This window comes from Mustela nigripes, chromosome 12, assembly GCF_022355385.1.
Source record: "Mustela nigripes isolate SB6536 chromosome 12, MUSNIG.SB6536, whole genome shotgun sequence".
Classification (NCBI taxonomy): domain Eukaryota; kingdom Metazoa; phylum Chordata; class Mammalia; order Carnivora; family Mustelidae; genus Mustela; species Mustela nigripes.
Window position 1 is genome coordinate 77,242,517 of NC_081568.1, and position 58,266 is coordinate 77,300,782.

The 58,266-nt window shown below is 48.4% G+C and overlaps 2 protein-coding genes across 6 annotated transcripts; one reads left to right on the forward strand and one right to left on the reverse strand.

The window, feature by feature from the left end:
* Positions 1 to 18,245: 18,245 nt before the first annotated feature.
* HBEGF (heparin binding EGF like growth factor) lies at positions 18,246 to 30,627 on the reverse strand. The gene is made up of 6 exons (XM_059417732.1): positions 30,542 to 30,627; positions 30,158 to 30,331; positions 26,649 to 26,826; positions 21,132 to 21,287; positions 20,029 to 20,119; positions 18,246 to 19,687 (listed from the first exon to the last, which is right to left on the reverse strand). The coding sequence occupies exons 1-5, from the start codon at positions 30,585 to 30,587 to the stop codon at positions 20,047 to 20,049; spliced, it is 627 nt and encodes a 208-aa protein (XP_059273715.1). The 5' UTR covers positions 30,588 to 30,627; the 3' UTR covers positions 18,246 to 19,687; positions 20,029 to 20,046.
* Positions 30,628 to 44,936: 14,309 nt separating this feature from the next.
* On the forward strand, positions 44,937 to 58,258 carry SLC4A9 (solute carrier family 4 member 9). 5 transcript variants are annotated; one of them, XM_059417727.1, is made up of 22 exons: positions 44,937 to 45,184; positions 45,533 to 45,693; positions 45,970 to 46,083; positions 46,488 to 46,543; positions 46,696 to 46,853; positions 47,114 to 47,201; positions 47,579 to 47,733; positions 47,911 to 48,027; positions 48,198 to 48,372; positions 48,535 to 48,668; positions 48,848 to 49,110; positions 50,000 to 50,058; positions 50,285 to 50,473; positions 50,580 to 50,693; positions 51,897 to 52,058; positions 52,206 to 52,384; positions 53,081 to 53,153; positions 54,628 to 54,696; positions 54,947 to 55,120; positions 55,962 to 56,114; positions 56,471 to 56,569; positions 57,567 to 58,258. In XM_059417727.1, the coding sequence occupies exons 1-21, from the start codon at positions 44,970 to 44,972 to the stop codon at positions 56,522 to 56,524; spliced, it is 2,862 nt and encodes a 953-aa protein (XP_059273710.1). In that variant the 5' UTR covers positions 44,937 to 44,969; the 3' UTR covers positions 56,525 to 56,569; positions 57,567 to 58,258. The 5 variants fall into 5 exon arrangements, with proteins under 5 accessions (XP_059273710.1, XP_059273712.1, XP_059273714.1 ...); XM_059417728.1 differs by having other exon boundaries at positions 45,052 to 45,184; positions 45,975 to 46,083; XM_059417729.1 differs by lacking the exon at positions 54,947 to 55,120.
* Positions 58,259 to 58,266: the final 8 nt, after the last annotated feature.

A 58,266-nucleotide genomic window follows, 5' to 3' on the forward strand; every position in this document is an offset into this window, starting at 1 on the left:
CATCAAATACATATATATATATATATATACACACACACACACACACACACACACACACACACACGTACAGGAGTTGCTGGCAAAGAAGGGAGAAAGGATATTGCTGATATTGCCGATATCTCCAGAAGTTTAGAAAAAGACACCAAGGTAAGAGGCTGGTGTCTTCAGGAAAATAATAGTTGTTTGTTGTGGTTGAACTATAGTAACTTGTTAACCATAAAGAAAGGCTGGAGAGATTAATGAAGGGCAAATGGCAGAGGGCCTTCCAAGTCAAGCTCAAGAGCTTAGGATCTATACTCTAGTCATTGAGTTCAAAGGAGTGTTATAAGCATGGGAATGACCGGCCACATTTATGCTCCAGAAAATTACCATGGCTACTTCATGTGGAATGATTCCAAGAAGGGACAAGATGAAAAACTAGATCAGAACTGAAGCAGCCATCACTTCTGGTCAAGGGGCCACAACTAAGGTAGCAGAAAAAGAGGAAAGTCCCAAATTTCATCTGCTCTTCAAAATTTCTGTCTTATCTTGAGCAACTTCTCTCTCAACTCTGTCTTATTGCAGTTGCTTTGGTATCAAATTACAAGAGAAACATCTTCTTTGATAACATTTCTGCACAAGGGTGACCAACAATCATGGTTGGCCCAAGACTGTACCAGTTTTAGCACTAAAAGTCGTGTTTTCTGGGAAACCCCTCAATCCTGGGCAAGCCAGGGTAGTTGGTGGTCCAACCTTTAGAGATTTATGGAGAGGCAGTGTGGTATAATGGTTAAAAGCAAATTTGGGAAGTAGATTGTCTGGATTCAATTCCTTTGTTAGTGGTGGTGGTGGTGAGAACCAATTTGTTTGAATTTGGCCTACAGTTATAAAAACTAAATCCAGAACCTTTGAGATTCTATGATTTTCCCTTCACTTTTGCTATTGAAACCTAAATTTTTAGAACCTGAGACGCATGTTTTAATCTCAATTCACTCTTCACATATAATTGATACTATGATGTAATTTTACTGTAAATATCAATAGAGAGGTTGCAATGCCAATGGACATGGAGATTGAGCTAGATATCTCAGGGTAATATGTTACTAGAATATATACATATGTCACATTACATACATATGTACAGTACATACATTAATGCATGATTTGTTTTGCAAATAAGCCTGGATTCAATTCTTTTTAGTTTTCTTAAATATATTTTTAAAAATTTATCTATTTGACATAAAGAGAGATCACAAGTAGGCAGAGAAGCAGACAGAGAGAGAGAGGAGGAAGCAGGCTCCCACAGAGCAGAGAGCCCGATGCGGGACTCGATCCCAGGACCCTGAGATCATGACCTGAGCAGAGGCTTAACCCACTGAGCCACCCAGGCACCCCTGGATTCAATTCTTAGCTCTATCTGGCATCAAGTACAAGACCTTGAGCAAGTTAATTCACTTCTCCGGAGTCCAGTTTTCCTACAGGAAAAATGGGAGGATACAGTGTAGTAACCACATAATAGGGTCAGTATGAAGATTACATAAATTAATATACCCTGAGTATTTAGAATAGTCCCTAGAGAGTTCTATTTGTTTTGAGCATTTTAAAAATGTAGCTTTAGGTTATAAGCTATAGGTTATAAACCTACCACCTTCTGGCATATTTCACTTGTCACCTTTGCTCTTGTGATCCTTTCTCGGATGTCTCCAAACCCTTCCCTTCAACCTCTCAGTCATCCAACCTATGGGTGGTTAGAAAAGTAGTTCTGTGACCCTGGAGATTTTTTGACCTGTGGGTAATCTCTGAGACTATTAAATTGAATGAAAAAGAATTGAAGGCTTTTAAGACTCTCTCTTTTGGGTGGGCTACTTCCTGATATCCTCAAGAATGGGTAAATTTGGCCTGTTACCTTTGAAAATGAATTCTGCACAACAGGTCTGCCTAGGAGTAGGATGGGCCTGGGTGGCAGGTATTTGTAAGCCTTGTATGGTGAGGGCCTCAGGGACAGGGATGGGAAGTAAGCCTTCCCAAGGGACACATTTGCCAAGAAACTCTAGCTTGTCCAGCTGACAAAGTAAGACTTGGAGCTGGGACCTTTCTAGGAGAGGAAGGGGAACCTTAATTGAGCCTACCAAATGAAGTAGTCATTGGAACCTGCAAGGAGAGGAAGTGACTCGTGTTGTCGTAAGCAGGAACCAGTGGTGGCTTTTCCCAGGCATCTTGCCACATCTGATTCAATCTGTTTACGACAAGTCCAAAGAAAGTGAACGTTTTCAATTAACCCGATGATTTAAACCTGTGTAAGAGATGAGGCTGGGCAACAGAGCATAACAAAATCTGGGGTGTTTATGCCATAGCTCACCAGAGAAAGTGAGGGTGTGGGGCCTGCCAGAAGGGAAAGCCAAGATCAAGAGACTCTGCCCAAGAATAGAAAAGGAGCAAAAATCAAGGAAATCAAATTTAGTGGAGAATCCATGCTCCATCACCCTGGATCGCCCCTAGCGGAAAAAGTTCATGGTCCTTTAGAACAGGAAGAGGAACACAATGGGGTTGGGTTGAAATCTGGACAAAACTCTGCATGCATTTTATAAATAGGCACCAAAAAGTACCAGGATAGAGCAATGTTTTTCCACCCTCACAGCTGTACCTGGGATGAGGTGAGTAACAGTTTATCCTGAGCACCCACACTTAGAAGCTCCAAAAGTTTTAAGTAGGTTCCACACTCAGCCTGGAGCCCAATGCAGGACTTGAACTCACAACCCGAAGATCAAGACCTGAGCTGAGATCAAGGGTTAGTCACTTAATTGACTGAGCCACCCAGGAGCCTCTCCAAAATTTGGGTTGTTTTTTTTTTCTTTTTTTAAGATGTTATTTATTTGCTAGAGAGAGAGAGCACAAGCATGGGGAGTAGCAGACAAAGGGACTGAGCAAGGAGCTCGATTGGGACTCCATCCCAGGACTCTGGATCATGACCTGTGCTGAAGGCAGCTGCTTAACCAACTGAGCCAACCAGATGTCCCAAACTTTTTTTTTTTTTAAGATGTATTCTTTATTTCAGAGAAAGAGGAAGAGCACATATGCAAGTGGCAGGGTGCGGGGAGGGGGCAGAGGGAGCCGGGGAGAATCAAGCAGATTCCCCACTGAGCATGGAACCTGACTGGGGCCTCAATCTGATAACCCCGAGGTCACGACATGAGGCGGAATCAACCAATGAGTCACCTAGTTGCCTCTCCTCCTAAAGTTTTTTGTTTTGTTTTGTTTTGTTTTTTTAAAGATTTACTTATTTATTTATTTATTTGACAGAGAGAATGTGTGTGCACAAGTAGGGGGAGCAAGAGGAGAAGCAGGCTCCCCGCTGAGTAGGGAGCTCCTTACAGAGCTCCACCCCAGGACCCTGAGATCATGATCCAAGCCAAAGGCAGACACTTAACTGACTGAGCCACCTCAGTGTACCCTTCCTCTAAAAGTTTTTAAATAAATACTTCTTTTCGTTGTGAGAAGCTAAAAATTTTAATATTTTTCTTTTGTAAATTAGAGGGACATAATTGAGCGTAGCACCTGGTAAGCCAGAAACTTAGTTGAAATAGGAAGCCCCACACCCTCCACCTTGTTGCTAACTATCATCAACATCCACAAGCCGCTCCAGGCTCACCTTCAGATTAGCTTCCTCAGTCTAGTCAACGCCTTTTTCCTTCACAGCTCCAGAAAGAGCCCCAGGATTGGATTTTCCCGACCAGCTTGGGTAATTATCCATCTTTGAAACAATCTCAATAGCCCAAGATATGGACTGCTCTGACTGACCAGGTGCAGGTCATCTATCCATTCCTAGAAGGTTAGGGGTATCACCTTCACCCAAAAAGCAACCTGGACTGAAGGTGAGGGGAAAGTATCTTCTTCACAAAAGAGGAAAGTATAACTGCCAAGGGAAAAAGTAGTGGATGTCCAAAGAGAAAAATTAAAACAGACAAACAAAACACAGATGTCCACTATTTTAATCCTCTCTCCTAATGAATAGGTCAATTCCACTTCAATGGGTACATAAGCTTCATGACTGTGAATCCCTACTCTTCCCCAGGTGGTGATGGTCAGGGACCTCAAGGAAACAGTCCTGCTTTGCAGTGGAGGCCTTGGATCCACTTGACCTGGAGAGTATCCTCCCAGACTGAATCTAAGACTTAATGTTGCTCAGAGATGAGTAACCCTCTCGGGTTCCTCTCCCACTTTGGGAGCTTTATACTATCACTCAGTAAGCTTTGCTGCCCACCCCCCAACCCCCCAAAAAAATGTTGCTCAGAGACAATCATGACCTGTACGGAAGGCAGCTGCTTTAATGAAACGATCTCTCTGTTTCATTAAAGGCAATTTGTAGCCATGGATAGGGATGTGGAAGTTACCACTTCCTTTGTCCTCTCAGCTAAGGTCAAATGCCTCAGCCTGGGTTTGAGAAGATGGGAAAGTGTGGTCGGCTGTGGGTGATTAGGCTCTGTGACCTCACAGGTCTTTGTCTTTCTAACCACGGGGATTAGTAGAATACCTAAGAGGTCACTAGCAAAAGAATTTACCCTGGAATACTAGAATCTGAAGGCAGAAGGCCATATAGAAATAGGAAGCAAACTCTCCACGGGACACCATTAATACATCTATTTGTCACATATCTCCATTGTGTTCTGCCATCTGAAGTGGCTCCTGTGTACAATTTCCCTGAAAAGAATCCTAGGCTCAAAGAGCTGGAAGGGATCTTTGAGTTCTTCCAGTCTACCACCTCACTTTACAGTTGAGGAAAATGAAGCTCACAAAGGAGAATTGACTTGGCAAGGACACAGTAAATTGGTGTCCAAGCTCAGATTAGAGCCCAGGAGACTTAGAGTCCCTTCCAGAGTTCCTTCCACTCTACTCTGTGGCCTTTCTTGGGTGGGTTCCAGCAAGACTATTGAGTTTCAAATAGAAGGCTCCATTTGTCTTGAGAATCTCAAACTTCTTTTTGTAGCCATTTACCCTCAAACAGTCTTAAACATTCAGATCTTGAAGAGGGCCCCAATCCCGGAGCACAAAGAAATGAGATGGAAAAATCTCCAGGGCTCTGCACTGGAGAAGCAGGATGAACCTGGTATCCTTTCGGATGTGGACTAGGCACTGGGAATTTGGGGTACTCCATAAATACACGGAGGTGTCTAGACTATCCTTAAGTGTTGTGCATGTGAGGTGTTTTTTTTTCCTGGATCAGGATGGGGATAATCTCCTCAGCATCTCAAAGGGGCTAATCACCCTCAAAAGGTTAAGAACCACCACACTAAAGTGATTTTTCCTTATGTGGTTTGTCGTCAGAATAACCAAGGAAGCTTTAAAAGCACTAATACCTGGGTCTCTCCTCCTGGAGTGGCGGCCTCAGCAGATCTGTCCTGCAGCGCAAAAAATCTGCATCTTTCAGAAGCTCACAGGCTTAGCAGCTGTAGCTCTAGAAGAAAATACTAATGGAAAGGCTCTCCTGGAATTCAAAAGAAAAAATTGCCTCAGGGTTTATTACTTTGAAGCCAATCTGATGTAAGTAAATACCTCGGGTGTTTATGACAGAGAAAAATGAGAATTCCTGGAAAGAAGGGAGAATTGAAACTCAAGAAACCATAGAGACGATGGAATTCAGAGAAAGGCCAAAGTTCTGTGATAACACATTGTGACCACGGCTTGCACCCAGGGAAATCCGCTCTTAGCTCATATTTTGTCTCCCTGACTGTCTCCCAGGGACTGTCAGATATCCTGATCCCCAGGGCTCAGGGCAGTTGAGCATTAATGCAAATCCACCACTTCTTGGCATTTTTGTAGTTCCTGATCAAAATACTGTGCATATTTTTTCATTTATGTATGAAACAAATATTTAAATGCTTACAGAGTGATGGGTTCTGTTCTAGCAGTGAATAAACCAGACACCCTCTCAGGCCTCAGAATCTTTAATCTGGCATGGGTGTGGGACTTATTTCATAGACTGAGAAAAGCTAGGGTCAAAAAGAAATCTTTTTTTTTTAGCAGCTCCATCACACAAGTTTCTCTTCTATTTCTAGAACATACCATACATTTTCTTCCTTCTAGAACTTCTGTGTGCCTGTTCTCCAGAACATTCTTATCTGCACTTTGCCTAGTCCTCTGCAATGAAACCTGCGGGCATCAGCTTCAATGGCCTTTTCATGAACACACCTTCCACTCCTTCATTTAAAGTGGTTCCCCTTGCTATCCTCTCTCAGAGCAACTTACACTTTTCCTTCATGGCATTTATCACAGTTTCTAGTAGTGAATAGTCATTCACATGATTATTTTTAAACTTCACTTAAATAAATAGGAGCACCTGGGCAGTGCCGTTGGCTAAGCATTGACTCTTGGTTTCAGCTCAGGTCCTGGTGTCAGGGTCATGAGATCGAGCCCCACGTCATGCTCCATGCTCTGCCAAGAGTCTTCTTGAGATTCTCTCTCCCTCTGTCATCCCGCTCATACTCTCTGTCTCTCTCCAAAATAAATAAATAAATCTTTAAAAAGAAAAAGTAATTCATACAATAACTACATATTAAATGGAAACATAGGGACACCTGGGTGACTCAGTCATTAAGCATCTGCCTTCGGCTCAGTCTATGATCCCAGGGTCCTGAGATCGAGCCCTGCATCAGGCTCCTTGCTCACCAGGAAGCCTGCTTCTCCATCTCCCACTCCCCCTGCTTGTGTTCCTGCTCTCGTTGTCTCTCTCTGTCAAATAGATAAATAAAATTAAAAAATAAATAAATAAATGAAAGCATAAATCATATATCAGGAAAAGAAAATTAGCTTCTTAAGTTTCTCAATCGCCAGCTCTCGATTCTTTTTCACATAGGTAAATGCTCTTACCCCACACATTCTCTAGATATTTTCTGGAGTTTTGTGGGTCCATATCATTACTTATTAACTGGCTATCTCTTGTACCAGGCTGAGGGTAGGTACTGTATCTATTTGTTCATTGCCTTTTCCCTAGCACCTGGCACATAATCAGCACCTTAGGTGTTGGTGGAATGAAGGTAAGGATGTTCAAAGACCAGAGAGAAGGATTCCATATTGAAAAATCTCGCTCAAATACATTGTCTATGCCTCTGCTCAGCGCTGAGCACACAGTCAATTCTATGGATGCTGCTGTGTTCCCCTAACTTTCGGTTCATACCTCTGTGAGAGCAAATTCTTACATGGTGCTGAAACTACAGTTCTCTTGTGGGCTTGTCTCTCCTGGTAGCCTGTCAGCTCCTAGAGTCAGAGAGCACATTCAAGCTGTGCCAAGTGACCCAGAAGTTAACGAACACTTTCTAGACTGCTTGTCTAATCTGACTCACTGGACTACTGGCTCCTTTGCAATTCTGTTCTCAAACGTCCGCATTGTGGTCTGTCAGAGGAAAACTAGTGTCTTCTTCAGAATGTCTAGAGAAATGCACTTCTCTTGGGCTTTACTGCAGATTCTCATTTCTTTAAGGACTCAGTTTCCTCATCTGTAAAATGGGGATAATCGTGCCAGGCCTCCAGGATTGTTGGGAACCTTAAATGAGGTCTTATGTGAAAATACCAAGCACATCAAGACAGTTGTTCATTTCCCCACTCACTGCCCGCCAAGAAGAGTCCCTGTGCCTATTTTCCTAAAAAGGAGAAGTCTCTGCAGGCAAGGAGGGTCTGGCAGACAGGGATTTTAATTCCAATCTGTCCAGATATTATTGAGACAATGAGATGAGAATCACTAATAAAGTAAAAAACAAAAAACAAAAAACAAAAAAAACTGCTCCCTTTGAGCATTGACTTGAAGTATAATGGTTGTAGGTCAAAGAAGCTGCTGAGTCATGTATCCTCAGGGAATACAGAAACTCAGGAGGTCCCTCAAAGCCATGTGCAGCCTGGTTCTGAAGGGCCCCTTCTATCTCATCTGGCAGGTGAGACTCCCTCCTTCCCCTACAGGCTCCAACCAAAGTGAGCCTCCTTTTTTCCTCCCTGCACACTGTTGATGCCAGGCCTTTGCATATGGTCTTCCATCTGTCTGTCCCTGCCTTATTCAATATTCCAAACTCTACGTTTCTTCCCCAGGAAGACTTCTCTTTGCCTCCTGAACCCAATTAGGTCACTGTGCCATAGGCCACCCTATAGAACCCTGTTCTTCCCCTTTTGTAGTACTCATTGTAGATATGAATTTCCAGAAGGCCTTCATTCAACTAGGTATTTAAGCAACAGTTATTTCCAGACTTCCTACTATGTGCTAGGCATTATTTGGGCAACTGGGACATAGCGATAGGCAAGATAAACAAGATAAGCCACAGACCCTGTTCATAATGATATTATTCTAGCGAGAGAGACAGACAATAAGCAAACTGACACATTAACATAGGGATTTCTGCCTCACTTACTGTCGCGTTTCCAGAACTGGACATTGTACCCAACACACTCCAGATACTCCATAAAGATTTGTTGAGGTGAAGGAAAAGAGATGAGGGAGAATGGCAGCTAGCCTCTGGAAAGAGTCAGAGTGGCCAGCGTCAGAGCCAACATCACTAACCACCCCGCCCCCGCAAGGATCATTTCACCCTGAAGATCTGCCCAACTTACAGGGAGGACCAAAATAGGTTGGAGCCTACCCTCCTCTGTTGGTCTCCAAGAACATGAGTCTAGGGAGCGGAAGCAGTGGCTTATCTTCATTTCTGTCTACATGTGTAGACATGTAAAAATGGGAACCAGTGAGGGCGAAAAGCCCCAAACCTGCCAAGTGATCTATCCACTCCTGTGCATTCTTGTGCCAGAGACTGGCTAGCTGATTGCTAAACTCATTTCCTCTTTCTCACGGATACCTACCTAGATTACATCTGCCCACTCTTCTTGGGAGTTATGTGTGACCACATGGTGAGCTTTTGCCAGTGGAGTGTGGTTGGAAGTAATAGAATCTCCCAGGTATCATCATTCATGCTCTTCTTCCATCACAATGACCTTGGAAACTGTATATTACAGATGACAGAGACACAAGATGGAAGGACCAGGGTCCCTGAACTTCCACTGGGAAAAACGTCTGCCATGTATTAGGGCCACTCATTCTGGACTTAACCTGAGTGAGAAATAAGCTACTGTGATAGGCCCCCAAGGATAGGAGTTTGCTTGTTAGATAGCTGGCACTCTCATAACTGGGCCAGTGACACCTCTCCAGCCCAAAGTCCATCCCTGGGCTCAAGATTTGGCTCTATGACTGGGAACAGAACATCTCTACTGACAAGGTAGGTCGCTACTTTAGACTTATGTGACCAAACCTGGGTTTGCTATCTTCACTCCCCAACCAGCTCCTCCTTGTTCAGAACGGCCAATCTCAGTGGACGGCACCGCTTTCTGCTCAGGCATTTAAGCCTAAATCTCAGTCGTCTTTAACTCCCCATTCCCTTCCTCTCACCTTCTACTACCTCTTGAATTCATGTACTTCCCCTCTTATCCATTGCTACTACCATCAGACACTACAACCTGGGTACTGTCACAGCCACCAACCAGCTGGTCTCCCTACGCGACTGTAGCTACCTCTCTGGTCCACGCTCGACACTGCAGCCTGAGTCATCTACCCAAAAGTAGATATGATCATGCCACCTCTTACCTGCGCTCTTGTGAAACCCCTGCCCTGGTTCCCTGCCACTCGGAGAAACCAGTCCGAACTCCCTGACACTGTTTTTTTTTTTTTTTTTTAAAGATTTTATTTATTTATTTATTTGACAGAGAGATCACAAGTAGGCAGAGAGGCAGGCAGAGAGAGAGAGAGGAGGAAGCAGGCTCCCCGCCGAGCAGAGAGCCCCATGCGGGACTTGATCCCAGGACCCTGAGATCACGACCCGAGCCAAAGGCAGCAGCTTAACCCACTGAGCCACCCAGGCGCCCCTCCCTGGCACTGTTTTGAAGGTCCCTGTATAATGGTGCCTGGTCTCCCTCTGCAGCCTCTTCATCTCTTCTACAGACCCCAACCCAGCTGTCTACACTCCCGTCACACCAAACTCATTTCAGTTTCTCATTCACATCATCCTCCCTCTCAGTCCTGTTACCTCGGCCTAGAATACTCTTTTTTTTTTTTTTTTTTTAAATAAAGATTTTATTTATTTATTTATTTGACAGAGAGAAAGTGCAAGAGGAGGAGGAGCAGAGGGAGAGGGAGAAGCAGACTTCCCACTGAACAGGGAGCCTGACAAGGGTCTCAGTCCCTGGACTCTGGGATCATAACCTGAGCTGAGGGCAGATGCTTAACCGAAGGAGCCACCCAGGTGCCCCAAGAATACTGTTAATAACCTCCCCTCTTCTTTTAGACCCTAGTTGGTCTTCCTGCCTTCTCTTGAATTTTTCTTCCTCAAGGAAGTGGCCCCCTTGACCACCAGAGCAGGCTTACTCACCTGGCATCTCTTACTGTCCATCATAACTGTCTTGACACCTGATTATTATGATCTGTTTAATTGTCTACCTTCCCCGCTGGAGTGCAAGCCCCTGGAGGGCGGGGCCTGGGTTCTGCTCACTCTTGTGTGTTTAACTTCTAGAACAAAGTAGGAATCACGGTATGTCTGTTAGATGAACGCATGTGAGAGAGCAGTGAACTTGTTCAATTGTTGCCAACTGGAACTTGCAGCACAGACCCTCTCAACAGCCTCTTAGGAATATCAGTGCTCTTTGATGATAGCAAACAGTTAATTCTCACAGTTTCTCTGCAGTCTGAGTCAGAGTGATTAGCCCTCCTTATTAATGAGGAAACAGAGCCCCAGGGGAGCAGGTGATCTGCCCCAGGGAGGCAGCGAGGTGAGGTAGTCACAGGGCTCTGGCTATGACCACACTACTTCTACCTCCCCCTCCTACTTTTCTCCTTTCTGAGCACCAGGCGGAAATGTAATGTCATGACACATTGGGGGATTTCTTTCTTCCAATGCATTTTTCTGATGTGACTCCAGCCTGGAGGGTTGGGGGAGCACAGGCCAAGGGAGGAGGGAGGCGGGAGTGGGGAGGTTGCTGCCGCATTCCTCAGCGGCTTCCTCCGTTTGCATAGCTCTGAGAAAGAAGAAAGAAGTTAGCAAGCTTTGGCAGAAGCACTGGACATTCAGCTCCCATTCTGGCAGCTGCTGAGGCTGAGCCCGAACACACGCTCTGCCAAGGCCAGGGAGGCCAGCTCTCTCTGCTGTCTCCAGCTGCCAAAATGAGGTGGAAGAGGTCAAGGCCTTGGCTGAACATGGGGGATCACAGAAAGAGTCCCCTTCTTTCTGCCCAGCTTGGCAGCCAATTGGCCATGAGCCATTAAGTGTGTGCGTATGGAGTGGGGGGAGCAGCGGAGGTTGGAGAGCTGGTGTGGGCATCACATAGCCCAGGGGCTATCTCAGCCCCTCACCCACCCTGGACATACTGGAGGGGCAGCCCCTCGGCAGATGTCCCCACCCAGCTGTTGGGGCCACTGCCACCACATTCCAGAGCAGACCAAGCTCCACAGAGTGTGGCTTGAGAAAGAACGTGAGGCCCCACTCACCATGGAAACTAGGCTTCCTTGAAAAGGTCACATATTTGATGTGGCTGTCATCAGGGTACCTTAAACACAGCACTGTTCCTGTTTTCCTGACACCCGCCAGCAAAGAAGCTCCAAGACAATGGGGGTGGCAGCTGACCTGTTTGCCCGCTTTAGACAGGTCCCTGTCACAGTTTCCCATTCTCCGCAAAGCCCAAGGCTGTACTGCTTACCCAGCCTGACTCCAATCTGAACCCACGGGGACAATCCTGCAGGCTGAGCCACAAGTCTGGCAAGGACCTGGATGGGCCAAAAATCTGGAAAAAGAGGTGCCCACAAGACCCACGAGCATAAAAACTAGCAGAGGGCTAGAAGTCAGAGGTTGTTAATATCTATCATGGACTGAGTACTTACTCTACACCAGGCACTGTGACAAATGCTTTATAATACTCACAAAAACCCTCAGAAAAGTGAAGCTTTGCAAGGTTAAATAATTTGTTCAAGATAATTATATGATCAGAAAATGGTGTGGTTAGGGGCACCTAGGTGGCTCAGTGGGTTAACCTTCTGCCCTCAGCTCGGTCTTGATCTCAAGTTCCTGGGATCCAGCCTCACATCCGGCTCTCTGCCCACTGGGGAGCCTTCTTCCCCCTTGCTCTCTGCCTGCCTCTCTGCCTACTTGTGATCTCTCTCTCTCTGTCAAATAAATAAATAAATAATTTGAAGAAAAGAAAATGGTGTGGCTAGGATTTGAACTCAGTTTTGTCTGACCCAGAGTCTAAACTTTTGTAGAAATTTGTTATTTAAATTCAATTAATTAGCATATAGTGGATTATCAGTTTCAGATGGAGAATTTGGTGATTCCTCATTTGCTTGTAACACCCAGTGCTCATCATATCACGTGCCCTCCTTAATGCCCATCACCCGGTTACCCCATCTCCCACCCACCACCCCTCCAGCAAACCTCAGTTTGTTTCCTGTGATTACGAGTCTTGGGGCACCTGGGTGGCTCAGTCAGTTAAACGTGTGCCTTTGGCTCAGGTCATGATCCCCAAGTCCTGGGATCAAAACTCTTTTTGGGCTCCCTGCTCAGCAGGGAGTCTGCTTCTCCCCCTGTGTGTGCTCTCTCTCTGTGGCAAATAAATAAACAAAATCTTAAAAAAAAAAAAAAGAGCCTCTTGTGTTTTGTATCCCCAGAGTCCAAACTTGTAACCTCTATTCTACCTTCACTCCCTCATTTCTTCATGCATTCGTTCATTTATTCCACTGTCCATTCACTCACGCATGCCTCAAACATTTAGTGAGAGCCGCAGATGTCCTGGGTACAGGCACACAGAGCTGCATAAGGACACGCTCTGTGGCTCCAGGAGCTCACAGTGGATGAAACAGGTGAGCACACAGTGACAACACATGGGGTGATGAAAGCTGTGGGAGAGGAACTCCGAAGCTGCTTTGGGAAGAGGACTGATTTTCCTTGCATTGTCCAAGGCCCAGTGTGGAAGTGCAGAGGAGTGACTAACACACCAGAACTGAGTGTGGGTGGCAGACTTTCTCCAGAAGTTGCCCAAACTCACACCTAGAAGAGGATGTTTGTACCTACAAGGTTGAACTTGGGGTCAGACTTCTCCGGCCTGGAGTCTCAGGGTCCAGAGTTCCAGCCACTGGACAGAAGTACTTCCTCCCCAGTGAACCTGGTCAGGCCATCCTTCCCAAGAATAGGGCTTCTCAGGGCCAATCCACCTGCTCAGTATCACTGAAGAAATAGAATTCAGGCCTTCCTAGAGAGCCTTGGCTTGAGGTCATGGTTTATATGCCAGCCTTAGCCCAGACACTAGGAGCATAAAAGAGAACCAACTGGTAGCTTCTTCTTTCTGAGATGGTCCCACTGAAGCTGGCCTTCTGAAAGCTAGGGTCAGCAGAAACAAAACTAGTCCCTCATTAAAAGGAAACCAATCCAGTGACTTCTAGGTTAGGCAAGAAAATAAGGGTTGGGGAAAAGGGTGACTTAATTCCTCCCGTCTGTCTGGTTCCTACACCCACATCATATGTCTTTGGGGAAGCCTCCCACACAGGCTATGATCCATTAACTACAGCAATCCAGCCCTGAAAGGAGCCCTTTTCCTTAGATGCCCTGTTGGTTAGTAATGGCCAAAATGCCAGGAGGGAAGAATGGAGGGAGGGAGGGAGGGCGGGAGGTTCTCTGAAGAGCATGAGGGCAGCTGACTTCCTTCACAGCTGTGTGGGTGGCAGTGAGCTAAGAGGTCCCTGATCTCTTCTCCATCAATCAAGGGGTGATCAAGCAAAAAAAAAAAAAAAATGTGCAATTTTAAAAGTTCAAAAAGAAAATCCAAACCACAGCAACCTCCAAATTATATTAATTTGGTGGTGGCCTTACGCTCCGGAAACCAATCACAGACAGGGCAATTCTAACTTCCTCTTCCTGCTCTTGGATGAGGTTAGCCTTTTTTCCTTTCTCCAGGGTTGGTCTCCATGAAGCTCCATGACCTGCTTATTCCCTATTGCTCTGTTGCCTGGAGGCCTGGCCTGGTCTGGGCACCTTACCACAGCAAGGAGGAAAATATGGAGCCTTCTCCTCTCTTCTGTTTTTTGGAGAATGGTGTCCAAGGTAGAAGTTCATGGTCAGTGAGGAGTCTGGGCCCTCCTGGGGGGGGTCAGAGACAAAACTGATTTAGCTGAGTGAAGTCCTGTGCCACACTCTCTACCCCTCTGAGCCTCAGGGCCCTTGATCATGGAACTGAGTATGATCTGGGGCACTATGAAGGTAAGTTTCTAAAATAGGAGTATGCTTTAGAGCTTGAAACATCATATAGGGGTGCCTGGGTGGCTCAGTGGGTTAAGCCACTGCCTTCGGCTCAGGTCATGATCTCAGGGTCCTGGGATCGAGTCCTGCATCGGGCTCTCTGCTTAGCAGGGAGCCTGCTTCCTTCTCTCTCTCTGCCTGCCTCTCAGTGTACTTGTAATTTCTCTTTGTCAAATAAATAAATAAAATCTTTAAAAAAAAAAAAAAAAAGAAACATCATATAAATGTCAGGTGTTCTCATTTGTTTCTGTCTTTAGGTCCTTATTTACAGTTTTGTCTCTTCTTTTTTCCCCCTCCTTGCATCCCCTTCCTCTCATTGCCCTTTCTTTAGTGCCCTCCTTTACCCCATATGGACTTAGTATGTCCACAGAAGAACGTTTACTTCTCTGGTCCCCATGAACTCCTCCCCCATTCCTTCCCATCTGGGTGGCTAGAACCATCGTTTACCCAGTTTCTTTTTCTTTTTCTTTTTTAAAGATTTTATTTATTTATTTGACAGACAGAGATCACAAGTAGGCAGAGAGGCGGGCAGAGAGAGAGAGGAGGAAGCAGGCTCCCTGCTGAGCAGAGAGCCCGATACGGGACTCGATCCCAGGACCCTGAGATCATGACCTGAGCCGAAGGCAGCGGCTTAACCCACTGAGCCACCCAGGCGCCCCCGTTTACCCAGTTTCTCAGGTTAAAATCCAAGAAGTCATCTTTGATTTCCATAATTCCCACATTCCACCCATCAGCGTGTCTAAAGGGTGATTCCCTCCAAACATAGCCTGAATCTGACCATTGCTCACCACCTCTCCTACCACTGTATTCCTGGCCACCAGCATGTCTTCCCTGGATGACTGCCAAGGCCTCCTAATTGGTCTTGCTTCTTCCACTTTTGCCTCCTAAAACCCCTTTCTGTGCATAGCAGAGTCATATTTGCAGAACAGGAATCAAATCCTATCAGTGTCCTACTCAAAACACACCACTGGCTTCCAAATTGTTCACCATGGTCTACAAGGCCCTACATGATCTGGTCCTTGCCTCCCTCTTCAACCTTCAATGACTATGCTGTGTCGCTCAAGGGATCTTTTTCTTTCCTTCATACAAACAACACTTATTTTTGTCTCAGGATCTTCGTATGCCTGATCTCATCTTGTCTCGGTTCAAATGTTACCTCTGCAGAGGGACCTCCCTTGAGCTACCTATATAAATTAATTCTTCCCCCAATAACTCTTCATCATATAACTCTTTGTGTGCGTGTGTGTGTGTTTATATTACTTATTTCTGAAGTTATCCTATTTCTTTCTTTATACATCTATTGTTGGCCCATATGTCGGTCTCGCCACTGTTCTCCAGTGACAAGAATAGTATGTGGCACATTTTAAGTCCTCACTCTGTTTTGTGGATGAATGAATGAAAGCCCTTGCTCCAAAGTACTTCTCTTTCTTTTCTTCCCCCACCCTCGCTCTATCAAAAATGCCCTCTTCTTCAGAGCATGGATTTCATCTGGAAGGTGATTGGGAGGCTTCCACAAATATTTGCTGAATGAATGAAGCTAAAATGAATTACACCAACAAAGAATCCCAGCCTCTCGATGCTCAGCTATTCCCAGAAGTATTAGCATTCTCTAACAGGAAGCTTGAATTTCAGGCATTGTTGACAAAGGGAAGAATTTCAGGCCAGCCAAGTTGAAGTGATATATTTGGACAGAGTTGCTGTTCCCGGGCTTCTTAAACCCACAAATATTTGTTAAGACCCTTTAAAGCTCCTTTGAAACCACAGTTGACATTAAAATGTAAAACACTGATTGAGAAGCATTGTTTGTGTCTAGGGGAAAAAAGTGTGGACTAGGATTCAGGAGGCTGGGTTTCAATGACCAGTGTGCCTCCAATTATTTCCTTGGACAGATTACTAAAGATCATCAGCATTTACTGAGTGTCTAGCATGTGCCCTGAGCTAGGCACTTTCTTCACAGATATCATTTTTGCAACTCGTCGAGGTGGATATATTTAGTATCTCTTATAAGAGCTGGGAGACAGGTTCAAAGAGGTCAGGTATCAGGCATGAGAGCACCCCCTAATAAACAGCGGCGCCTGGACCCAGACCCAGACCCAAGACCGAGTCCGTCTGCTTTCCTATTCCTTCCCCTGTCCCCTGATTAGACATCTCACATCTTCTCCCATGAATTTGTAAACAGGGGGCGGGGGAGGAAACTCTTAGGCTCTAAGATCCCTTTCATATGAGCTCCTCACCTTAGTGTTATTTCTGGATGAATACGGGAAGAAGAGAACACAAATCTGGGCCAGAGAACTCATTTGGAAGGTAACTTAGTGGTTAGAGTGAAGGCTTGGATAGTTGAACTCAACCAAGGTGATGCCTGTGGAGTGTGTGGCCCAGGAGACAGGCTTAGGGATCACTCCATGACTGTCCAATATTTATTTGATTATTAGCCTAATAATGATTATGATGAGCATTATAAAAGAAAGTATGGCAAAGGTGGCGAAAGGGAAAGCCTATTGGAGAAGAGGTAAGGGCTTCTCAGGGCATGGGAGGGCCAGATTACTGCTAGCCAGTCTTGACAAGTGGCTGCAAGTTCAGAGGCTCCCAGAGCCACCATATCAGCCAAGGAGATGCCTGGTGTAGGGGTGGGGGATGGGGAGAGATGCTCCCAGCAGCAGCAGTGGCAGGAGAGAGCCCCTGAAAGGCAGGAAACCCAGAGGCCGCAGGAAACATTAGTTGGAGAAACAAAGCGTGTTTGAAAAGCTGAGCCTGGTGTAAGACAGGAGCAGGAGAGGGAAGCCCTGTGAACAGTTCGAAGTGACATCTGTCCTATTTTCTCTGATTACCAAAGTAATATACTGGTACTTTACAGAGCTTTATATAATGTAGATAGCAAAAGAATTTCTGATCCAAGTTTCGAAAATCTTTTTGTTGCAGTTTAATCATGACCTGAGCTGAAGGCAGTTGCTTAACCAAGTGAGCCACCCAGGCACCCAACAGAGGCCCTTCTTTAAACCCAACCACACTCCCACGGCAGCACTGGATCACATACATGTCCACTTGCTGGCCTCTGACCAGATTCTAGTCATTTCTTATGTTCATTCATCCAAGTGACAAACATCAAATCCCCACAATCTGGGATTGGAGTAATGTACATGCCCTTACCTTCATGAAGCTAGCATTCTAGCAGGAGGAGACAGACAGTCAACAAAGAAGAATATGTTAGTGATGATAAGGGCTATGGTGGGAAAGAAAGCAATGGAAGGAGAGTAAGAAGAATGGGGTGGGCGAGGAATGTGCTATTGTCTAATAGGTTGGTCAGGAAAAGGCTGCAAGGCAGACAAGAGCTGGGTTACGTTTTATGTGATGGCTCTGGCTGTTCTGTTAGAAATGGGCTGCACAGGAGCAAGGTGGAAGACAGCAGATCCAGCCAGAGATGACTGTTAGCGTGACCAGGGTGATGGTAGGAGCAGTGATCAGCTGTAGCTGCATTCAGTATATATTCTAAATGTAGGTGTGATAAGGTCTGTAGACAGATTGGTTGTGGAACATGAGAGGGAAGTCAAAGGGCCTTGTTTCCACCAGGGACAATGCTTCATTGCATAGAGAGCACAGGACCAGGCCCTGAGTCCAGAGTCTATTGACCAAATGGGTGGACGTCTTTCCTGATTACAGCTGGCCAAAATTCCTATGTGAAAGGTTTCTTTTCAGTTGTCTCAGAGGAGGTAATATAAATCCTAAGACAAATAATTGCAGTCAGACTGTCCACCCCAGCTCTGTCACTTACCAGCTGTGTATCTTCAGGAAAGTTATATAACCTCTCTGAGCATCAGCTTTCTCTTCTGGAAAAATGGGACAATGATAGTATCTTCATCACACCGCAAGAGCATACGTAAAAAGTTCTGGCATAGAGCCCAATATCCACTCAAGGCTTAGGAACTACCTCTGTTAAACCAGTTCCCAGAAAAAACAAGCAGACAGAAGTCTATGGAGTAAGGGTTATCTTTATTTGAATTGCAAAATATAAATATGAACCAGGTTTGGAAATACAGGTTGTAACAGTTCAGAAATGGCACCAGAAACTTCCAGAAGGGACCATGACAGCATACCTTTTTAGTTTTCAGTGAGGTGGGTGGGTTTACACAAAAGCCCTCCTCACCTCCAAACTCTGTAGTAATTGGTAGGTCATCAGTCAACAAGAACAGTCGGCTCCAATGTTTCCTGCTCCTCCTCAGCCTTTTTTGTTGCTAAAATCTTCTCTAGACTATCCTCTGCTGCACTGACCCCCACATGGAGTAGCACCAGAAGAATGGCAGGCGTAAGAGAAATGTCTCGACACAGGGGAGAGGGAGTTCCCACTCTGTCGGCCTGGGGCTGTTGGGGTTGAGGAGTCAGGAGAGCTGCAGGCATGGAAGTCCAACCTCTTACGAGATTTGGCAGGGACAGGACACAGGCAAACACCAATATCTGTTGGTATGCTTGGACGTCAGCACCTTGGGCTTTCAAAACACAAACAGTAGACAATATCGCCTAGGCAAGACCGCAGTCCAACTCATAGAGAGGATCTGACAAGGTTAACTCCTTTATCTTGACTCTACTGACCTCCCGCTATGGTACTGCAATTGTGGAAGATCTTTGGAAACGTGGACAGAGAGCAGATTATCCCAGATGGGTCACGGACCCACCTTGGAGTTGTGGCAGAGGGGTGTGACGCTGAGCCAAGTGGTGGGGTACACAAGGTCAAGGGCCAGGAAATCGCCAAAGTAACAGACTAGGCACTTGAAATATTATTGTTAGATTGTTAAAAACTAAATAAATTAACATACATAGAATAAAATAAATATATAATTTAAGAGGCATTTTACAAACAAACGAACAAAAAATAGTTGTTACTTTTCCGTCTGGGTAGAAGTCCCAAAATTCAGAGTTCTCGGGCTTGTTGTATTTCACAGTTAGCTCGTCAAATCCTGCGCCAGAGGCTCCAAATGGCCGATCCCTTGGTGGCTGCATGAGTTCATGGCTTTTCAATCTTCGTTGCTTTCTTCCCATCCACAAAGTTTTCTTTCATCCTCTCCTTCTTCTTTTTTATCAGTCAATGATCCTGGAGCATATGGAATTTAACCAGCATCTGAATCCAGAAGGTAATTGTTTAAACGAACTTATGGGGATATGTGAAGTTTGGAGGAGGGGAATCAGAAGGGCACGAAGGCCTCTCGCTTTTGCTTTCTTCAGACCAAGATCCCATTTTGACATAATCCATTTGGCACTTGAAGGCTCTGGTATTTTGGCAAAGCAATTATGGGAGGCCCAATCTAGACAGCAACCGGGAACGAAGGAGTCTTCCTGACTAGCTGTGACGTACTTTCCCTCTGCAGAGTCTACGATCAGCTGTGCCTTCTCAGAGGTAGCAGTCGTCCCGCAGATTCCTAAAGCACAAAAGGAAGTCACGTAAAGCTGGATCCAGTCTTAAGAGGTCTTAAGAGTCTCTCAGATCCAGTCTTACAAAGTAGGGAGCTCATCTGGGAATGGGCAGAAGAGGGGATAAGGATGGGAGAAGCTGTGGTCTCAGGCATCTCTCTCAGGTATTTCTCTAGCAATTGTCACCCCAAGTGGAGATGACCCACTGGAAACCTTTTTGAAAACCATTCTGCAATGGGACTCTGACTCTATAGTAGCCTGCCCTCCAACCCCTAAGTCAAGAGAAGAATTCAGAATGTCTTGAAGGGAAGATGGTGATGGTGCCGTGGGGAAAACAATGGCCTATTACCTTGAGCACAGGTCTCTCTCAGTGGGAAGTAGTCATGCCCAACTTCACTTTCTCTTCACTTTCCACATCATAACCTCCTCTCCTATGGTACCTGGAGGAGACAAGTTTTGTGAGCAAGCTCTGCCTGATATGACAGGGTACAGGTCCCAGAGAAGATCCTTCTAAAGGACACTGCCATGGTAGTTCCCTCCATTACTTGGAAAAGCCAAGATGGTCTAGCAGGGGGCGCCTGGGTGGCTCAGTGGGTTAAGCCTCTGCCTTTGGCTCAGGTCATGATCTCAGTGTCCTGGGATCGAGTCCCACATTGGGCTCTCTGCTCGGCGGGGAGCCTGCTTCCCCTTCCCCCCTGCCTGCCTCTCTGCCTACTTGTGATCGCTCTCCTCTGTCAAATAAATAAAAATAAAAATAAAATCTTAAAAAATAAAAATAAAAAAAGATGGTCTGACAGACCTCTGGTCAAAGGCCTGAGTGCCCCAAGGAATGCCTGTCTCTAACAGCAGGCTATAATTTGCTGAGAACTTTGACCTCATTTACATGATCCTCATACTATCCTTATGAGGTAGGTAGACAGATTCAGTCACTGTGAGATTATAGACCTCAGAAAGACAGGTAACTTGGTCCAGGTCTTACAACAGATGAATTACACAGCTTGGAAATGGGCAGTGTGTTCGGTAGGTCTCCCCCAGTCTAGAACATAACCTGGACTGGAAGTATGGCCTGAGGTTGAGATGCCTCAGAATTGAAAGGCTATATCACCAGCCATGCTGTGTCTATCAAAGCACACACTAATGTCATCGAAACACAGAGCAAAGGGAAAGAACTGTTGTGAAGAGGTAGAGCCATGGGTGGGTCACTAGGCCTGCTTTGAAAAGCAGGACCTACAACGACCTGGCAATCTTTGCCCTGGGCTCTGGACCCTGGACTCACGGCAGGCCAGAGAAGCTAGGTTCCTAGAGAACCTGTACTCAGGAATGTCAGTCAGAGTCCTAGCCTGGAATTTTGGAGGTTGGAGGGCTCATGCGATGATCACAGACAGAAGACCCAGAGGGAAGAGGAATGGGAGTGATTTGCAGAAACAGCCTGCAGGGGGCCCCAATACTCACCTAAACATGAGAAGCCCCACGATGACAAGCAGACAGACGGATGACAGCACCACGGCCACCACAGCCAGGATGGTTGTGTGGTCATAAGTATATAAGCGATTTTCCACTGGGAGGCTCAGCCCATGGCACCTCTCTCCGTGGTAACCGGGGTGGCAGCTGATTCAAGACAGAACAAAGTGGAGATGAGCTTAGTGGTTTGGCCTCTCTCTACAGGCAATGGGCCTCCTGCCTGAGGCCATTGCCAGCTCTCACAGCCTCACACCCTATCAGTCCCTGACCTTGATCCCCATCCTTCCTCTATCCTTCTAGTAGGAGTCTAGGAAAAGGCGAAAACCCCTCTGAAGGTTCTGTAGCTTTCCTCGCCATCCTTCACTCCCCCTCTCCATTCCCTCTGGTTCTCTGGATCAAGATTCCTGCTTCAGGCAGGGAAAAAGTGAGGGAGGACTTGAAGGTCCAAGTTACATATATTCTGTGTGTTTATTTACTACATGTGTATTGGGAGCCCCTCAGAAGACTTAGGTCTGTGAGCTGGCAGGTTGAGCTGAGGGGACTGAGTATCACTCCCTCTAGTAGGCCCCTTAACTCTGACCCAGAAATAAACCCAGCCTTCTCCACCACAGCTTCCAGCCCTCAGTTCCTCTCAGCCACGGCCCATCCTATTAATAGGTCCTGTTCCTTTGCCAGGAGTCATTTTTCTCAAGTTCCCTTCATTTAACTCCCAGCTCCCTCTGGGTGCAGGGTCCACTTTGAGAGCTTCACATCAACTTTTGGCCTCTGAACCTTGGGCTATCTGGCCTCCTCCATCATAGGACAAAGCAAACAAAACCAAGGTAGCTTCTTATTGCCCAGCTATCTTGCCAGAGCACGGAAAATGTCATGGAAAACAACCCTCTGGCTTTTCACACCAAGAAATCAATCAGATAGCAAATGCCTCTTGCAACATAAAGCATTTCCTCGAAGCTCTGAGGAAGACTTGGAAGCACTTTCTGTTGAATAAAACATTCATGTCCCTTCCTGCATCCGAGTGCCCAAGAGGCCCTTTGATGTCGGTGGCGGCCCCCCATGTTATAGAAGGGCAGAGCTATCCTCCCCATGGTCACTCAGCGGAGCAGAAGTGTGGTCTTGATTTGTCTGACTCTGAGCTCAGTGTGCTCCCCGATCCCACCCACAACCACACTGGCACCATCTGCCTGGAGCCTCCAGGCCACTGGCTTGCTGATGGAAGCACCGAGAACCGGGTGGCCCTCTATTCTGAGCTGTGCCTCCACTGGGAAGCAGGTCGTGTGTGTGATACCTCAGAGCAAGGAATCCCTTCTTGGAAGAGGCACCCCGGAAGTGGACCTTTCCGGACCTGGCAGCAGCAGGGGGGCCAGGCCACCCCTGACGAGTGCCAAGCAACTCTCCCTGCCTCAGCTCCTCTTGGGTACTTTGGGGAACCATCCCCCTGCAGGACAAATGGGGGTCAGTCCCACAGACACACAGCAGGGCAGATGGCTCCATGCCTTGACTCTTCATGAATCTGTTCCCTTGGCCAAGATGGGCAAAATAACCACCCCCATCCTGACAGGATACGGAGGAAGCTCTCAGGAGTCCCCCTGGAAAATCATTTATGCATAACAATTTACAATTCATAAGGCCCTATCCCTATCTGCTAGCTCAACTGAGATTCATAACATCGGGTAGGCAGGTACAGCCCCATTTTACAGATTGAAAGATTAAGATTAAGTATCAGAAGGTGTGATTTACCAAAAGTAGCACAACTAAGAAGCAACAAGACTGGGATGCCTGGGTGGCTCAGTTGGTTGAGCAGCTGCCTTCGGCTCAGGTCATGATCCCAGCGTCCGGGGAATCGAGTCCCACATCGGGCTCCTTGCTCAGCGGGGAGCCTGCTTCTCCCTCTGCCTCTGCCTGCCATTCTGTCTGCCTGTGCTCGCTCTCTCCCCTCTCTCTCTCTGATAAATAAATAAAATCTTTAAAAAAAAAAAAAAAAGAAGCAACAAGACTAAGACTAGAAACCAGTCCTAGCAGATTCCAAATTCATGATTCTTTCCACTCTGAACAGCGCAGATTACCCCAAGGAAACATATCTGATGAAGTGAGAGGTTCCTGGGGCTGTCTGACCCTGGTCTTTGATCTATTATTATTAACTTGAATAATAGATAGCAAGCATTAAAGGCTTACTGTGAGCCAAGTACTCTGTGCTAATTGGTTTACAAGAATCATTTCATTTAATCTTAAAAACATCTCTGTGAAGTAGGAGTTAGTCTCCCCATTTTAAAGATGGAGAGACTGAAGTTTAAATTCTTAGCTAATTTGCCCAAGGTTACACAGCGAGTGAGAGGTAGAGCCAAGACTCAACCCAGCAATCTAGATGACTCTTTCAGAGACTATGCCTTCCTGGGTTAGGGGTGGGGGAGAAGGGAAGTTGAAACTGAGGCTGTTTTTCACTTCCAGCCATCACTCAAACCCCACAGGTAGTTACTCAGATGATAGAAATAAAGCTTGGTCTCAGAGTCCCGCAATTCCGTTACATAATCCCTCCACCCCCACCCTGAGTCAAAAGGATAATAATGTAAACATCCTAATATTACCCACCTCCCCCTCCCTTTGCAAATGACTCCTGACTTCCCCAGGGAAGGAGGGGGGGTGAGTACGTTCTAAGCATCCCGGGTGGGGACAAGATCATGTGTCTTGCTCAGAGCCAGCAACCCACCAAACTGGAACATGTCCCTCCTACAGATGTTTGCGACCTATTTCAGAACTTGTATTACAATGGGAGTAAGAACCCTCTAGGGTCCAGAGACTCTTCCAAGCAGGGTTTCTCTGCCCCTACTTCATGCCTTGCTGCTATTTCTAGCCAGGTGATCTTGAGCAAGTTACTTTTACTTTTTCAAGCTTTGGTTGACTCGTGTAAAACACATTATTAATAAAGACCTATTTCACCAGAGTATTGTGAAGATCAAATGAGATGTTACACTTAATAGCCCTTAACAAAAGGCCAAGTCCCACATATGTGTGAGTTATTATAAAATAGGACTCCAGAAGATACTGTCCTGAGGAACAGGGCCCTGAAGTCTGATGGAAAGAGAAGGGGGCTCACCATTCCTTCTCAACATCTGGCCAGGGAGGCCAAGGGAAGGCCCCGGGCCTGTCTCTCTTCCAGCTGAGTTCTCCTCAGCCTGACTGCCTCTAGGTTTCCTCTGGCCACAGGAAACTTTGCAGCCGGTTTCTGGGTCAGCAGCCAGTCAGGAGCCCCAGGAAACGGCTCTCTGAGGGCAACTTTTGGCTGGTGACATAAAAGGGTTTTCCTGTAAATGGTGGCTGTGGAGGACTGGTTTAGGAAGCCAGCTAGCCTCAAGCTTCTCAGGGCAGCGCGGGCACACCCTGGCTGGTGGTTCCAGGGTCTAGAGGGAGGAAGGAGCAACAAAGGGCCCCAAATGTAGGCGCCCAGCTAGCACACTTCCCCACACCAGGAGCTCTGTGTCTTCTTGCTGCACTCTGTCCCGAGTGCCAAAGGCCAGAGCCAAAGCTTAGACACAATCCAGCCCCTAGAAAATCTGCCTAGGAAGCAGAGACAAAGTCTTCAATCAGATTGCTCTGCTCTTAGGCTGGTAAAAGCCTTAAGAGACCTCGAACATAACAGGTGTCCTCTATGAAATCCTATTCAAACTCTGTAAGGACAGATAGGGAAGAGGAACACAAGCCAACAACACCCAGTACAGCCTGGGGGCATGAAAGGTATGCTGGACTAGAAGTCAGGCACCTGAATCCTTGTCCTGTTTCCATCCATTTATTTAGCTGTTGATCTCAGGCAAATCACTTCCTACTTCCTGGCTCTAGTTTCCTCACCTTTCAACTAGAAATAGCAAGTCCTGCCAACTCCCTGTCTAGGGCTTTCGAGAATCCTAGGACATGACTGTAATTCCCCATTCCCTAGAATAGCTGGTACCAGGTAGGTACTGAACATGTACCTGCTGGGCTCAGCTCATAATAAAAGTTTATTGGGAAGTTATGGGGTAAAGGAGAGAAGGCATTCTCACCATTAGGACCACCTTGACCCTGGGCAACCTTATCTAGTGGCTTTAGCTGGTGGGTCAAGCCCAGCGGTCCAGGATAGCAGCCTTAAAAGGTTCTCAGCCAAGCAGTCCAAGTCCATCCACCAAAGCCCTGGGTCAGTTTGGACCAGACAGAATCCTGGCCTCAATCCACCTTGACTACCCTCAGAGTTACAGCCTCCAACCTGTGCTAATGATGGCATTTCACAAATTGAAGACAAACATTTCCTACCCTATCCCAAGACCTTGGGAAGAATACTACTATGGGGACTGTCTATGTTACTCCAAAGCAACTCCCTCTAATACCAAGATCCTGACAAGGATGTTATAGGGGAGGACCCACAAGTGATCATGGACATGGTAGAAAGTGACAGGTCTGTCTGCCAATTGCTAAATACAGAGCAGCTTTGCTATCTGAGATCAGATAGGACAAGGAGGGAGCTTTAAAAAGACAAGGGATTGGTACTAATCCCAGTAGAAGAGATGCCAGGCAGCCAACCTTCTTGACAGGTTGAGAGGTGGTACACAGCTAATAGCCTCCCGGCCCTGTCCAGAGCCCAGGTCTCTGAGCCTGTCTCTCTACAGAGGAAGAGAGTGGACATTTGTAGTCGAATGTGGGTGTTGGCCCCAGGCACAGCAGCAACACTATGCCTGAGAGCATGGCAGTGCTGTCATCCCCAAAGGGGTGCCAAGGCAGCCATTTGCTGGGCTTGGCCTTAGCAGAGTAGCTGAGGAACCCAGGGCCCCTCCGCCCAGGGAAAGGGTGGTGCTGCCTGACCAGGGGCTGATGCCTACTGGGTTGGGTTCCATTTCCTGTTAATTTTGCACAGAGGACGTGTTCTCCCAATCCCATGGCCAAAAGGCCAATACCCACTATGTCCCCCGACATCCTGGCCCTTGCGGGGATGAGGAAGAAGAAACGAAGGGGCTTCTCCCTGTTCCCATTATGACTGCTTTCTGTATAGTCCAGGCATGCCTTCGAATCAACCCACACGTGCTCTCATATGAGTGCACATATATCCGAGCACACACACATCTGCACGGCGTGAGTCCAAATGCACCTCAGGGCTTGGGAAAGGAGGCTGCAGGAGCTCCCCTCCGCCCGGGGAAGCCTACTCAGCGTGTGTTCCACTGGCTTCTCCCATCTGAACTAGGGCCTGAGGTAGGACTGAAGGACCTGCCTTCAGGTATCAGCTCTCCTAGCCACACCCTTGCCCGAACAAGCAGGAAATGTCCCCAAGGATGAAAGAGCGTCACAAACCTACACCACAGGAAATTACATCCCATGCGGGGGAGAGCCCCTTCCGCTGACTAAAAATATTTCCCCTCCTCCCAACTTCCGCCTGAAGATTGAAAAGAAACTGGGTAAAATTATGAATTCAAGGAACAGTGACAACGAGGAACAGCCACGTGACTGACAAAAAGTGTGCTGAGCACAGTCAGCCAGGGAAGGGACACTCACATGCAGGATGGAGCCCGGAGCTCCTTCACGTATTTGCATTCGCCATGGATGCAGAAGTCCTTGTATTTCCGAAGACAAGGGTCTCTCTTCCTCCCTAACCCCTTGCCTTTCTTCTTTTTTTTCCCACGCTCCTCCTTGCTGGGTGTGGCCAGAGCCTGTGGCTTCGAGGAGAAAGCAGCTGCAGGAGAAAAGCACTCTGTTAAGTCTTCGACTCTTCCTAGGGGAAAGACCCAGAACAGCACCCTGTCTGAAAGGAATACGCACGCTCTATCCCACCTGAAGTCAGAGGACTGGGGAAGGCCTCCTTGCTCAGTGCCTCCCAGGGGGCTAAGGGAAGATTAGGCAGAACCACCAGAAAGCAGTAGAGGAAACAGAGGCTACAGGGGTCCCAGGGAAGGCATTTCTCAGGCTCAGTTTAAGAACTTCATTCGAACAATGCTAGCTTCTGTAAGTAACTGCCACTGACTGGGCAGTTCCAGCAAGCTCTCCCCCACCCCACTGTCCATCCCCATTGACTCCCCCACGCCCACTTGGTGCTATTTTGGCCTTAAATCAACCTCATTTCCTGATGTTGCACTCAGTGACCCACTTGCAGGAAGACAGTGTCAGAAATAAAAATTGCTTCTGGAGAAGGTACTTGGAGGGTTTTTTTGGCGGGGGGTGGGGGGTGGTGCTCCTAAAATAACAACAGTGTCCATGTCCAGACAGCCCCCTCTGAGGCATCCATCAGCACCAGGTTACCATAAGCCCAGGCCAGAGCCAGGCTTAGGGACTGCAAGCAGGCTATCCCTGCTTTTCGACATCAAGAATATTTACCTGGCTCTGTGTCCTTTGTAGCTCACTACTTCTCTCAAAGGTCTATTAAATTTACTCCTAAATGTCCTGTTTATAGCTCTCTAGGATGGATGAGTATAGTGTGTACATGGGTGCAAAAGATGGAAAGTAAGGAACTCCAGAAGGAACTGGAACAATGATGACACCCCCCATTCTTTCCACACTTCAAAGCGGGGGGGAATAACAGCCTCACATAGACATCCAGCCGGGACAGATGGTGGGCTACACCCATCAGCCCATCAGCCCATCAGGGGTCTGACGCCAGTCCTCTCTCCCCTGCTCCCAGAAGAAAAAATGTGCCTGCTGCCCATAACTGTAGCCACGTGTCTGGTGTAAGCACGAACATCATACATAAGACTGGAGACCCAGGGTCCTCGAGTGGGAAGTAACTTGAAAGAATATCATGGTTTCCCATTTTCAGATGAAAAACTTGAGGTCCCAAAAGACAGTGATTTGGTAAAGGTCATGTAGGGTTGAGATCAGAAATGTGGTCTCTGGATTCCATATCCAGCGCTCTTTCCCAATATAACCAAACTGCTCACACACCCCTGTCCCTTCCCCTGGACAAGTCTAGAGCACCCCGGATGTTGAACCAGAAATGAGATAATAAATGGGCTCTGAAGTTGGCACACCTGTGCTCCAACTTCAGCCATGTGATTTTGGGCAAGTGGCTTAATCTCTCTGAACCTTGAGGTTCTCGGTGAGTAGTGGCTAGCACAAGTTCAATCTTAGAGGATTGCTATAGGATTAAGCAACCCACAAGAGTACAGTGATTGCCTAGAACACAGTAGGTACTTAATAATTGGTAATAGTTATTAATTTTAGATGATAGGATCCCCAGACCTGAAAAAAAGAGCTTTTGCCAAGCAAAGCCAAGAGAAGGGAAAAAAGGCAGGTGCCAGTAGTGCCCCAGTCCCATTCCCTCTGGTGTAAACCCTAGTCCCTTCAGAGCTCAGACGGTGAGGCAGATGCTCAGAAAGACCAGAGCTGTGGTAAAACTGGGCAGGAGGGGCAAGCCAACCAGAGAGGAAGAGAGTGACAGGGTGACAGCGACGCTCCTGCCAGGGACAGAGAGCAGTGAGTCAGGTTCTGCAGAGGTATGAGGAGCAGCCATGTGGGTGGAGGGTGAGTCACAGCCCAGCTCTGCCCAGCCTAAGAGGAGAGGGCTTGGAGAATCCAGGTTGTTCCGGCCAGGGGTGACCCAAGGAGGCTATGGGGAGAGGACGAGGGGTGGCAGCTCAGGCTCAGCTTGGGAGCAGACCTTTGATTCATACGAAGCAGAGATAGCACCTAAGGGAAGCTCTGGGTAAGGCAGGGCAGGAACAGGTGGGTATCTTTCCAACCAAATTAGTCATTCTGGAGCTCCAGGGCTCAGTCCCTGCTCCACCCTTAAGAATCACTGCAGGTGGCTGGAGGCAGGCAAGTGGGCAATGCTGGAGGCTCTGGGCTCAACCACAGGCACATCTGCTATGGTCCTGCTGTGGTCATGACGTCAGCACCTGCACACGAGGGTCATTTCTGATGAGTCTGGGAAGACCTACAGCTCAAATCTCTCCATCTGTCTCTGTCTTCCTCTCTTTCTGTCACCCTAGAATATTTTTGGTCAGACAAGGACCAAACAAACACACGGTAGGTCTGAGATCTCTGCTCAGAGCCCCAGAATCTAGAGAGATTTAGAGAGTGAGAGATAAAGGGACAGGGAGAGAGAAGTGGAAAGAGAAAGAATTAGATGGAGAGGAAGGAACGGAGGAAGTGTCTTTCTCTAAACTGGGAGAGTAGGAGCCTGGAGATGGGACGCCGAGGCTCAGAGGATCCCACATGGTCCTTCATCCCTTCTCTCAGGGTCTCAGGGTGCTCCGAAGGCTTTGGGTAGGATGTGTAGATACCCTGCATTTCATTATATCTCCCTAGGGACACTGTGCCCACTGCTCATAGGCTCCCAAGGAGGTGCTGGCCTCACCCTCCTCACCTGGGGGACCAAGAGTTCTTCATTGCCCTCTGTTTCTCTAACCTGGAGACAGGTGGAGAACACTGCACACCTCTACTATGTCCCTAAGCTCTCCACATCTGTCATTTTATACATGATAGTCATTTGATGGAGGAATTAAGACTTGCACCCATTTTGGGGCACCTGGGTGGCTCAGTGGGTTAAAGCTTCTGCCTTGGGCTCAGGTCATGATCCCAGTGTCCTGGGATCGAGCCCCACATAGGGATCTCTGCTCAGTGGGGAGCCTGCTTTCTCCTCTCTCTCTGCCTGCCTCTCTGCCTACTTGTGATCTCTGTCTGTCAAATAAATAAATAAAATCTTTAAAAAAAAATAAAAAAAGACTTGCACCCATTTTTATGTAGAAACTCTACGGAAAGCATCCCAACCATTCCTCCTTGTTCCTTACTCCAGCTTAGCCCAGAGCAAGACCCCAGACACCTTACCTTCTCCCTAAGTTCTAAATTACCCAGAACGGCAGCAACTCGACATATGAGACTCAACAGCAAGAAAGACAGTGGGACCCACATTTCAAGATCCCCGAGTAAGCTGGTCAGGCTCAGCAGCTTTTCCTTGAAGTCCTCCATGAATACCCCCAACCCATAAGCACGCCCAAACAACGGGAAGCCTCGATCTACGTAATCTTCAATTGCCCAGCGCGGGCTCGAGGATGGGCAGCCCTCGCACCCACCTCTTAAAAGATCCAGGTCTGTCTCTTCTAAGTTCAGGACTTCCCTGCCCCGGCCGCCTTCCGGGGCCAGTAGTTGGTCTGTAGATTCGGTGGGAGAGTCCAGGTTGCCGGTTCCAGCTGCCAGCCCTCTCCGAAGCCGCTCCAGGCTCTCGCCAGTCACCAACGCCGAGAGCACTGCGGGCGAGGGGCGAGGCCGCATCAGACACCCTCTCCAGACCCCCGGTCGCCACGCACCAATGCTGGCGCCCGCCTGCCAGGGAGCACGGGCCCCACCAAGTGGCCCGCCCTGGGGTCGCTGCAGCGACCTTCCCCGGTGCCCCCCAGCACAGTGTCCCCCAACCCCCGCCCCTCCCCGACCTCCGGGGACGTCGGCAGCTCTCTCACCTGCAGCCAGAAAGAGCTTCAGCACCACCGACGGCAGCAGCTTCATGGTCCTAGACCCGGCGGAGGCGGCGAGGCAGCAATCACTTCGGAGGCGGCGGCCACGGGGCGCTGGCACGGGAGCCGGGGCGGGCGGAGCGCAGGAGATTCGGCCGGTTTCGGTGTGCCGGCGGCCTCTGGGTGCAAGCCTAGCAGGGACCTGCGTGGAGCTGGCGGCCGCTGGGCGTCTGTCTGCTCGCTCTGTCCGTCCGCCCGCCCAAGCCCCTGGTGTCTCGGTCAGGCGAGCCCCCGTCCGCCCGCAGGTCCCTCAGTCGACTAAAGGCTCCCGGGAGCGCGGCTGGGAATAAGGCTCCCGGAGGCGCCGAAGCTCCGCCCCGCCTCCCTCCCCCCTCCCGCGCTGGGCCGCTCGCCCGGCTCCCGGCGCCGTCCGCGCAGCCCCCGCAGCCCCCCACTCCGCGGGCGCCGCGGGGGGGAAGGGGGCGGGAGTAGGAGGCGGCGCTCACATATTTTGGGACCAGGCCAGGGCCGCCGCTGCCTGACTGTGGGAAGGACTGCTGACCAGCAGGTGGCGGGGACCAGTTCCTACCTTTCCCCAAACGCTTGTCGCGCTGCAGCCTTGTGACTGGCGAGCTAAGCTCTGTCCTTGGACACCCCTCGTTCCTTCCCCCTGTTCCAGGCCTGGTCCCCTCCAGCCATCCCTGCTCCACACCAGAGATCTGCACCCAAGTCACCTTCTGAAGGGTAACACTCGCGTCTTTGCCTAGCAACACAGCAGATAGTAAATAATTAATTCATGTATCATTTAAAAATTGGACATATGAATGCCAGCAGGTCTCCCGAGCCCAAAGTAACTGGAGTTGCAGTTGCAGGCACTTGGTATCAATCCAGCTAAAGCAAAGGAAGTTAGTATTCTAGCTGCTAGAGTGGCTTCCCTCCATATTTCTCCCAAGGAACACAGTCTCAAGACCATTAAGAGTTTTGAACTATGGATTGTAATTCCCAGGCTTCTAGGATCAGAGGGACAATGGTTGTGCAACATGCCTCATAGTATTCTGTCTTGGAACACCCTTCTTCCCCAACATCAAAACTGAGACCCTCTCCCATAGGAACCAGCTGGCTAGCCTAGGTTGCTATGTTCAACAAGTGCCAGGGGACTGATGTGTTTCTCCTCCAACCTATGTATTTTTACAGGGGTCTTCTGCTGTCAATGTTCTGACCCAAAGAAATGACTCTCCCAGTAAATATTTCAGCTCCCAGAGACATGCTGGGGAGGGAGTTGTGTGACACAGGGCTGGGTTGGCATTCAGAGCCCTCAAATTGTGCCAGATAGAGCTGCTTGCCTGATTCAGCCCATGTGTAAAGATAAAAACAGGCCTCCTATTTATACCCAGGCTATCCCCCACTGTCTCTCTCCATCCCCACTTTTGCAGGGGTCTGCCCTCTTGACCTGCTCCTACCAACCCTTCCCAGGCCTAGGTTTCCATAGTAGACTGGAATTCCTACATACCTAAGTTGGAATCCAGACCTGGCTGCTTCCTGAACAAATTTGAACAAGATATTTAATTTCATTGAGCCTCAGTTTCCAAATCTCTCAAATGGAAATAATAACAATAATAAGGCCTCCTTTGTAGAGAGCTTTTGGAAGATTGAACGAGGAAACTCCTATAAGAAAACAGTTAGTACAATTCCAGGTGTATTATAAGCTCTCAATAAAAGTGACCTATTATCTTATTATCACTAAGCATTCTACCTTGACTATTCTGTTCCCTTAGAGCCTTTTCATCTCTCCCTTCCTGCCAGGTCTGAGGCTATATGTTGTCGGTTGGACTGGTTTCAGGCGGAAGCCGACCTGTCACCTATTTGGCCCAGTGCCACTGTGGGATTATTCTTCTGGGTGATTACTAGTACCTTAGCGGATGGTCACCACCCAGGCCACACCTTTGTTCTCCCTCAGGAACTGCTTGACCACCTCCTTCCCCCAAACAAAACCACTCTGGGATCAGGGCTCTCCCTGGGGGAGGGTGGAGGGAAACACTTCCTGACACACAGCCAAGTCACCCCTTGCTCCTACCTGTCTCCAGGGTCACACCCTGCTTTCCTGTCCCAGCCTGCCTATCCCTTTGCACGCTCCGTCTTTCCGCCTTCTCACCTCCACATCAGCCTTAGCCGCCCCATTCATGGGGCAACTCCAAGCTTTCACCACACCTAGGAGCCTCACCCTACCTCGGTTTGTGTGTCAGCCAGGTTTTACGGGAAGGGCTTGGAAAAAAAAGACAAAGACCTGGAATGCCTTTGGGACAGTCATTTCCCCTCTCAGAACCTGGGGTGTCCTCTGATCAAAGAAAATAAATCAAAATTCAGGCTGGGTTCATTCCATTAGCTTATTTATTCCTCAAACATGCAATGAATGCTTTCAGGCACAAGGGACGCAGCAGTAAACAAGGCAACCAAGAATGTGCTTTCATGATGCTTCCATTCTACAGAAAGGGAAACAGGTAACATATTAAGTAAATTTAAAAAATGAGAAGCAGCTATAGTGCAAGTTCAAATGCAATGATACACTATAGGGGGAATGTGTCCCAGTGCTTGGGATGACACTTTAGGTGCAAACTCGTCTCTGAGCAGGTGATGTGTAAGCTGAGGCCTGAATAAAAAGAAGGAAACAGACTTGTGCTCATCCACTGCTAAAGCATTCCAGCCACGTGCATAGTGCACCAACTGAAGTGGGAACAAACTTGGAGGATTCAGGGAACCGCAAGACGGCCAGAAAGCAAGGAGGGTTATAAGATAACCTTGAAGCAAAGGCTAGGGACAGGGAACAGAGGACATTACAGGCTCTGCTAGGTGCTGGAATTGATTTCCTATCACTGTGGGCATCACATGAGATGGTGATGGGAAAGCACAATTATGTAGGATTTTTTTCATGTATCCTAGCCCCCCCCCCCCCCCCCCCCCCCACATACGTACGGGCTCTCTGGCTGTCAAGTGCCCAGTATACTCCTAAAGAAGCAGAGTCTAAATGGGCCACTCCAATTTCCCCCAACTGTCTATGGACCATAAGCAAAATGAAATTTGAAGACTCACTGGCCCTGGGCCACCAGTGAGTCACAGGTGGCAAATCCAGAGCAGAAACCCTGGCATCCTGTTCTCCAGACCCATCCTGGGTTCCCTAGCCTCTGGAAAGACAGTCTTCATGGGACACTGAGTGTCACTGACTCACTGCCATACAGACCTTGATCTGGGGAGAGAAGCCAGTGGGGAGGAGGTGGGGGAAAGGGGTACTGGTCAGGAGAAGAAAAGGGAGAAAGGGACTTGGAGAGGGAACCCAATGGAATCCCTTCCCTAATGTGACCAAGATGTCTATGCCAGCAGATTGGTTCGCCCAAACCTGACTCTGCATCAGCTTACCTGAGAATTTATTGAAGATAAAAAGATCCAAGCCCCACCCAGTCCTCCTAATTCAAAACCTCCTGGGGTGGAGCCCAAGCCTTTATACTTTTGTTGGTAATTCTGACATCAACCCGGTTCAGAAGCACTGGTCTGCGTAATTAGCTAGAATAACTTACACAGCATCTGAACAAAACGTGTGACCCTCTGGGGTAGAGGGGTTTAGGTAATGTCGCTTGTCCTGTGCTCAACACTTCACATACATTATCTTGTACGATCTTTACAATTGCCTCAAGACTAGCTATTCTTCCCCATTTTAAGGTCTTGAAGCTAAAAACAGGTAATTAGCAGTCCAGGTCACCCAGCTAGTGAAAATCTAAGCCTCCATTTGAATTCCTTCCTTCTTCCTGGGCTTCTGTTCTTGAGCTCAACACTGCCGTTAACAAATGGATGAGACAATGGCTGCCTTCTCCCTGCTTCTACAGTCAGTAACATTGTCAGCTTTGCTGAGGCTCAGGGCTCCATCTGTCCTGCGGGAGGCAGTGATAAGAATCAGCCTCGAGGCTGGAGGACTAGGTAAGACTGCAGAGCAGCTAGTGAAATGGGTATACCCTTGTGAGCCAGACAGCCAAGGGTTCAAATTTTGAATATGTTATTTGCCTTATTTATTTATTTGTTTTTGCTTTCTAGCTTAGGACCCATTATTCAACTTCTCTGACCTACAGTTTGCTAATCTGCGAGACGGGAATAATAATAGTAGTTTTTACTATAGGGGTTTGTGATGGTTAAATCAGATCATGTGTGTAATGCAGAATATGATGCCTGGCACATGGTAGGTGCTTCCTTGGTGACAGCTGCTACTAAGAATGAATGCTTCAAAAAAAAAAAAAAAGAAAGAAAGAAAAGAAAAGAAAAAAATGTGCGCGCACACACACACACACAAAATCCCCAAATGCTGCTTCCTTCTCTCCTTCCTTCTTCTCTCTTTCGTTTTTTCTTTCTCTCTCTCTCTCTCACCTTCCCTTCCTTTAAGTGGGAAATTTAAAAAAATGTGACAGCCATCCTCCCTCATCTTTCTGCTGAGAGATCATCATGCTTATGATGAGATGGTAATCTCCAAGGCCTCCTGGAATTTTGAAAACCTTTACCCAAGATAGCAACCCTGGCTCAGAGTCTGGAGAGTAGCAGGTGTCCCCTGGGAGAGGGGATTCTGCCTCTTTCACCTTCCAGTGTACCAAGAGAAGGAGACCCAAAGCTCTGCAGACTGGGGAAAGGGCACCTCCCTTGAGGGTACTTCTCTCTTAGGGTACCATGAGCCCAGGGTTACCGAAACTTGAAAGCTGAGAGTTATAGAGTCATGGTTCCTTGCCCTAAGACGTCTTCATCCCCACTCTCTATCCCCACTTGAGCCCAGCAATCAAGCAGTTTTGGGGTTGCAGCTGGATTTGTACTCAGATCTGCCCTTTGGAACCCCCTTGTACCTCCTATCCTGCCTGGGCTTTCCTGGAGGTCGTGCCAGGGATGAGCAGGACCGCCTGTCTGATTCCCCAGGCTCGGGATCCATTTGAATAGGATGAAGACTGGGGTGTGGAGGGGAGTTAGGGGAATCAGGAGTCCCTGTCATTCCCAGATATTGAGGAGGGAATATTTATAATGTGCTTGGCTCAGATCTGGATTCCTAGCTATCCTCCTCCATTTCTGGGCCCATTTCTGTGACTTTGAGGGATTAGCAGGACTTTACCACTCTGGCCATCCGCTCGCACAGATGGCTGTCTGTCATCAGGAAGGGGGTGAGTGATTCCTCATTCAGCCACCACACAACCCATCTCCCTCTTTAAGCCTCAGATTCCTCACGTGTAAAATAAGAGGCTGAAGCGCTATTCTGTGTTCAGGCACTGGCCAATAAATGTCCCTCCCGAACTGTTTGCAGGCCTGCTGCTGTTCAAAGTCCAGCAGAGACAATACCATGACAACCAGCAGTGCCTGATCTGTGAGGCATGATAACCTTTCTCTCCGTGTCTCTTCGTCTCTCGGTGTGGAGAATTACAGTCTACTTAAGGGGTTCTTGTGGCTAAGGAGATGGCACCTCTGAAAGCTCTTGGCAAAATGGAGAGCCCTACATAAATAGGTCAGTACTATTGTTACTAACTTCTCTAGGGCTCAGCCTTGGAATGAGGTCACATCAAATCCTGTACCAGGAATGTGTAAGTTTGGGTTTTCTTAGAAATGCAATCACAGAGCTGCAATTTAAAAATTTAACCTTATCCATCTGCTTTTTTTTTTAATATCAGAGCGTTGATCTAGGACAATGATTCACAAAGTAAGAGATGCTGCCCCCTAGGGGTCATTATGGGAATCTGTGGGGAGTTTTTGGTTGTCCAAAAACTAGGAAGTCTTCAGGCATTTGGAGGAAAAGATGTCAGGCTCACACATTTAAAAATTGCTCCCCCAATTGTCCCATATTCCACATACTTTTGAGTGTCTTTCCAGACATTCATATGGGTGATAAGCTTGATTATAATCACTTGAGCCTAGAATCATCTCTAATTACATTAAAATATAGAAAGAGTTTTTAACACTGACTTTCCCAAGAATTAAATTAGCACGAACTGTTCATTTTGGTGGTATCTGAGTTCTCAAACAACACACTTCTGTCAGTATTTGTAGGTGTCACATTTGTCAGTATTTGTAGGTGTAGGTGCAAGCAATGGGCTTCTTCATTGAGATTTCTAGAGTCATTCTTGAGCAAGCATTTGCATATTCAAATAATGTTATTTCATTTAAGAAAAAAAAATTTTAAATTTAAGTATTCTTTGCAACCAGCGTGGCATCTGAATTCATGATGCCAAGATCAAGAGTCATGTGCCCTACTGACTGAGAAAGCCAGGTGCCCCCCTCTTTTTTTTTTAAGATTTATTTATTTGTTTAAGAGAGAGAGTTAGAGGAAGAGAGAGAGCAGGGGAGGGGCAGAGAGAAAGAGAATCTGAAGCAGGCTCCATGCCCAGAGCAGAGCCATGTCCACACAGAGCTTGATCTCATGACCCTGAGAACCTGACCTGAGCCAAAACCAAGAATCTGATGCCTAATTGACTGCCTGACTCAGGCCCCCCAAGATGCCTCTATTTTATTTTATTTTATTTTTAAAGATTTTATTTATTTATTTGACAGAGAGAGATCACAAGTAGGCAGAGAGGCAGGCAGAGAGAGAGGAAGGGAAGCAGGCTCTCTGCTGAGCAGAGAGCCCCATGTGGGACTTGATCCCAGGACCCTGAGATCATGACCTGAGCCGAAGGCAGAGGCTTAACCCACTGAGCCACCCAGGCGCCCCCTCTATTTTATTTTTAATCACTTTCTCTTTTCTATTAATTAGGGCATTGACTTTCTTTAAAGAGTAAATATGCAATTATGGTGATCATTTTACAATATATACAAATATTACATCATTATGCTGTATACCTGAAACTAGTATTATAATGTTATATGTTAATTATACCTCAATTTTAAAAAGTGAAATTAGGAGTCCCTGGCTGGCTCAGTTGGTAGACCGTGCGACTCTTCATCTGAGGGTCATGTGTTCAAATCCCACATTGGGTGTGAAGCCTGCTTAAAAAAAAAAAAAAAGAAGAAGAAGAAGAAGGCAAAAATAAAGTATATAGAATTGTATCTCTATAATTACTTTATTTTTTTAAATACACATTTTTGAAAGTTTATTTAAATAATCTCTGCATCCAACTGGGGCTTGAACTCATGACCCTGTGATTAGGAGTCTCATGCTCTTCTGACTGAGCCAGTGAGGTACTCCTTTCTATAATTATTTTAAAATGCTTTCAAAACCTATGTATGGGGGAAAAACTGGAAAAAATACATCAAAATGTTAACATGGATGGATTCCTACAAAAGAGAAGAACATAAATGTGCAGATAGGTTATTCTCTGTGAACTTTATTGCACGATAGTAAAGGAATATTAACATATTTGCTATAAAAAGGAAATATTTATTTTGACATGGCTGAGGACCACTAACACCAGAAAAATTTACATGAGAACCCTTTCTGTATCCTTCATAAAAGTGCTGTTCTAGATACTATTATATATAAGGTCCCTGGCCAGTGCCTGAATAAGATATAACAAATTCCTCCTATAGTTAATTCAGTGTTAGAAAGTTTGGTTCTTGTGACTATCTAGTACAGCTACTTACTTTTATTAGATAATGACAAAATGTCAAATTCATAGGTTCTCTTTTTGCCTCCACTGTCAGTAAGATCACAATTAAGTACTAATGCTTGGAGCACCTGGGTGGCTCAGTTGGTTAAGTATCTGCCTTCAGCTCACGTCATGATCTCCTGGGATCGAGCCCTGCATCGGGCTCCCTGCTCAGTGGAGAGCCTGCTCCTCCCTTTCCCTCTGCTGCTCTCCCTGCTTGTACTCACTCACTCTCTCTGTCAAATAAATAAAAATCTTTAAAAAAATAAAAGTTCTGATGCTCAGTTGCAATGATTATCCCTAGTTCAGAATTTTGAGGAAAATTGTTTGTTTCTTCTCCACTTTGGTTTCATTACAAGTGCTCATTTTTTAAATATTTACTTGTATCCATGTCTTTTATTGTCTTTACATCTCTTCTGGAAGTAAACGGAGCATACAAAATTAATGTGAAACTCAGAAATCACATCTCTGTAGCTACCTTGCCAACATTTCCTGAATGTAGAAGGCTTGGTGGCAGGGGCATGGAAAGCCTGAGGCAGAGAAGTTTATGCCATGTGCTGGTGGTTTTGTGCCGCAGACTCAGGCTCTCTGATAATTCTTTCTTTTCCCCTTCAAATGCCCTGACTCCTCTACTCCAGAAGGAGTGTGGGCGTTGTAAGGAGTAGAAGCGGGCTCCAACACTCAGGGCCTGCTCCAAATGTTGCCTGGATCTTGGTGGTCTGGGGTCAAGGTGAATGTCAGGGAAGGGTATCCTAGCTCCAGAGTCAGAGAAGCCCAGGCTCCCCAAGTGGAGAGACCCTCCCTCCACACACATTCCACTAGCATCTTGTATGAACCCCTGAGAGCAGAGGCATTGAAGCTCAGGTTCAGGGATGCAAAAGACCCCTTTCTAAACCCTGGGTCCACTAGCCACTAGCTAGGACTTTGGCCAAGGTACTAAGGTATCTCTAAGGCTCAGTTTCCTCATTCAGAAATAGGGCTGATACCTACCTCTAAGGGCTATCATGAAGACTCATGGAGATGACCACAAGGTGCTAGGGCTGTGCTTGGAACCTAGGAAGCACTCAGAAGCCAGCAGGGGCTGCTTGTCCCCCGGGATCCATCTTGCGTCAGTCTGCCGTCCACAGCTGGGAGCAAGTGTGTCCGTTAAATTGCAGCTGCTCACTCAGATGCTCAGCAGCATGGCAAACTGCTTCACCTTTCTGAATCTCAGTGGTTTTTTGTTTTGTTTTGTTTTGAAGATTTTATTTATTTATTTGACAGAGAGAGAGACCACAAGTAGGCAGAGAAAAAGGAGGGGGCAGGGAGCAGGGTCCCTGCTGAGCAGAGCTCGATACAGGGCTCTATCCTAGGACCCTGAGATCCTGAACTGAGCTGAAGGCAGAGGCTTACCCCACTGAGCCACGGAGGTGCCCCCTGAGTCTCAGTGTTTATATAATAAAGTGGGAATAATGAAATGTGCCTCATATTTGTGGTGTGAGTAAAATGATTAATAGTGAGTAAAATGATTAATTTATTTTATGGTAAGGAATTATTCAATTATATTTTGTTATTTTTATTTTTATGGGCATTTTATATTTTTTTCTACAACAACTATGAATTTAAAAAAACAAATATGAATGATTTATGTATTTCAAGCCGCTTTTAAAGCTATGATTTTTCTTAAAAAATACTGGGGCACCTGGGTGGCTGAATCGGTTAAGGGTTGGACTCTTGGTTTTGGCTCAGGTCATAATCTCAGAGTCTTTGGATCCAGCCCTATGTTGGGCTCCCTGCTGAGTATGGGCTCTGTTTGAGATTCTCTCTCTCTCTCTCTCCTTCTTCCCCTCCTCTTCTCTCTCTCTGTCTCAAATGATAAATACATAAAAGTCTTTTTAAAAAATTAAAACATACTTAAATTTGTTGAAAGTTCACTATATTTTAGGCATTGCTCTGAGAACTCTATATACATTATCTCATCTAATTCTCACAACAGTCCTCTGAGGAAGATAGTATTTTCTTTTCTTTTCTTTTTTTTTAAAGATTTTATTTATTTATTTGACAGAGAGAGATCACAAGCAGGCAGTGAGAGAGGAGGAAGCAGGCTCCCTGCTGAGCAGAGAGCCCGATGCAGGCCTCGATCTCAGGACCCTGAGATCATGACCTGAGCCGAAGGCAGCGGCTTAACCCACTGAGCCACCCAGGCGCCCCGGAAGATAGTATTTTCACCCCCAGTTTATTGATGAGAAAAACCAATGCTTAAGGAAGTTGAGCAACATGCCCAGCTTGGATGTGATACACCGTCGTAAAACTGTACACACATGAGCACATACATAGACAAATGAGTACATGCAGAAATAAAGGAAATCTGAATAAGGTCTGTAGCCTAGCTAACAGTATTGTGCCTCTGTCTTTTTCCTGGTTTTGACATTGTGCAATCTTTATGTAATGTTACCATTGGGGGAAGGTGGATGAAAGGTGCCAGCTGAAGATCTCTTTATATCTTTTTTGCAATTTCATTTCTTCTTCTGTAATTAGACTCTCATAAATGGTCAAAAATTAAGAGTTTTTTTTTTTTTTAAGATTTTATCTATTTATTTGACAGGCAGAGATCACAAGTAGGCAGAGAAGCAGGCAGAGAGCAAGGAGGAAGCAGGCTCCCTGCTGAGCAGAGAGCCCGATGGATCCCAGGACCCTGGGATCATGACCTGAGCTGAAGGCAGAGGCTTTAACCCACTGAACCACCCAGGTGCCCCAAAGAGTTTTTTTAAGAAGTAAAAGTTTTGTTTTTAAAGGCTTATTTAGGGGTGCCTAGGTGGCTCAGTGGGTTAAAGCCTCTGCCTTCGGCTCAGGTCGTGATCCCAGGGTCCTGGGATCGAGCCCCGCATCGGGCTCTCTGTTCAGCGGGGAGCCTGCTTTCTCCTCTCTCTCTGCCTGACTACTTGTGATCTCTGTCAAATAAATAATTAAAATCTTAAAAAAGAAAAAGAGGCTTATTTATTTGAGGTGGGGGAGGGGCAGAAGGAGAGGGAGAGGGTTTTTTTTTTAAAGATTTTATTTCTGTATTTGAGAGAGAGAGAGAGCATGAGTGAGAGAAGAGTGAGTGGCAGTGGGAGGTGGGAAGGACAGAGGGAGAAGGAGAAGCAGGTATCCTGCATGTGGGGTTTGAGCCCAGGACCCTGGTAACATGACCTGAGCCCAAGCCAGATGTTTAACATTCTGAGCCACCCAGGTACCCCAACAAAGAGAGAGTCTTCTTTTTTTTTTTTTTTTTTTGCCCTGTTGGGGACAGTGCAGGTGGTAGTCAGGGCTCTAATTCACTCTCCTGGGATGGAAGAGCCATCAACCCCTTTGCCTGACCTGGAGGTCCAGCAGGGTCGTGCCCCTGCTCCTGGGGCTCCTGAAGAGCATAAACCACCACCTGCCTCAGTGGAGCAACCAGCCTTAGACCCTGAGCATTAGCTGGTGCAGGCTGCAGCCCCAAACAATGCCTTTCCCTCCCCTGGCATTGCCTTCTTTTTTTTTTTTTTTTTTAATTTTTTCAATTTATTTATTTTCAGAAAAACAGTATTCATTATTTTTTCACCACACCCAGTGCTCCATGCAATCCGTGCCCTCTATAATACCCACCACCTGGTACCCCAACCTCCCACACCCCCGCCACTTCAAACCCCTCAGATGTTTTTCAGAGTCCATAGTCTAACAGAGTGCACACTAAGCTCAGAGCCTGACGTGGGGCTCTATCTCATGACCCCAACATCTCCACCTGAGCCAGTCACTTAACCACCTGCACCAGCCAGGCACCCCAAGAAGTAAAAGGTTTTTTCTTTTTTTAAGTTGTTTCAAGGATTATGTGTGATAATGTGCCCACGACAGGGTTGGATATAATTGACATATCAATATATATTTTCTTTCTTTCCCACCCTACGAGTGACTGTTTTCCGTTGTATAGTAATAATAGCCTCCATATTATGTGTTCTATGTGGTAGGCTTAATTTACATCCATTGCTTCATTTAATAAAGTCTCTGGTGAGTACTTTTATTATTCTCCTTTTGCTGATAAGAAAACTTAGGTTCTGCAAAAACTAATCTCTTCTCCACTTGTTGGAAAGTGACCAAGCCTGGATTTATACCAAGGTAATCTGTTCATGACACCACTCCCTTCCACTCCGGGTTGAGCTCAGAGTATTGCGTGAAAGTATGCTTTGAACCTTGGAAATCATCTACTCCAACTGTTTTAATTTATACAAAGAAAACAGGCCCAGAAAGGGGGAAGGACATTGGTCAAGAACACCTAATAAATCTGTGACTGAGCCAGGATGAGAACCCAGTTTTTGGATTCCCGGGTCAGGGTATTTTCCAGGGCCAACACCCAAGGCTACTCGCCCATTTGGCCTGCCTTCACTGAGCCCTGCCTGGGAGACAGCTGGTGCCTACAGACAAAGCTGCAAGTTCTCACTCACATCCCTCACCAACCTGCACAGCTCACGGTACTTAGGACCCAAGAGGTAGCAGTGGACCCTGGGGACAGGGGAGGCATGGTGCCCCTCTACTGCAGGCATCCTTGGGGGAGCCAAGTAGTTGGGACCACAGAGAAGGCAAGGTAAGACCCTCTGAACTTTGGCAGTGGGGGTGGGAAGGGAGACTATATGTGTGAGGGGGGTTACTCATGCCAAGTACCTGTTCCTGTCTCCCTCAGGCTCTCTTGAGTCACTTGCCCTGAGGTTGGGGCACATTCTTGAAGTGGGTGATCACAGGGATTCCAGGCCCTCCTAGGTCCTAGGCCAGTTTCTATTCCTCCTGGAGCAGAAACCAACTCCCCCCGCCGCCACCTGAGACTCAGCACCTCCTCTCCAAGTGGCAAAATAGTGACTCACTACTTTCATTTCTATCCTGGGACCTCCTTGGACTAGCGCAAATCGCTCTGCTCCAAGTCCATACCTGGGGTTGGTGGGGAGAATCAGCCCAAGTCCCATTTCCCAGGAGGGAGGGGGTCCCACGTATCTAGTGAAGGGTTTGACCCACATTCAAAGAGCACGATTATCCCTCTCTCTCCATCCTTGTTGCGCTCCCCCACCTCCATCCCTTCCCACTGGGCCAATCCAGGGAAAGTTGGAGGATTAAGGACACCACCCCCTCCGCCCTGCTCTCTCGTCATCTCTGCGCCCTGGCGGGTCCACTGCGGAAAAGGGCTGATGAGTGGACCAAGCGATACTGTCCGCGGGGAGCAGCGCCCTCGTGTGATCTCCAGGAGAAGCGCATTTATTTTCCAGCCCCTCCCTTTCTATGCGCTCATTGAGTAAATATTTATTGAGTGCCACTAGGTGCGCTAGGGGCAGCCGTTGAAGAAGATAGGTAAAATACCTGCTCACTGAACGGTACATTCCAGTGTGTGTGTGTGTGTGTGTGTGTGTGTGTGTGTGTGTGTGTGCGCGCGCCGGCGGGGCAGGCAATAAACGGCAAATAAATGAGGCAGATTGTAGTAGTGATAACTGCTGGGACGAAAATAAAACCGAGAACAGTGTTGGAGACACAGGGCTGGGTGGAAAAAACAAGGTCTCCTTGAGTAGGTAATGTCAAAGATGACACTTATGTTGCTGAGACCCAGTCATGTGACGATCTGGGGCAAAAGCTGTCCTCGCAGAGAGAAGAGCTACAGGGAAGACCCCCAGGCAGCTACAGGCTTTGCATGACAAAGACCAATGCAGCAGGAAAGGAGTGGGCAAGGGCCAGCGGTAGGAGATGTGGACGTAGGGATAGGGCCAGACTGTAGATCTTACACGTCATGACAGAGTTTGACTTTTCTTCTAGGAGTAATGGGAATGTCTTAGGTGAGTTCTGAGAAGAGGAATGTAGCTTGATTACCTTTTAAAAGGATCTCTATGGCTGCTATGCGGATTAAGAACTTTGGGCAAGGAAGGAAGAGTGGAAGCAGGGCGATGACTGCAAGAGATTAGAAAGCTATAGAAATAATTCAGGTGAGATAGGATGGAGGCTTGGAACAGAGTGGAAGTGTGGGAGGCGGGGGAGATGTGATTGGATGCTGGATTTACTTTGAAGGTAGAGCCAACAGGACTTGCTAATAGACCACATTCTCCTTTGTTCTTTGGACTCCAGGAACTCCTTCATACACACACCCTTGTTGGCGCCTCTGTCCTTAATGCCAGGGCAGACCCTAGGGACACTGCTAAACTGGAAAGTTTCCAGGTGTGTTCAGACAAAGGAATTTAAGCCTCGGGCACTGTGTTCTCCTTGAAATGCCTCCTTAGCCCATTTAATGGGCTGGGACTCTTCCTGGTGTCTCCCTTATAGTAGCCTGGCTTCTCTAAGAGAAGCCAGTTACTTATAACTGTTACTTCTGTAACAGACCCAGTTACTTATTAGGTCTCTGTTTATCCAAATGGGTGCCTTTAGGGTATATTGGTGACACTCAAAACAGTCCTGAGGGTTGGTGTTTGTATTTGATACAGAGTAGGGGGCTGGATAATCTGAGGGTCCCAGTCCTCAGACTTGGGCCTGTGACTTACCCCTGTTAATTTACACAAAACACAGTCTAGTCCGATCTGATCCCATAGAAAACGCACACAACATTTTGGCCCCAGGCTGAGCATTTCTGAAGAGCCTGGGAAGGATCAGGTTAGCCTTAAAAATGCTCGCAGGCAGCCAGGGCTGGGGAGAGCAAGTGGGAAAGGGAATGATCTGGTTGGCTCTGGAGTCAGCAGGCCTTGCTCTGTTTGCGTTGTGCTGCTTCTGTGGGGGTGGGGGGTGGGGGAGTGCATTATAAATGCAGCCAGCTGGAGGGCCTCTGGATTCAAAACTTAGAACGGCACTGCTCCCTAAGAGTCTGTGCAGGCCTCCCCAAGATGAAGCTACCAGGCCAGGAGTTTGAGGTCTCCAGTGCTTGTGAAAATGTGCCCACGGGAGAGCTGGACAATGGCACTGGCTCTGGCCCCAGCCCTGACAGCCCCTCTGACACAGACAGAGGGGAGGTGGGAGTACCCAAGGACCCTCTGCTCTTCATTCAGCTGAATGAGCTTCTGGGCTGGCCCCAGGCCCTGGAGTGGAGAGAGACAGGCAGGTGAGTTGGACCCAGGGCAGTTTTAAGGGTTCTTTCCCTTTCCCCAGCTGGGACTCCTCCATGACCCGTAGCTCCTCCTGTGTGAGGAGGTGCTCTAACCCCCAATCAGGAGTTCCTCTCTGTGTTCTCCAGTTCAGGCCCTCACCCTCCACGATGCTTGGCTTTCAATGCAGTATATTGTGAGTTCCCCAAGACCCTAGGTGAGGGGAGAATGCCTAGGAAGAGGCATACTTTGCACCACTGGGCCCAGGACTCCTCCATGGCCCTACCATCCCTGCCTCTCCTGTGTGCTCCCTCCTGCACCTGGGAGAGTTGGCCTCGATAACAGTCCACTCCTTTCCACCGCAGGTGGGTGCTGTTTGAAGAGAAGCTGGAGGTGGGTGCAGGCCGGTGGAGTGTTCCTCACGTGCCCACACTGGCACTGCCCAGCCTTCAGAAGCTCCGCAGCCTACTTGCCGAGGGCCTTGTGCTGCTGGACTGTCCAGCTCAGAGCTTCCTGGAGCTCGTGGGTACGTGGGGAGCCTTTGCAGGGAGGGCCTGGGCAACTATGCCATTTCCCCAGGACTTCCCCTGCAAATTTCATAACTTTCCAGAGCTCACCCCACCCCACCCCACCCTAGGGATTAGCTTTCTCCATCACTGTGGGGGTAGGGGGTGGGGATGGAAGAATAGAGTAGAGGAGCAAGTTTCCGGAATGGAAAGGGACCTGGGCAGAGGGGAAAGGGAAAGATTTTTGGGGCAGGGAGCTCTCAGGAAAAGGTTGGAGCTCCACCTCTGTTCTTCAGAACAGGTGACCAGAGTGGACTCGCTGAGCCCAGAGCTGAGAGGGCAGCTGCAGGCCTTGCTGCTGCAGAGACCCCAGCACCTCATCCAGCCCACAGGCACCAGGCCCTGCCAGGGTAAGAGGACTGTCTTTGAGCCCAGCACCAAAAGCCCTAATCCCTCTGCCCCCTTCCTGGACCAAGACCAGCCTAGCCTTGGCTTATACCTCAACTCGGGTCTCATGGGTGAGAAGAAGTGGAGGTAATGGTGAGGGGGAAAAATGGAGGGGCCAGAGTTCTGGTAAGTGTTGTTGTTGGTAGGCATCGTGCCAGGAGTTTTATGTGTAGTATCTCATTTAATCGCCACAGCCATCATGTGAGGTAGTACCCCAATCAGCCCCATTTTAGTGATAAGAAAGCTGAGGCTCAGAGAGGGAAGCTCCAGTTTTCATCGTTTGTCAGAGGGAAAGCTTGTCAGGAAGCCCTGCTGCCTCTACCTCCAAAGCCCGTGCTCTTAGTCACTGCCTAATCCTGTTTTGAAGGGTCTGCCCATCCAAGAGAGGCTTCTCACAGTGAGGAAGCCCCACTGAAGGAACAGGTTTGTGGCCCTTCCTTGGGCAGGGCTGGGAGAGGGGTCAGGGATGAACAGAAGTTCACCCTCCACTTGCCTCATTATCAATCAATATTTTGCCAACACCCATCTCTCCAAATGAGCTCTTGTCCTTCGTGTCTCCTTGAACCCCCAACCAGCGTCAGAACCCCCTGAGAAGGAAGCTGCCTCCAGGGTCTGAGGCCGGGGCTGTGCTGGCAGGAGAGTTGGGTTTCCTGGTGCAGCCCCTGGGGGCCTTTGTGCGACTGCGGGATCCAGTGGTGCTGGGACCCCTCACTGAGGTTCCTCTCCCCAGCAGGTAAGGCTGATGAAAGTGGAGGGTTCTGGAGACCAGAAGAGGGATCTTTACTGGGGAGGGGATTTGGAGGTCTCTGGTCCAGTTCTTTTGGGGGTGAGTGCAGGATGGTGCTCAGGGGTCTGTGGAGGGGGTAGTGGTCAGGGCTGCAAAGTAGGTGTGCACAGGAGTGTACATATGGGGGCTGGTAGCGAGGGCAGAGATCAGGGCTGCCTTATGGGAGAGCTGCCTTTGATATTTCTGGGGCCTGGTTCCTTCTTCAGATTTTTCTGCCTCCTCCTTGGTCCTTCTACACTGGGAAAGGGCTACCATGAGATTGGCCGAGCAATGGCCATCCTCCTCAGTGACCCGGTGAGCTGGGCAGGGGTGTGTATGTGTGTGTGTGTGTGTGTGTGTGTACGCGCGTGCACGTGCCCACACAGACTTGTGTCAGTGAATGTGCATGTGTGGACTCTAGATGTGTGACAGAATACAGCAGCAAGGCAGAGTATGGTTTTGTGTCCATAAGAATGAGGACTGAAGTTTCCTTTGCTAGCGCTGGAGTCCCCTTATCTAGCACAGTGCTGGCACACAGTAGGCAGCCAACAGGTACTGACTGCATGCATGCATCCATGAATGAATGCTTGAGACGTGTCTGCCTATCTGACTTGGGTCTAGCTTAGAGACTGTGAAAATGCACGTAAGGGTCCAGATCTCCATTTAGGGCCCCTCTGTGCCGCTATCCCTAGCAATTCCAGTGGTCAGTTCGTCGGGCCAGCAACCTTCACGACCTTCTGGCAGCCTTGGATGCCTTCCTAGAGGAGGTGACAGTGCTCCCTCCAGGTCGGTGGGACCCGACAGCCCGGATTGCCCCACCGAAATGTCTGCCTTCCCAGCACAAAAGGTATGGGGGTGGGGAACTTCCCACTGTGGTGGAAGGTAGGGGATTCCAGGAAAGGGGTAGAAAGTCATCTTTGGATTCCAAGCCTGCTGGCAGAGACATGAGCAACCACCAGGGGGCAGGGTGCCCAGTCATGTTAGGGTTGGAGATCCTCAGGCAACCAGAGTTCCCATTCTCCAGGATCCTCTCACAACTGAAGGAGGTCCAGGGCCCCTCTGCCCAGCATGGGGCCCCGGCTGAGGACAGGTATGGCCACCAGCCACAGCTGCACAGCCCAGAGTTACAGCGGACAGGCAGGTGAGGTGAGCTGGGGTGAGAGTAGGGTAAGCGTCCTGGGAGGGAAGAAGGGTCACAGGGGCTTAGAGGCATATGCTCACTGTGGAGGGGCTCACCCAGTCCCAGGAAAAGTAGCAGGGATGGGGCGTGGGGTGGGGCCACCTGCGTAACTGACAAACCATGGGTGGGAGGCTTTTTGGGGGCCTCATCCAGGATGTGTGCCGGAAGGCCTCATGGTACCCCAGCGACTTCTTGGACGCGCTACATCCCCAGTGCTTCTCAGCTGTGCTCTACATTTACTTGGCCACTGTCACTAATGCCATCACTTTTGGGGGACTGCTGGGGGAAGCCACCAGTGGTGCTCAGGTGAGTGAGGAGGCGTGAGGGAGGCAGGCACAAGTTGTGGTATTCTGCCAGCCATGCCCTTTAACCCTCCCTGGGATGATGGGTGGGCTTCCCTGGAAACTTGGGTTGCTGTGCTGAGGACTCCAGTGTCCTGTGCGGACGAGGCTCCCTGCTGGCTTCTAGGGGGTGCTGGAAAGTTTCCTGGGCACTGCAGTGGCTGGAGCTGCCTTTTGCCTGATGGCTGGCCAGCCCCTCACCATCCTCAGCAGCACGGGGCCAGTGCTGGTCTTCGAGCGCCTGCTCTTCTCCTTCAGTAGGTAGGAGAATACCCCAGCTATCACCAGACCCTCATGAGCCACACTCTCAGCCTGGTCCTGGCTGGGTCAGTAGAGGAGGGTGGAAACTGTCTGGCTCCAGGGGCACCTAACCTGGGTTAAGTGGAGAGCAGAGCAGCTCTGCCAATTCCTGTCTGTGTTACCCCTCCTGCCCCCACCAGAGATTACAACCTGGACTACCTACCTTTCCGCCTGTGGGTAGGCATTTGGGTGGCCACATTTTGCCTGGCACTGGTGGCCACAGAGGCCAGCGTGCTGGTACGCTACTTTACCCGCTTCACCGAAGAAGGCTTCTGTGCCCTCATCAGCCTCATCTTCATCTACGATGCTGTGGGCAAAATGCTGAGCTTGACCAGTGCCTATCCCATCCAGCGCCCTGGGTATCCTGCCTATGGCTGCTTTTGCCAGTACCCAGACCTGGGAGGTGGGTGAGGGAAACAGGGAGTTTGGCAAGATGGGGAAGGATGCAGGAGGGGGAGGGTTTGTCCTCTTGCTGTCCCCCCTTGTTAAGTTCAGCAGGCTCCTGAATACCTACCCAAAACCCAGCAGCACTTTTCCCCACTCTGGTTTTGAATCAATTGAGAAGTAACAGAGCAGGCCCAATATTGTTTTTTTCTTTCTGACAATGTCAATTAAAGAACATGCTTACGTCTATGGAGGAATGGGCTTCCTAACAATGAAACCGAAATTAGATAGGTTTACGCACTCAGTCATGTCTGCACTGGACAGGGACTGTTTTGCCCCAAAGGAGCAGAGCTAAATGCATGCACAGTGCAGGCAGCTTATTCCCAAGAGCGAGGAGAGGAGGGAACAGAGAGAGGCATGCCCGGCTTCTTCTCTCAAACTCACCAGTCAAACAAATCACTGCTCTTTCCCCAGTCTGAGTGACCAACTCAGGGGGAGAGTGGCTCAGCATATTACTTTGGCACAAATACCTCCACGTGGAAGGAAACAGCAGGGATGGAGACAAGATGTCCTCTCAAGTGTGCCAGACTCTGCTGGGCATGAACAAAACCAGTTCTTGTCCTGGTAGAAACCCATAGATGGTGGACTCATCCATTAAGCAAACATTTTGCTAGGTGTCCTCTATGGCCAGTCCTGTGCTGGGTATCAGGGATACAGATAGGTGAGGAATTTGAAGGGACCAGGCAACGTTCTGAGGAGCACAGACTTGGTAGTGATTGGAGTCAGCAGACGGAGGAGTCAGAACTAAGAACTTTCTGGTTCACTTGGCCCATGAGATTAGACTTCTGAGGGATTGGAGACGGTTCTCAGGGGAGGGGCATATACCCAAATTGTTCTCTGCTTCCCAGGAAATGAGTCTCAGTGGATGAGGACAGAGCCAAAAGACAGAGATGACATCTCAAGTCTGGTGAGGGCCTATTCCTGGGAGGGCCTGGAGAGAAAGGCTGGGAGCCAAAGAAGTCAGTGGTTCCTGGCTTTTCCCACCCCACAGGCTAGGCAAACCTCATAGGTCATAGAGGCCCAGACCTGTGCTGTGGCTGGAGACCTCTTATCCTGGGCCCCTCCTGTCTGAGTGAGTGTCAATTTTTATTTCACCACCTATAACCTCATCCCTGACAACACCCTCCATATAGGACCTAGGCTTGGTCAATGCCTCCTTGCTGCCCCCACCTGAGTGTGCCCGGCGGGGAGGCCGCCCTCGTGGCCCCAGCTGTCATGCAGTCCCAGACATCGCCTTCTTCTCCCTCCTCCTCTTTCTTACCTCCTTCCTCTTGGCCATGGCCCTCAAGCATGTAAAGACAAGCCGCTTCTTCCCCTCTGGGGTGAGTGTTACCTCTCTTTTTGTGGGCCCTGTATATGCATGGGAAAGGGTGAAGAAGGAAGCGGGTGGCGGGCCTGAATCTGACTGAGTGTTCACTGTGTGACCAGGTGCGCAAAGTGCTCGGTGACTTCTCCTCAGTCCTGGCCATGCTGCTGGGCTGTGGCCTTGATTCCTTCCTGGGTCTGGCCACACCAAAGCTCACGGTGCCCAGTGAGTTCAAGGTGAGAGCTGGGAATATAAGACAGAGGGGAGAGCAGGGCCAGCAGACAGGACCTTGGAGGAGGAAATGCATAGATCCCATGCTTCTCTTCCTCTGAGCTTCCATTTCCTCGCTTATAAAATAGAAAGGCTAATAATAATGACCTCACAGAGTTGCTGTGAGGATTAATGAGGCACTACTGCTGACACAGTGGGACAGAATACATGGCAGCTATTATTATAAATTAAGGGTTAAGAAGATGGGTTCTCCTCAGCCAGCCCTGGGTTTGAGATCCTGTTCTGCCACTTCCTAGCTGTACAACCTTAGGCAAATTAACTCACATCTCTCATCAATGAGCCTCAATTTATGCATCTATAAAATGGAAATAATAAATAACAATGGCTTCTACTCTATAAGTTGTCTTGAGCTTCACAGAAGATGAGTGTAAAGCATTTTACCACAGTGCAGGGACGGGCACATACCAAGACCTTAATAAATGTTACTTATTGTTGTCATAGGTTGGCCCTACCCTCTCCACTACTCCCCACTCTCTTCTTTGCCGACCCCCACCCCCCACTCCCAGCTGCCGGCTCTGATCTGGTAAAGCTGGAGCTCCCTACCAAGGGCACAGGACAATGCACAGGACAAGGCTTAGCACTGACTTAGCACTTAGACTTTGCCTGTGTATTTGGAGACCTCCTCTCCAGGTTCTCCCAGGACAGAACAGGGGGACTCCAACTGGGGTAGCCTCAGGGGCTCAGAATCTGAGCTGGTAACTGGGGTCCCCTCCCCCACAGAGACGCTTATAATAAGAGCAGACGCAGACACACCCTGCCCTGCTCCTGCCCCAGATCAAGGCAGGTCTGAGCCTGAGTCGCTCCACCCTGGTTGGGGACTGGGGATGGTGCTTAGGGAGGAGGGTGCTGTACATCAAGTAGTGTGGGCAGGTCTCACCCTCCATCTCCTCCTCTTGCAGGGCAGGAGGGCCCCTGAGAACCCAAGTGCAGAGCCCCTGGCTCCAGCCCAACCCTTATGGTGGTCCCGCTCCTACTGCCCTCTTTTAAGACACTGGGAGGCTTTGAACCAGCTGTGCATACACATACTGCTCCTACCTACCATCTCCGTCTTAGAATGGGGGCTAATGGAAGAATGCCAACGCTGGGGTGTATAGATGAGGTACTTCTGGGAGACCCTCTCTAACTTGTCTGTGAACACCCTCTCCCAGCCCACACTTCCTGGGCGTGGCTGGCTGGTATCACCTTTTGGAACCAACCCCTGGTGGCTGAGTGTGGCAGCAGCCTTACCTGCCCTGCTGCTGTCTATCCTCATCTTCATGGACCAGCAGATCACAGCAGTCATCCTTAACCGTGCTGAATATAAGCTGCGGGTAAGGCCTGCCAGGTGAGACCCTAGGCCCCTAGCCCAAGGGACAGAAACACCAGGATGGGGTCCAGGACCTCCCTCTCCCACTCCAGAGGGCAGAGAGCCCAGGTCTGGCTTAGTTTCTCCCTCAATGCTCCACTACTACATGCAGAAGGGTGCTGGCTTCCACCTGGATCTCTTCTGTGTGGCTGCACTGATGGTGCTCACGTCAGCGCTGGGACTCCCCTGGTATGTCTCCGCCACGGTCATCTCCCTGGCCCACATGGACAGTCTTCGGAGAGAAAGCAGAGCCTGTGCCCTGGGGGAGCCCCGCAGCTTCCTGGGGATCAGGTGAGGCCAGTATTCAGGAGGTGAGAGTGAGAGGTGGTCAGTAAGGTGATATGGTGGGAAATGAAGCAGTTATCCGGACAGCTTAAATTCGAAGCTGGTGACTCCAGAGGGCTCTCACTGCTCGTGAACACTGCAGTGGGGTGAACAGATGGGTTCTGGGCTGAGATGGGTTCTGTCAGATCTTCCCCCATTCTCCTTTGGCCATGGGATAGGAAGGGCCCTTGAGAGGATCCTCCTGGCTGTGAAGGCAGAGGCAGCCAGGGCTGGGTGAGGCTCGCTAATTCCCCCTGCCCTCAGCGTAGGAGTACCTCATTGATGTTACAGAGTTACCATCACAAAAACAATTTGTAACTACTGGAAACACAATGTGTCAAAAGTATACAAAAATAACTTTGAAACTGGGAAAGAAAAGTTTTTATGGCCTGTAAAAACTGCTAAATTTCCATCAAAATAAAAATAAAAACCTATGAGCTTGAGCTGATGGAGAGGTCTGGGACACCCGAACTGAAGTGCCCTGCCTGTTCCTCTCCACCAGTTTTGCACACCGTGCCTAGGTGACTGCCGGGGTGGGGGTGGGGGGTGGGGTCCCTCCACTTCCCTCCTGCCAGTGCCTCTAGTAGTATCTGGTCCATGTCTCAGGGCCTGGCACCTTGGGGGCTCCCCCAGAACCCAGCTAACCCTTCCCCCTCCACACAGGGAGCAGAGGCTGACAGGCCTGGTGGTGTTCATCCTCACAGGAACTTCCATCTTCCTGGCACCTGTACTCAAGGTACCTCTGTTAGGTGGGGTGGGGGGTGCAGGCAGGGCAGCACTAATAATAAATAAAGCAAGAACCGACACTGGCTAAATACTTACTGGGCACCAGGCATTGCATTGTTTTCTCCACAGTGGGCCTCATCTGGTCCTCACATGAATCCTGAGAGGCATCCGTACTTCACAAATGAGGAAGGTGAAGGTCGAAGAGGTTAAGTAGCTTACAAAAGATCACCAAGGGAGCTAGTTTCTCAGGTTCATCTGAGAACTCAACCTCTCACCCAGGGGCTTTCTACCCAGTGGAGCAGGGGTGTGGGCATGCCTCCATCCTCTGTGGCCCAAGTGGGATGGTACCCTGGCTCCAGCCTCCCAACTGACCTTAAATGGAGAGTGTGATCATCACACCCCAGAAAAACCTTGAGGCAAAACCACTTCCCTTCTCTCCTACCAAGTATTTGTAGAATACCTGCCATGTGTAAGGCTCTGCTAGACACTTGGGAGAAGGGGGCAGTGCACAGGAAGGGGCAGGAGTATTGAAAAGAGATATGGAGCTAAGCCCCTATTAGTAACATACACACGTGAACAAAAATTAAGTAACACGTAATCACAGAAATGTTCAACAAGCCAAGGCAGCAAAGCAATCGAGGGCATGGAGAATGGCATACAAGAGTCATTAGTGAGGAGAGGTTTGGGGAGGGAAAGGTCATGGAGCTGGGTAGAGCAGAGTAGTTGAAAGAGCCAGATGGACCAGATCAACTGCTTACTACCTAGGTGACTCTCATTCAGCAGATATTTACTGAGTATAAACCATATGCCAGGCACTGTTCCAAAGACTGGGGATAACAGTAGTGATCAAAACAGACCATCCACTGCTTGCAGTCTGGTGAGAAGAGACCCATGAAAAAAAATTAATAAAATAGGATGATTTCAGATAGTGACTACTCCTAAAGAAAAATATAAGAGGGTAAGGTGATTAAGAGTGCAAGGGGTCTACTTTAGATTGAAAGGTCACACCCTCCTGGGATGTCAAGAGATGAGTAGTAAGCAGCCTGAGTAGTAAGAAGAAAGTCAAGAAAGGGCATTTTAGGTGGAGGGAAATAGCAAAGCAAAGCAAAGGGCTTGCAAGGGGGAGGAAACACACTTGGGCATGTAGAGGGAAGGAAAGGAAGCCATAGAGCAAGAACAGAGAGAGCAGAGAAAAACATGATAGATAAGACTGGAGAAGTAGGCCAGATAGTAGAGAAGTTCGCTGAGACTCTCTGAAATCCAATTCCCCCTTTTGTAAAATGGAGACAGTTAAAGAATTTAGCTCCTCCGACTGTCTTGAAGATTCAGTATCAGGCATGCAAAGTCAGAAAAGAACAGAAAGAGCTGGGTAGGCTTAGATGTGGATGCTGGAGGCTGGGGTTGGAGCCTAAGTGAAGGTGGGGGGCATCTGGGCAGCTTGCAGAAGTGAACTCCTTTGCCAGCTCTCTGCTTCTTCCTACCAGTTCATCCCAATGCCTGTGCTCTATGGCATCTTCTTGTACATGGGGGTGGCAGCAATTAGCAGCATTCAGGTGAGCTCATTATATGTACCATGCAATCCCACTCTTCCTCTTGTTTCCTGCTGCTATCTCCTGCCTATACTTGCCAAGTCCTCTCCTATCCTCTTTTCTGGACTCTTCTGGGCATAGGACTCTGCTGCCCTGCTCTGAATGGGGAGGGTGCCAAGGCAGTCTTCTGGCTTCCCCCTCATGCTAGGCTTGGATAGCTAATAGTGACACCCAGGCTGAGTATCCAGCTTTCCTCTTCCTCTTGTTCCCCTAGTTCACAAAGAGGGTACAGCTATTATTTATGCCAGCAAAACAACAGCCAGACCTCCTGCTCTTGCGGCATGTACCTCTGAGCAGAGTCCACCTCTTCACAGCCATCCAGCTTGCCTGCCTGGGTCTGCTTTGGATAATCAAGTCTACCCCTGCAGCCATCATCTTCCCCCTCATGGTGACTTGGGGCTGGGTTGGGTAGTGTCCTAGGGATCCGGGGAGACTCTGAGTCTGCAAGGGTGGCCAAAGCCTCCACAGGAGGAAGATTCTCCCCTTCTCACTTGCCCTGGCTCTGCCTGGTTGGGAATCTTAGGACAGAGAAAGGTAGCTGAGAGATACCACAGATAGGCTAACCCTGGGACATCTGATTTAACTCCATTTCCAACCTCTTTGAGTTCAACCACAGACAGAGATATGAAGAAAAAACAAAACAAAACACCACAAACGGAGTCCCTGGGAGAGGCAATACTGGCGATTCCGTTACTCAGTGAGGAGATGACACTGGTGGTTTCTGGTCTTATCCTTATTCCCTGAGGAAGTTAAGAACCCTGGGCTTCCTAGTAGGGCCAATCTGATTACCATATCCTGGCTATGTGGCTTCTGGAAAGGTTTTTTTTTTTTTTTTTTTTTTTAATTTTAAAAAGATTTTATTTATTTGACAGCTGGGGAGGGGAATACAGCAGGGGGAGTGGGAGAGGGAGAAGCAGACTCCTAGCTGAGCAGGGATCCCAAGTTGGGGCTTGATCCTAGGACCCTGGGATCATAACCCAAGCCGAAGGCAAACGCCTAACAACTCAGCCACCCAGGCACCCCTCTGGGAAGTTTCTAAACTCTCAGGGCCTCAGTTTCTTTCTCTATACAATGGGAGCAATTATATCCATCTTGTAGGAAGGAATGTGTCAGCATTAAGTGAAGCAATACACGATGCGTAGGAGATAGGAAGTGCTCAATGCGTGCTACTGCTGCTCATGTTTCGCTGCTTTCGCTGACAGCCCTGGACCTTGTTTCTAACCCTGCAGTTGCTGGGCCTGGTGGGGGTCAGAAAGGCACTGGAGAGGGTCTTCTCACCGCAGGAACTCCTTTGGCTGGATGAGCTGATGCCAGAGAAGGAAAGGAGCATCCCTGAGAAAGGGCTGGAGCCAGAATATTCACTCAGTGGTGACAGTGAAGATGTGAGCCCCAGATGGGCCCTCTCAGGAGAAGCGGGCAGGGGCGGGGAGAGCGCTTTTGTACAGGAGTCATCCCTAAAGTCTAATCTTTCTATTAAACCTGAAGATCTGATCAACACAGTCATTCCCCTTAGGTCCTCACTGACACAGGTACACTGAAAGGGTCAGGGAAATCTTTCTTTAGAGGGAAGGGGCCCTGGTTTATGAGTCCGTCTGGGTTGAAAGATCTGGGGACAGCTCTGGTGGTCTTTTCCAACCATGATCTTTGTCTCAGTGTGGGTGTATATCCTTTCTCTTTCTGGGTCCCTTTCTCTCTGCTCTGTCTATTCCCAACTCATCTTGGGATCTTTCTTTTGCAGTCAGAGCTGATGTATCAGCCGAGGGCTCCAGAAATTAATATCTCTGTGAATTAGCTGGAGTAGGAGTTTGGCAATAGACTCCAGGAACCTGAGCATGAGGTAAGGATATGAAGGAAGTGCCCCTGGGGTCGAGGATGGGAACGTGGGGGTCAGACCTGGGAAACCTCCAGTGTGCTGGAGGTTTCTCTTCACGTTGCAGTTCCTCTTAAACTCCAAAGTAGTGGAGGGAAGAATGAAATAAAGGAGGGTACCTGTGCTTGGCTACCTGTGGCACTGAAGTCTGGCCACTAGAGGGAGCTCAAGCTCACGCCAAATTGGATGTAGAGCTGCAGGACTGGGGAGGAAGGGATATAATGATCTAAGTATGGTAGGGAGTGGGGAGGAAACCAAGTGAGGGTACAGCTCCCTGCTGCTTTCCTTTGCCCAGGAGGCCACTCCCTTAGGCTTCTGAGAACCACATTCCAGACAAGTGGAGGGATTCTTTGCCATTCCTTCCATTTTTTAAAATCCATTTATCAAAACAGTTTATGAGTACTATACTTAAGGAGTATCTAGATACCAGAGATATAGCGGTGAGTAGGATAATCATGGTCCCTGACCTCATCAGTTTAAAATCCACCAGGAAGGATCAGCAGGGAGTTGCTGGAGTGGGATGGTGTTGGCTAAGGCAAGCACCAGCTGTGGGAGCAGAGAGGCCTCTAAACCCTTCTTGGAGGTGGTGAGGGTGGGGTGGTGGGAGTTGGAGAAGAGGAAATGGTCCATAACTTGAAATTTGAAGAAAAATGAAGAATGGCCAGAATAAGGTGGAGGGAAATGTTCTAGGCAGATGGTGCAGCATGTGCAAAAACCTGCCGTTTTTTTCTCCTTGATAAGCTGAATTCTCTTCTGGGTCATAGAAACCCTTCCATCCATGCCTTTCCAAGCTCAAGGGCCCAAGAAGCCCCATCACTTGCAATGGAAAATTCTAGAGGGCAATTCAGCAGCTATCCCAGAACAAGATATGCTGGGCTTTCCATATCCCCTATAGCTCCTTTGCACTATTCTTTGATCTACTGTGCCCCTGAGTACTTACTCTGACCCCACTGTCTTCTCTCAGTTCACAGGTGTTACTTGGAAGTCTGGATATTGTTGGTTTTGGCTTAACTGCCAGATATTCAGTTGACTGGAACCAGTGGGGCAGGACTGGAGGGCAGCTGGCCAAGATTTCCATTACCCTCCTGAGCAGGGGTAGAGAGTGGCAGGGATGGGGCACCTGGGTGGCTCAGTAAGTTAAGCAGCTAGCTACCTTTGGCTCAGGTCATGATCCCAGGGTCCTGGGATGGAGCCCCAAATTGGGCTTTCTGCTTAGTGGGGAGCCTGCTTCTCCCTCTCCCTTTGCCTGCCGCTCTGCCTACTTGCACGCGCGCGCTCTCTCTCTCTCTCTCTGTCAAATAAATAAATAAAATCTTTAAAAAAGGAGAGAGAATGGCAGGGAAAAAGCAGGTTTTCTGGTAACTCTGGGGGACTGACCATACCCCATTCATCCTCTACCCCGTTAAAGGGACCTGGAAACCCTTCCCAATTTGAACTTTCTGTCCTCACAAATTCTTTTACAGAATCGGGGGTCTCTATTGAATTCTTTTCAGTTTGCAAAAGGGGGAAAAATCTTTCCCAGGAAAATTATTCCTCTTTTTAAAAGTTTTTTTTTTTTTTAAAGATTTTATTTATTTATTTGACAGAGATCACAAGTAGGCATAGAGGCACAGAGGCAGGCAGAGAGAGAGAGGAGGAAGCAGGCTCCCTGCCAAGCAGAGAAC

Coding starts and splice junctions, on each gene's coding strand:
- HBEGF (XM_059417732.1), bottom strand. CDS start 30,587: ATGAAGCTGCTGCCGTCGGTGGTGCTGAAGCTCTTTCTGGCTGCAG. Junction 26,827..30,157: donor AGACCTGGATCTTTTAAGAG/GTGGGTGCGAGG, acceptor TTTCTCCTGCAG/CTGCTTTCTCCTCGAAGCCA. Junction 21,288..26,648: donor CTCCGGGCTCCATCCTGCAT/GTGAGTGTCCCT, acceptor GTCTTGAATCAG/CTGCCACCCCGGTTACCACG.
- SLC4A9 (XM_059417727.1), top strand. CDS start 44,970: ATGAAGCTACCAGGCCAGGAGTTTGAGGTCTCCAGTGCTTGTGAAAAT. Junction 49,111..49,999: donor CCAGTACCCAGACCTGGGAG/GTGGGTGAGGGA, acceptor TCTGCTTCCCAG/GAAATGAGTCTCAGTGGATG. Junction 52,059..52,205: donor GTGCTGAATATAAGCTGCGG/GTAAGGCCTGCC, acceptor TACTACATGCAG/AAGGGTGCTGGCTTCCACCT.